The sequence below is a fragment of the Schistocerca nitens genome, chromosome 9 (assembly GCF_023898315.1).
Source record: "Schistocerca nitens isolate TAMUIC-IGC-003100 chromosome 9, iqSchNite1.1, whole genome shotgun sequence".
In the NCBI taxonomy this organism is placed as follows: domain Eukaryota; kingdom Metazoa; phylum Arthropoda; class Insecta; order Orthoptera; family Acrididae; genus Schistocerca; species Schistocerca nitens.
Window position 1 is genome coordinate 131,105,249 of NC_064622.1, and position 72,089 is coordinate 131,177,337.

Sequence of the window (72,089 nt, forward strand, 5' to 3'; positions counted from 1 at the left end):
CGTGCTCTTTGTCTGACCCCTGTCAGTAGATGCGTTTTGTAATCTATACTGCCTTGAACAGTGTGTAATGACGACGCCCCAACAATATCTCCAACTTTTTCCTAGTCAGCTTTTCCTACGAGTAAATGCTGCTGTTCATAGTCCATGTTATGTGTATTGACATATCTGTCTGTGGTTATGACGATTGCGTTCTGGTCGCTGTGTGTAGCTATATCCAGTACCCTCCTAGTGGAAGAGATTTTGCGTTCCCTAGAGAAAAGTTTATGTTACATACACCACCGGCATCTCTGAAGTAGGTAGGTGCACCCTCTCTATTCAGTATGAAGAGGTTGCATTCATTTACCACGTCAACCACTAGTTGTCCTCTGTCGTTAGTTCTATCTGAGTTCCATAAGAGGGATTTCGCTTTTATATCGGTTAGAATGAGAATCATTTTTCTTTCTGAGTGTCGTGAAATGTCTTATATTTTGTCAAAGAAAGGTTGTATATCATACGAGTACTGAGCGTAAATAGACGACATGAGCCATACATCCTGTCCATCTGTTATTTCTGCTGTGGCGATGTGTTAAGAGCAAAACTGGGTGATCTGTTATTTATTTCAAGTTTCCGCTACCAGTCACTTTTTATTTTATGCTTATTCTAACATAATGCAACGCGTTCCGAACATGTTCTGTTCATCTTCAGGTGTTTATACATACATACGTACATGGAGAATTGTTACTTAAAATAAACAATCTTAAACTAGATTAATCTAGAACACTTCGTCCATTGTTTTTTACTGTAGCTGCTGGTGTGGCATTTGGGGGGAAGGAAGGGGGCATCCATACACTGCCCCCCTCCTTCAAATGGCTCTGAGCACTATGGGACTTAACATCTGAGGTCATCAGTCCCCTAGAACTTAGAACTACTTAAACCTAACTAACCTAAGGACATCACACACATCGATGCCCGAGGCAGGATTCGAACCTGCGACTGTAGCAGTCGCGCGGTCCCGGACTGAAGCGCCTAGAACCTCTCGGTCACCGCGGCCGGCCCCCTTTCCTTCCCCCCAAATGCCACAATAGCAGCTACAGTAGAAAACAATGGACAAAGTGTTCTAGATTAACCTAGTTTAAGACTGTTTATTTTAAGTAACAGTTCTCTATGTATGTATGTATGTATGTATAAATGCCTGAAGATGAACAGAACATGTTCGAAACGCGTTGCATTATGTTAGATTAAGCATAAAATAAAAAGTGACTGGCAGCAGAAACTTGAAATAAATAATTATCCCACACTGTCACGGTTGACAGACATAGCCATTATGGCTGAAAATAATAATGGGTGATCTGTGTTAGTATGAAGTTTTTATTAACTACTATTATCGCGGCTTTCGCGTTTGGTGTACCTGTTATTGTGATATAATGTAAGGGGAGCCCTGAAATCTTCCCGCATCGCAGAAGAGGCGATGTCTGCTTTTGTTTCTTCTAAGAGCCTACCTAGCTGAGGGGGAGATGAGAATGAGGTGGCAGCAAGTAGGAGCTGAAGATGGGGATGGTCGTGACGGCGACGGCGACGGCGACAGGGACGAGAAACGGCAGCGGCATCGAGGGCAATGGCGGCGGCGAAGGACTGCGGCTATGGTTGCAGCAGCAGCGGTGGCGGCGACGAGGGAGCCCTCAGCGGGAGGGGTGGGGGGCAGCCCCTCCGGCAGGTGGTGAAGGCGGTCCGGCGAATAGATAACGGCAGCAGCAGGGGCAGGGGCAGGGCGCTGTTCCAGATGCGTTCATTCCACCCTGAGTGTAACCCAGGCAGTGTATTTTCCACACTGCGAATCGAGGGGATCCAACCCCCGAGAATGGATGGAATCAGAAGCTGTCGACGGGCTATATAAAGCCTACACGTCAGCAGTGAACACAGTCTGTTGCTCCTGACGATGACGATGAAGGCTGCCGTCGAAAGCTTGAGATTATATCCCGAATTGACGAGACAATAAAACCGAGAATGTTTCACATATCAGTGCCATCGCGAAAGACTTCGTTCTCGTGCTGTGACTCTGTCTTCATAATAAAAGCGATTGACGGCCAGAGTGGCCGAGCGGTTCTAGGCGCTACAGTCTGGAACCGCGCGACCGCTACGGTTGCAGGTTCGAATCCTGCCTCGGGCATGGATGTGTGAGATGTCCTTAGGTTAGTTAGGTTCAACTAGTTCTAAGTTCTAGGGGACTGATGACCTCAGAAGTCCCATAGCGCTCAGAGCCATTTGAGCCAAATACCAGGTGTACCGGTATGAAATGAGCGTTAAGATACAAATGTGTCGAAAGGGAACATTTGTTGCGAACGAGTCTTAATTTTTTTTTGTTTGGTTGGTATGACATCTGTCAAAGATATTTAGTGTACATCAAGAATGGAACAAACAACATTATATGTTTTCATCGTGTTAACAATGTCGAATTTTGTACCAGAAAGTGATGATGTGCGGAAAGCATTAATTTTTTGTTTTCATTTGAAAAAAAAAAGCGCTGCAAAGTCGCATCGAATGCTTGTCGAGCCATATGGTGATCATGTTCTATCAGAACCAACATGCAGAAGATGGTTTCAACGGTTCAGAAATAATAATTTTGATGTAAGAAATGAAGAATGTGGAAGACCATCAAAAAAGTTCGAAGACACAGAATTGCAAGCAATATTGGATGAAGATGATACTTTGAGTCAGAAGCAAATGGCAGCAATGCTAAATGTTGAACAACAAACAATTTCTGACCGTTTGAAAGCTATGGGAAAGATCCAAAACTGTGGAAAATGGGTGCCACACGAATTTAATGAAAGATAGATGGATAAACCGAAAAACCATTTGTCAAATTTTGCTTCAAAGACATGAAAGAAAATCAATTTTGCATCGAATTGTTACTAGCGATGAAAAATGGATTTATTTTAAGAATCCTAAACGGGAAAAATCATGGGTTAATCCGGGACAGCCATCAACATCGACTGCAAAACCAAATCGATTCGGCAAGAAGACAATACTCTGTGTTTGGTGGGATCAGAAAGGTGTGGTGTATCATGAGCTTCTAAAACCCGGTGAAACTGTGAATACTAATCGCTACAGACAACAAATGATCAATTTGAACTATGCATTGATCGAAAAAAGACCAGAATGGGCCAGGAGACATGGCAAAGTATTTTTTTACACGACAATGCAGCTGCACACAAAGCAAAACTGGTTCAGCATACAGTCAAAACACTTGGCTGGGAGCCGCTAACCCACCAGCCGTATTCACCAGACTTGGCCCTTCCGAATACCATTTGTTTTCAACAATGGGACACGCATTGGCTGAGGAACACTTCGATTCCTACGAAGAAGTCGAAAATTGTGTGTCGGATTGGTTTGCTTCAAAAGACAAACATTTCTGTTGGCGTGCTGTTCACAAATTGCCAGAAAGGTGGTCAAAATGTATAGAAAGCAATGGTCAGTACCTTGAATAAAATGTTTTTACTTTTCAATTCAAAATTAGTGTTTCATTTTCACAAAAAACGCTCATTTCATACCGGTACACCTGGTAAAAGCGATTATGAAAGCTGTGTAATAAAATAGGTCGCAGGAGATCTACAGTCTGGTCTTTTATTTAAACCTAGTTGGCAGACAAGCATGGCTACTGTAGCTCTATATGGCTTGGTTTCGTTAGTTTCTTTTAAACTGTCATGGCAACTGCTTAAGGATTCCGGTGTTTGTGCTGGAGATTTCAAATTTTGTTGTGGAAAGGGTGTTTACGACCTTTTCTACTTCTAATGTTTAGAGATGTTCAGTTGAAAGTTATAGATACTTATGGCAACAATACGTATTAGTCCTTTCTGTTATAATAGGTTGTACGAAGCTGTCGCTACCGCTGTTAACACATGTTAGCATGACAAGAACTGGAGTTTGGCCTAGTGGGAAAAGATATTTTTTCGACGCATTATATTTCCACATTCTGTTGGTAAAAATGACAGACGTAGGTTTGAGGCTTGTGCGCTATCTTAGCACTGCGTGAGGTCTCTGAGCTCGCTTCCTTAATAAAACCAGCTAAGAACATCGTAGTGATCATTGTGCTAGCAGTAGCGAAAAAGAGCCAACATGACTGCCACTCGTTCGTTGAGTAGTGGTTGCAACGGCTGGAATCACGGGAATGCATTCGACACATTCTCCTAGTTCCTGTGGTTTATGACGCGTTGAAAGCTGTTCGAGTGGCGGCCAATGGCAGTTACATCAGGTTCGTTCGAGATACGGTTGCAACCGTTGGAGCCACAAGAATGTGTTCGACGTAGGCATTCTCCCAGTTCCCGTGGTTTGTGACTGGGTGAAAGCCGTTCAACTGGCGGCCAATGGACAGTTGCAACTAGTTTCGACTGATCAGAGGAAATTCATCTGACTGGCTCCAAAGCATTTAATAAGCATGCTCCAAAAATATCAGCGAGAGCACGTGCTTAGCTTTTTGTGATCAGTCTCATAGCATTAGGTTCCTGCTAGCCCTTCAAAAGGAACGGTACATCTCAATCTTGTGAAAATTTCATACATACTAGTGTAATTAGCCGACCGTGGTGGCCGTGCGGTTATAGGCGCTTCAGTCTGGAAGCGCGTGACCGCTACGGTCGCAGGTTCGAATCCTGCCTCGGCCATGGGTGTGTGTGATGTCCTTAGGTTAGTTAGGTTTAAGTAGTTCTAAGTTCTAGGGGACTGATGACCTCAGAATTTAAGTCCCATAGTGCTCAGAGCCATTTGAACCATTTTGAACTAGTGTAATTTTATTCCGTTGAGGGATTTTTCTGCGGAAATGAGTTGCACATTTAAAGCTTGGGATATCAAAAGCAAAATTATTTCATTTCCTCTGTTAACTTTACTTTGAGATTGAATAAACGTTCTCTCTTCCACACAATGATCGCATCAAACGAGCCGATAATTGTGCATCGCACGCTATAGTCTTTGCTGTAAATGACATGCGTACATTAACTTGTCTAACATAAGATGCATAGGTAGAAATTCGCGTCCTATGTTGTTATAGAGACGAGCATATTAGTGAAATTAAGCTACGTACCATGTTGATAAGTACTAGATGCATTGCAGCCAATCCCTACCAGCTAAAGTAGTGATAATTTTCTTTCAAATCACATTATTACCACGTAGTAGTTCATTAACGTTACTACTAACTATCTACTGTGTATTATTGTCAATCAGCAATAAAATTTGCGTTGCAAGCTTATCAAACTTGTCATAATTTCCATATAATCAAAATATGTAAAAGAAAACGGAATGTTGATGAGGAAAGTGGCAAATTTCAGAAATATTTGAGAACTTCTTCCGTTAGCATTTTGTATTATCACTCCTCCAGAAAGTGCTAATAACAACTGGGGAGCAGAAACGTTTGACTCAATTTCATTCACCATAATCGATGTTTTTGGAAAGCCTGCAACTGCGTCATTCATTATTTAAATAAACACTGTATAACGTACGTACTTTTTTCATGCTTAGTGCAACGCATTTTGAGAATTTCTCATTGTCACGCTGAAATGTTTATATTAGTATTTTGTGCGTTTTGCTGCCTGTCTTGCACTGTAGTCGTGTTTTGCAGATTGTAAGGTACCGTGCCTCTTCCATCGTGCAAAAAACGACACAGGCAAACCATCACTTATTCTGTGAGTGTTTTCACACTTTTCTGCATAATGTAAGAGGCACAGTACAGTACCCCACAATGTCAAAATAATTCTTCGAAATACATAATGCTAAGCATGAAAAACGTACGTACAGGGTGCACTGTTTCATTATTTAAGTCACAATCATTTGAGTAACGCGAGGAGAACGAATGTGCCAGCTAGAGCTATTGGTGGCCAATCAACGAAAACATGCGAAACATTTGTTCGAGTAAACCCAAAGGGTTCTGATGGTCGAAACTATTGCGAAGCTGCGCACGCGCAGTAGAGACAGTTTGAAAACGGTTTTATTCCGTTCGGACACCTTTACTGGAACGAACCTATTTAGTTTCGAATGACCAAAGGAATTTCTTCTGGTAACTCCAAAGCCTATAATAACCTTGCTCCAAAGAGAGAAGCCTGCGGAAAGCTCCCTGCGTTCAGTCTGATAGTTTTCCTGTTGAAGAAATAAGTGTCAGTTTCCTGGTAGCCTTTAAAGGAACAGCGCGTCTCAAAACTGAAAATTTAAATACGTGTTAGTGCAGTTTTATTTTCTTTGGGGATTTTTTTGCAGAAAAGCAATAAAAGCTCACTATCCTCTGTTGACTTCACTTTCAAAATTGAATAAATTTTTCCTCTTCCATACAATGATCGCATCAAAAGAGCCGATAATTGTGGATCAATTAGCGTACTCGCTGTTATAAACGACAGGCTTACATTAACTTGTCTCACGTAGGTGGCATAGGTTGAAATATGCGTTCTATGCTGTTCACAGATGTGAGCTTAATAGCTAAATTAAGCTACATACCACGTTCATAAGCGCTAGACACACTACAGGTACTCCCTACCAACTAAAGCAGTGATAATTTTTCTCCGAATTAAGGAATTTCCGACTTTTTGTAATTGCTACATTTAGCTTATCAACATTGGTACTAACTATCTGCAATGTACTGTCAGTCAACAACAAAATCTGTGTTATCAAAGTCAATGAGACAAGTTTATTTGACACCATACGCATACAATCAAAATACGAGGGTTGGAACTTAAATAATGGCAACTATTTATTCACAACCGATACAAAAGATTACATGCTTGCACCTGTTACTCTCTTTCAAAGTAGTCGCCAGCCTTGTGTAGAACCCGTTGCCAACGATGTGGAAGGCGTAGTATACCGTTAGCAAGGCCTGTTCTGTTGATGGTGCGAATGGAGCGGTCTCACTGCCTGTCGAATCTCTGGAACAGTTCTGAAGCGAATGCCACGAAGTGGTTCCTTCATCTTCGGAATCAAATCAATGTCACAAGGACTAAGTTCAGCGAGTATGGTGGATGGTACAGTACTTCCCAGTCCCATCGATCGAACAGAGCAGCCACAGCTTGCGCTGTATGCGCCCGCGCATTGTCGTGCGTAATGATGGGTGGGTTGCGCAGAAAGTTTCGCCGCTTCTTTCGCAAAGCTGGTCGCAGGCGATAATCCAAAAACGAACAGTAATACTGTGCATTGACGGTCTGCCGTGGAGGAACGTAATGCGTTAGGATAACACCGTACGGTCGTACACGACGCACTTTCGGCTTTCGCGTCGACCCATAATGGCGCCATTTCTTGGATTGGCGTTTCAGTTTTGGCTTGTACAATGTGGCCCATGTCTCATCCAGTGTTATGATACGACGCAGAAAAGCCTCTCCTTCGCGCTCATAGCGCTCCAAGTGCGTCTGAGCAGCGTCGTAACGCATCCATTTCTGCATTTCCGTCAAGTCATGCGGAGCCCATCGTGATGTAATTTTTCGCGTGCCCAGGCGTTCCTTCAGGATGCGAAGCACAGTCGTATGCGCTAATCCGGTTTCGTGGGAGAGATCACAAATCGTACGGCGTCGATCACTGTCCACTAACGCGGCAACAGCATGCACTTCTTCTTCAGACACGCTACGAGGACCTGCATGTCTGCCACAATTTGCCGACCTTCGTTGAAGGCTTTTACCAACTTTTAGCCACTGTTCTGTACGGCAATGCCGATTCCCCGCACGCCTCTTGAAGACCTTGACGACACTGTCGTGTTCTACGACCTCTGGCACATTGAATCTTGATCCAACTCCGTTGTTCCTGTTTCGAAAACATAGTGACACCGTTACGTTAGGGCGTTCGCTCACAAGTGACTGCGTTTCCCTCGACTGTGTGGACGCCGGTGACCTGGGACGGGCGAGTCCATTTGCTTGGAGGTAAGGTAGGTATGTCAACAAAAAATGTTGAAATGTGTGTGAAATCGTATGGGACTTAAGTGCTAAGGTCATCAGTCCCTAAGCTCTCACACTACTTAACCTAAATTATCCAAAGGACAAACACACACACTCATGCCCGAGGGAGGACTCGAACCTCCGCCGGGACCAGTCACACAGTCCATGACTGCAGCGCCTGAGACCGCTCGGCTAATCCCGCGCGGCGGTATGTCAACAACGTTTGCTATCAGCGACATTAGTAGATTCCATTGCATAGAGTCTCCAAAGAAGTGTTGCAACTATTTAAGTTCCAGCCTAAGTATTTGAAATAGAACAGAATGTTGATGACGAAAGTGATGGCAGAAATAATTCACAACTTCTTCAGTTAACATTTTGTGACACTGCTCCTCCTAGAAGTGCCAGTCACAACTGGGAAGCAGAAACATTTGGCTCAGTTTCTTAATCATAATCGATTTTTTTCGAAAGCCTGCAACTGTGTCATTCTTTATTTAAATACTGAAACACTGTACCATTTACGTACTTTTTTCATGCTGAGCACGACGCATTGTCATGATCAAATACGAGGCTAAGGTCTCCTATTATTTTTTATAAGCACTTAGACCTGTTTATTTCTACAATGGTTTACATCAATTCATAGCTTGAACATTTAGCTATTTTTCGACATAATCACCATTTTTCTGTCGATGCATTTTTATAGATGCTGTGGCAGTTTTAGTATGCCCAAGTCATACCAGCTCGCATCCATGCTGTTCAGAAAGTTATGAACCTCTTCTTTCACCTCGTCGTCGGAGCTGAATCGCTTTCCGGCCAAATGTTCTTTTAACTTGGGAACAGGTAATAGTCACTAGGCGTCAGGTCAGGACTATAGGGTGGGTGGGTGATTATGTTCCACTGACACAGGAGAGCAACAGTTTGCCGAGCGATGTGTGGGCGAGCGTTGTCATGGAGAATGTGTACGCCCTTGCTCAACATTCCTCTTCTCCGGTTCTGAAATGCCCGTTCGAGTTTTCTCAGTCTCACAGCACCTGTCAGCTTTAATTGTGGTCCCAGTGAGCATAAAGTCGACCAACAACACCCCTTTCCGATCCCAAAACACGGTTGTCATGACTTTACCGGCAGACTGTGTTTGAATTTCCGCGGCTTTGGCGAAGAAGGATGCCGCCACTGGCGTGATTGTTGCTTGGTCTGAGGTGTAAAATGGTATGCCCAATTTTCGGCACCCGTGACAGTTGAGTCCAGAAAGAGCATGGCGGCGAGCTGGTATGACATGGACATACAAAAACTGCCACAGCGTCTACAAAAATGCTTCGACAGAAATTGTGATTATGTCGAAAAATAGCCAAATGTTCAAGCTGTAAACTGATGTAAACCGTTGTAGAAATAAACAGATCTATTTACTTATAAAAAAATAGGAGACCTTACTCTTGGGATTACCCTCGTATTTACATTAGTATTCTGTGTGTTCTTCGGCCACTCATGTCGTGTTTTTGAGCTTGTAAGTTATTGTGCATCCTACTTCATGCACAAAACTACACACACGCAACCCACCATTCATACTGTGCAGGATTTCACACCGAGTGTGTGGTTTTCTCCATAATGGATGGTGCACAGTACTCTGTAACCTCAAAAAGACCCTGCAGTACAGTGCAAAGACAGGCACAACACACGTACAAACATTACACAAAATACTTACCTAAATATTTGTACCTGACAATGCGAATAAATTCTCGAAATGCGCAGTGCTAAGCATGAAAGAAATACGTACCAGGTGTGATGTTGGAAACTCGGCTGCAATCTATGTGCCAAAATTTGGAGTGCATGAACAAAATCTGCCATGTCGAAGCCGAGTAAACAGCTGAGTCTGAAGCCAAAGATTAATGGATACGTTTTGTTTATTTTATTAATTGTGCATTTTAACTGCTGGGCTTACCTGCAAGTAAAGAGTTGTTTCATGTACTGTAAAAGCTGAAAATATTTTAATGAAGTGTAGTAAGAGGGAAAGTAACGAGCACAAAGCTGCCGGATACAGTACATGATAAAAATTAGTTTTCCCATTTTCTTACTGTAAACAATGAAACTCATCAAATCGGAAAAACTACTGTATGTAAATGAAGCAAAAGTAGCTGAATTCCTGGATTTAGTTTTTGTCAGAGGTTCTTCTTTTCAATTAAAAACGACTTCACGGCTGTATATTAATACCTATCATTCGGCCCGCAAAATTTATGTCTTTTGTACGTTAAAGTTTCATATCACAGCTCGATGTTGATGTGTCTATTTTTTCGATATTGGTCATAGCTACTCTCATACATGATTTCCAAGTGTTCTGCACCATAAAATTTAAGGGCTTGCAGTGAAAAATGGCTACTTCAGGTTTGGATCATTTACAAGCTGACTGTCAGCGTTACGTTTAAGTAGACGCACGTTTCTCAAATTAGTCATCAGGATTTATTGTTGTACTGTTGTACCTGCTGCTGGACGACGACGATGAAGAAGACATTCCACACCAACAGTTACATACTGGAAAAGCTGAAACGTATCTCATATTTAGCTTGACAACTGTTTGTTTGCAACACGTACACTTCAGTCTATCAGACGGTATTTATTAAATGAATATGATTCGTTTAACATAATATGTTGGAGTGGCCTTACAGGTCTGGACCCAGTTCAAAACATTTACATTAATTAAATTTTAATGCAGGTTAATGTAACCATTTAAAGTAATACTTACATTACTTTCAGGTTCGAAACGTGAAAGAAAGTACCGGCTCTGATACTGAAGCTGATTTTATCAGCACTAAGTGCCAGAAAAGAAAAATTAAAAAGTAAGAGGAAATTTCTGTAAGGAAAAATGCAATATTTACAGAACGAAGTAGGTTCAGTGTCATCTGAAGCCAGGCACAGATCTACGATGTTTCCGAACCGAGGCAAAAACTTGACAGTGGTGCTCCCCCCCCCCCTCCCCCTAAGCGTTTGAGATAGGACGTCAAAAGTTTTTTAAAAATTGATTTTTCAAAAACGTGCTCATTTTGTAGCGTACACCTTTGTGAAGTTTGATATATAAAACATATGTGTTCGAGGAAATGTAAGACATGTTATTTCATCTTAAGTTTGCCTAAGTGCAATGCCACACCTCCCTCCACAGAATTCTTCTATCGCACGTCACAGTACTTCACACTGTGGAATTCAACGTGTATGTTTTGTAATAGAAGCCATCAAACCTCTATTCAGGACAGCGGAGATTAAAATGTGTCGTGTAGTGTCGCTCCTGCTCCCAATCGGCCAGTTTGACATCCTACCTCCTTTTTTTAAAAAAAAAAAAAATTCGGAAAATTTCTACTCTTTATTGTCTATTAGGTAATACGTTCTCTTTTGTGTGACACAAAATTAAATATAGGAAACATAAAACCAGTAAAGACAAGAGACAAGTAAGGAAAAGTACGCATTTCTCCAATCTTGAGGTCCCAGCATTTTTTCCCTCCACTCTTGCTACAGCCTTTCTGTGAATGAATCTATTACCTAATCAAAGTTCGTCAAATGTTTTCCTACATGAAAATTCAAAATGTTGTTGTCTAATACTGAAAAAGCTGTTAATACGAACAGTACCCAAGAGTGGCGTGGTTTCTTGATTTGATGACGTCTATTTTGTCACTGTCTGTTAGATGAAACGAAACAGGCCTTTCTAACTTGTCGTCAATTCTGACGCACGCCAAATAAGCGAGTCTGTTTTCGCACAAATGCTCATTTTTATGTACCTTATTTACATAAATAACACGACAGAATACGATTCGCGAAGTACGATTATCAAATGCCTATCAGGCATACTACGAGCAAACAGTTTTATGTTAGGAAATAGTTTCACATTTCATTCATATGCTCCAGTTTCTCAGGCGTCAGCTCGAGAAACAGTATTACGAAAATTGTATATAAATTTGGAATCGCCATATTCTTCCATATGATTTATGTGATGTTCCCATTTCTTCTCCTTCCTCGTTTTAACAAACAATCTTGTCGTCACTAATTCTGTAACTATTCCTACCACTGTCAAAACTTATTCTCTAGTTGATTTCACTAAGCCCGCCAGAATCGCAGTTTCTGTTTATTCTTCGGTTAGGTGTCATTACGCATTCGTACAACGCGTTTACCTGACTGCTAACCGGAGACTGTACAATTCGTCCTTAGTAGTGTGACGTTCTGGCAAAAATTTTCATCTTCTTGGATACATCGAGAAGAAATTTCCACTCTGGTAGTCTAAATCTAAGGATTTCGCTAATACTTATAACAACGCTGATCACACGCACATCCAATCAACCATATAAACAAACGGTGATTGGCATTCATTCGTTCGGGTTTATTAGGCTCAGTTCCTATCGTCCTCATCCCATTTTGTCTGCGGGAAAGTTTTTTTATTTATAGACGCGACGGGAGTTAGCCTGGCAGAGACAGCACATACAATATGCACGCATTCAAAAGTCAACTGAACATCCGTTCAGAAATGTGTTCAAATATGATAAAAAGCCAACTGGGATTCGTTTCAAAATCATATGAATAATCGACGACCAACGTGCAGTCACTTGTGAAACAAGATTGTTTCCTTCGGTAATATGAACATTGCATCCACTGAAATTATTGTTGCTCGGGGCAGATAGTCTGGTATGGTTTGCTCCCTTGCCCCCCCCCCCCCCCCGCCCCTACCGTCTAGATACGGCCCTGTCTGAAGATAAAAGCAGTGGTATTTCACAGCTTGCACATGCAAACAGTAATAAGTTTAAATGCTTCTGCGATAAGCTTTTATCTATGGATTTATCACAACTAGTTTTACTAGCGTTTCCTTTCGTAAAAGTTTTCATTTTGTCGGTTAGATTGGTTCCGTTTTGTAAGAAAGTCTATTTCGAGCTGTAGTAGCAAGCAGCCATCGTTTCGCGTTTACGCGGTTTCAAAATGGCGTTGAGCGCAACTTTTGACTATAAACAGTTTAAAGGAGCCGGCATCTGCTGTTCTGTATACTGTCTGTTCTGTGGATAAGATGTGAACTAGCGTTACAAGTCGCCGAGCAACGAAACACGCGAAATACACGTTCTGACGGTTGCAACTACCGCTGAGATGCGCGTGTGCAGTACAGGCTATTTGTAAACTGTTGCAACAGTTTGTGATATCTTTATTCGAAGCTCATTGTTTTCCCACACAGCCGCACCGGCCCTCTGGACGGTTCACCCCTAGCGACAGAGCGAAGAGCCCTCGGGAACTCACTCGGGAGCGAGGGAGCAGCAGTGACTCCTAGCGGAGAGCGATTGAACTAGCTCTCGCCAGTCGCTCACAGCTCCCGCCAGCGCTGCCACGTTGCAGCTCGCTTGGAGCAGATAGCAGGGCGACACAGGAGATTGTCTACTTGCAGCTCGACCTGTTACTTACATGACCTAGCGCCAACCCAGTGCGTCTCTACTGGATATTGTTCTTTATAATAACAACAGTATGTATATTATGAAATTATCTTGCTCGTATATGATAGTGCATGTACTTTTTTTAACTCATTTAGGCCACCTGTAATTATGGTGCTTTTGTTTTTGCTGTGCTGTTGTCATCTGCCACTTCTGTTGTTCTTGGTTAAGTTTAGTAGCTCTTTTCTTGTTAGCACCTTACCACTTTACTGCTAGGCCAGTATTCCTTCATTTTCCTACTGAACTCTATTGTGCAATCCTTAGACCATTTCCAGGTCCCATTGTGGTTAACTTATGTAAGGGAGGCTAGGAAGGGTCTGGTTTCAACAGCAAAATTGTAGTCACCCCTGTTAGTTTATATATTGCGTACTATAAAGTTCTGCATGGTCTTTATCTATTTGCTAGAACCCACAAGAATCCAGTGGTGTTATTTTTGTTGGCTACTTTGAAGACCTTATAGCCAACCTGAGACAGTCAGTTCTGTAGAGATGACCATAGGATTGATAATGGTGGGATTTTCTTGGTGTTGATACAGTTCAAGATTTGGTTTTTATGGTACCATCTGGTAGGATCAAAAAAATGGTTCAAATGGCTCTGAGCACTATGGGACTCAACTGCTGAGGTCATTAGTCCCCTAGAACTTAGAACTACTTAAACCTAACTAACCTAAGGACATCACAAACATCCATGCCCGAGGCAGGATTCGAACCTGCGACCGTAGCGGCCTTGCGGTTCCAGACTGCAGCGCCTTTAACCGCACGGCCACTTCGGCCGGCCGACTGGTAGGATCCTTAGTACCCGCCAGGGTAGCTGAGATCAATCTGGCTTTAGCTGTCGCAGCGGTCGCACGCTCCTCAAGTTTGCTCCGTGAACGTTCGGTGTTTACGCCAGTGTTTTTGAGTTTCGTGCTCTTTTATTGACGTTTTGCACGTGAATTAAGCGTTATCAATTGAGCATTTTGTCTTCGTCGTGTCATCTTTCTACGTAGTGCTCTTGGGATTTCGGCGTTGTCCGAGATTTCTTCGCTGCAGAACACCATGGCAAACTCCGTGAGAAAAAACACCGTGATTTTCACCTTCGACAAGTACACCCGTCGAGTACAGCCCTCTGCACTTGAAATACACGACTGGATTACCGAGGTAATTGGCCTTCATTCTGAATCTGTTCATACCATGCAGCTAGACTCTGATGAATACTGCATTTATGTAAAGTTCAACGATTCCGTGAGTGTAGACCGCTTTCTGGCAAAATTTGGTTATGAAATGGAATTTATACACCGTGATGGTACTAAAAGTACTGTAAAACTCCGGAATTCCGAGTCTGTAATTAGGAATGTTAGGGTTTTGAATATTCCCATAGAAGTAGACAACTCGAAAATTAAAGATGTCCTTTCAAAATATGGGGTTGTCAGGCAAATAGTCAACGAAAGGTGGGCTTCGCATTTCAAGCTGCGGTGCTTTAACGGCATTCGCTCCGTGGAGATGGAAGTGAAGGCAAACATTCCCTCCCACATCTTTGTTGACGGGCACAAGGCGCATGTTATGTACTCAGGGCAAACCCCTACATGTCATGTATGTAACGAGTCTGGTCACCTCCGTCAGGACTGCCCTCGCCGTGTTTTTGTACTAACAAATAACCTTACGCAACGCCGGAAATTAACACTCAACGATTTGTTGCCAGCCAGTAATACAACAGAGCCTGCGGCTGTCGTGGATCCTGTTACTACCTCTGAAAATGTTGCACTTAATGTTAATGACTTTCCGTCTTTAAAACCTGCATTAACTGCTGAAATTCCGTCCCGTGACAGCGAGATTCCCACTAAAAAGCGTCCTCTAGAGGACACTGAAAAAAGTGTTGATGAGGACTCTTCCTGTGAAACACCCGTTGCCAGGAGGCCGAAGCCCAGTCCTGAAGATCTGTTGGAAGTGGAAAAAGGAGATGGAATGCAGGTCGATGTGGCTCCCACTTCCGCACAAGGACTTATACCGCCACGAACAAATAGTGACGCAGCTGGTAGTGACCTTTCACGGAAATGTGATCCTGAGCCTGAGGTCACGACTGAAATAACCGCATCAAGTGCACAGCCCATACAGTGCGAACAGTACGAGGAAGTACCAAGTAAACAACCTGCTGACTCCGAAGCGCAACGCCGCGCCGAAGGAGGAAATAAACAAGCATCACCGCCTCGCCAGCAAGACAGCACAACAGACACCACGCCGGAACCAAATATTGACGACTCGCAAGCCACGGCCGTTGCCCCAGACAGCCACCGCCGGCGGCAGCGACCGACACCGGGTCTTGCTGTCACGCGTCATCAAGCGAAAGCCACACCAGAGAAAAAAGACATCAAGAAAAAGAATATTAAATATGAAGTCATCAGGGCCAACACTGACGAGGAGAAAGAGAATGGCCACAGTGACTTATAGCAATGCATTGTCGGGATTTCAGGATACTTTTCTTCTCAAGCTCTTTGTTTAAAAGCAGTGCAAATTTTCTAGGAATTTAGTACATGTAATGGGCACACAGCTTGTAAAGATCGTGCCTTGTAGGGAAGCACGTTGCTGCTATAATCATACCGATCCTCATCCCAAATAGCTTCTTATGGTATGTCTGTGATGCAAGCTTATAGCATTACTACTATTAACATTAATAAAATACAGTCACCCTTGAAATTGGCAGCACTAAAAGAATTCTTGTACCAGTCCGGGACAGATATCGCGTTGCTACAAGAAGTTGCGATAACGGAATTTCGGATCCCAGGCTTTTTTGAAATTGTAAATGTTTCTACGGAAGCCAATATCGGTACAGCCATTCTTATAAGGGAAGGCATTCCGGTGACTGAAATCGAACGACTAGAATCAGGAAGAGCCATAGGCATAAAAATATTCGATGTGACAGTGCTTAACCTTTACGCCCCATCAGGAAATTCCCACAAATTGGATCGTGCGAAGTTTTTCCAAGATGAACTGATTTATTTATTGAGGAAAAATCCGTGTTCTCTTATACTAGGTGGAGATTTTAACTGTGTTTTAAACCAGAAAGATCAACAACCCAACTTCAACTACTCGCCACAGTTAAAAAAGTTAGTAAGTGATCTACACCTTAAGGATGTGTGGGAACTTCAGCACCCGACGTCAGTCGGGTTCACGTATATAACCAGCCACTCCCGCAGCAGACTAGATAGAATTTACGTGTCACCAAATTTGCAAAATTATTTATTAAACGTTGAAACTATTCCCGTGTATTTTAGTGATCACAGTACACTTTTAACTTGCTTTAATTTAAGTGTACAGCCAACCCGTCGATTCAGAGGCCAATGGAATTTAAATATCTCTGTTTTAACTGACGAAGAACTAGAACAGGGAATAAGAGTAGCGTGGACTGTGTGCCTCCGCACAGTAGACAAGCACCCAACAGTCATTGACTGGTGGACTAGGAGGGCTAAACCAAGGCTGCGGAAAGTTGTCATGCAGTATAGTGCAGCGAGGCACAGGGAGTTGAGGAATACAATGGAGTTTAACTGTAAAGTTTTAAGAGACTTATATCAACAGGCCCATGATGACGTAATTCGTCTGAATGATATCAAAAAAATAAAAGCCAAGTTACTAAGCATTAAACGGCAACAGATGGAGGGACTCAAAATTAAATCGAAAGCCACATCAGTCGTAGCAGATGAAACAGCTTCTCTGTATCACTTGGTGCGGCATGCTAAAAACAGACGTCTAACTTTAATTGATGAAGTCCAGACGCATACTGGTACGAGGCTCACATGCCAGAAACAAATACTGGACGAAGTCCACAGGTACTATGAAACCTTATATGCCCCTACCACAGTGGAAGATGCAGCTCTCGAGGATTTTCTCACTATTTTAGGTCCACAATTGTCGGGAACAGACAACGCTGACATCCTGTCACCTATTACTAAAGATGAAGTGCATGAGGCAGTGCGTAACTCACCTCTCAAAAAATCTCCGGGACTTGATGGCCTCCCTGTGGAGTTTTATGCCCGCTACTGGTCTATAATTGGGGACAAGATCACTTCCATGGCAAATGAGGTCCTGAACGGAAAACCGGTCCCTGCAGAGTTTAAGGAAAGTAAAATAGTACTGATTCCTAAGAGTAAAGGCAAAACCAACTTAAACAATTTTCGGCCTCTTTCGCTACTAAATTCTGATTACAAAATAATTTCGCGTATTATCAACAAAAGACTCTCTGCCTTTTCCAACAAAATATTGAGTCATCATCAATCTTGTTCTCCGACCAGAACGATATTCGAAAGTCTATCTGCATACAGAGACGTCGTTGCAATTACCTCAGTGACAAGTATAAAATGTGCGTTAATCTTTATAGATTTCAACAAAGCTTTTGACCGCGTTAGTCATAGATACCTCTTTGCGACGCTGTCAAGAATGGCTTTCCACCCCCAGATTGTGAACATGCTAAGGAATATTGCAACAGGTATAAATGCGAAAATAGCAATCAATGGCCAAACATCTAAACCCATACAGATAAGGCGAGGGGTTCCACAGGGCAGTCCCTTATCTATGTTTTTATTTTCCGTATCTTTAGAGCCCTTCCTCCGCACTGTCCACGCAAGATTAACAGGTATAACATTGAGTGGCGAGAAAACTGTCATACGAGCTTATACTGATGACGTGGGCGTTGTAATAAGGAATAAGGAGAAGACAGTTACACTGGAAAGAGAAATCCAAAGGTATTGTCTAGCGTCGGGAGCGACAGCAAATGAAAACAAAAGTCAAATATTGAATCTACGGGGCCTAGATCACCTTCGACTGGCATGGGCAAAACAAGACAACAAACATAAAACTTTGGGAATAACCTTAATGGCATGTCCGATGAGGATGGCTGCTTTTAACTGGACGGAAACTAGGAGGAAAGTTCATGGTGGTGTAATGGAGAACATCCATCGAACTATGGACCTGGTGCAAAAAGTCAGATTCATCAACTCCTGCGTTTTGTCTAAAGCGTATTTCACTGCGCAGGTATTTCCAATCCCTAAACTAGTAGCGAAAGGGATCATGTCCACTGTTACCAATTATTTATGGAGAGGAGACATATTCAGGGTTGGTGCGACTACCGTTATACTGGATGTCAGAAACGGGGGCCTCGGTTTGGTGGATATTCGCAATAAAGCGTCTGCTCTGTTCCTCAAACGGACTTTCCATATACTCAGAGAACTTCCACAATGTATAACCGCAAATCTCTTTGAGGCTGTGACACCCCATAGCCTGCAAGCACCGATTGATGTGCGAAGGATTAATGCCCGTCTGCAGTATGTGAGGAACTTTCTCCTCGAAGCAAGTTATCTTAGTGACGAAATCAGAAGCAACACACGTATCACAGCGCGCGACATCAGACTTGAAAGGAAGTTAAATGAGGGTAGAAACAAAATTGAAACGAAATTCCCAAATTGTGACTGGAAAGCTGTATGGTGGAACATCAACTATGCCGGGCTATCTACAGACGCTATTTCCGCATGGTACAAAACAGTTAATAATGTCATCAGCACCAACGAGAGACTATATGGGATCGGTTTAAACCAGACACACCTTTGTGGAAAATGCAATCTGGTGGATACACTCAGCCACAGATTCACCTGTGGTGGCAATGTGCATAACTGGAATTGGATCAGGCAACAAATCGCTTTTCTCACCAGATCCTCTACGGAATATATAACGCCATCGCTCCTCCTGAGACCAGACATGACATACTTTCCGAAATTAGAAACCAACGCAATTAGCTGGTTACTGGGAAAATATGTTAGTTATGTCATCCACACACTTGGGTCGGACAACGAGATAGAATTCCGCGTTTACACGAAGTGTGAATATGCAAAAATCAGCAGGTATCGCAACCACAAGAAGCACTACGGCAACATGCTGAAGATCATTTTTGAAAGAATGGGTGTTGGTTAAATATGTGGAACCACTACAACACCTTGAACGAGAACGAACAGAAGAAAATTAAAAGTCACTTGGTTTCTTATTATTATTTACTATTACCTTGCTTCCGGAACCTTTTTTTTTCCCCAAACATTTTGTTCAAAATTACTCGAGTTCGACTTCCAAAGTTTTTGTGTGATTCGAGAAGAATTGTTAAGTTTTTTTTTCAGTTTCTACTTAGAGAAGAGGTTTCTTTGTCTTTCTTACATCGGAGAATGGAAATAATGTGTTAAGATTTCTGCACACTTAGTGCTATGACCCAACGGGGAACATGAAAAAGGGATGGGAGGGGTTTGGGCCTCGACGCACTGACAGTGCCGTGAACAGACCCCACTGCTAGTGCGGCGTGTACCACGCCCTGACCATCCTAAAAATACAAAAAAATAAATAAATAAATAAAAAATAAAAGAAAAAAATAAAAAGAAAATAAAAGTGGTTAATAAAAATTGGATTGCTGGGAAAAAAGGATGGATAAAAAAGTGGATCGAGAAAAAAACAAAAAAGATGGAAAAAAGTGGTAAAAACAAAAAAAAGAGCGCTAACGCGCTGCTTCCTGGACTCGGGTAGGCGTGCCGGCCCCGGATCGAATCCGCCCGGCGGATTAACGACGACGGCCGATGTGCCGGCCAGCCTGGATGTGGTTTTTAGGCGGTTTTCCAAATCCCGTTGGGAGAATACTGTGCTGGTCCCCATGTTCCGCCTCAGTTACACTGCTCGCAGACATCTGTAAACTTTTGCACTATTCCACGGATTACACTCGACGCAGACAGTTGGCATACACTAATTCCATTCCAGGGTCTATGGGGTGGCGGCAGGAAGGGCATCCGGCCAGCCCCTGAACATTAACATGCCAAATCCGATTAATGATGGCTGACCCAGTGTAACTGCGGGACAAGGCTCGAGTGATACTACTACTAGTAGTAGTAGTAGTGGTAGGATCCTTAGCCCTCTACATTTACTTTCTTGTAATTCGGGGACTCTTCTAGGGTCTTCTTGGCTAAGACAGACGATCTGCTGCTTAGAGGACTGAAGCACTGACTCCTGTGTTATAGTGTCTTTCTTTGTATTAATCGATGCATGTTTCCAGGCACAAGATGCGAAGAAAGAAATTTCTGTTATAAGGACGTACAGTCCAGAATCGGTATTCCAGTCAGGCAGAACTGTTGTGAGCATTGAGGCGATCACCCCACGAACGCACCAGACTGAAGATACCCGTTTGGTGAAACACCGTGCATGCTCATTTGGAAATAGCATCACCATAGTTCAAGTTTGTGCATTTACTGTACGCACGTCTGAAAGACACGAATGTCAAACTAATCCCTTGCCTACGTTGCATGGACACTGCAGCAGCGTTCTGAAGCGGAAACATTTAGACTGCCGTTTGTACACGTTTTTCTGCAAGGAAGTATGCCCTACCTAGTTTGATTTTCTTTTGTTCGAGAGCTGCAGTGTTACAGAGATCCATTCTCCAAGGTACGTTACGGTTTTGGCTCTCTTGATATGATTGGTGGCGCTTTCATTGTTCTAAGGGGAGTCTAGTGTTCGTAATGAATTCGACCTTTTCGATGTATATCCGCAGACCTGTTTCCTCTTATATTAAAACCAGCATTGAACCCTTTTGCACGTCGCTTGCCAGTAGGTTATCAGATTATCAGTAAAAGCCAGGCGTCGAACCCATAGGCTGCCTGCTTCGATTCCAGCCTTGATCTAACGTTCGATGGTCCATTCGCCGAAGACTTTTTCCAGGACACAGTTGATAGTCCTGTAAACGGTGATTCTTAGTGGAACGCTGTGCAAAAGTTTTTTTGAGAAGCTTTCCATATGTGTTCGAGGGTACTGAAACCTAATTTTCAAAGTACCGCCAAAATTACGGCCCGAAAATGGGTCAAATGAAGAAAAGCTCAGCCGGCCGAAGTGGCCGTGCGGTTAAAGGCGCTGCAGTCTGGAACCGCAAGACCGCTACGGTCGCAGGTTCGAATCCTGCCTCGGGCATGTATGTTTGTGATGTCCTTAGGTTAGTTAGGTTTAACTAGTTCTAAGTTCTAGGGGACTAATGACCTCAGAAGTTGAGTCCCATAGTGCTCAGAGCCATTTTTTTTTTAAGAAAAGCTCGAAAACAGAGGACTTTTTGGGTTTTTCGCTTATAACTCGAAAATAACGCAATTTTCGGCAACGTTGACTATTTATGAAAATTAAGAGGATAAAATTTCCCCCTAATAAGTATTGGTGATTTTTTTCGTCAGACCAACAGTATGGCGTGTAGTGTGTGTTGAACTTAATGTAATTTCTTGTGCAATAAAATCCCAACTGCTCGTCCGTCAGTATGTTATGATGTTGGTTCAAACGTCAAAATAAAAGATTTCGTCAAGCCTGCTATTAAAAGATGTTCGAATAACTTATCTAAATGGCATAAAATTATGCTCCACTTATTGGCATTTGGTAATACTAATATTAATACTATTAGTAGGTCCGCATCTCGTGGTCTAGCGGTAGCGTTCTCGCTTCTTGCGCACGGGGTCCCGGGTTCGATTCCCGGCGGGGCCAGGGATTTTCTCTGCCTCGTGATGACTGGGTGTTGTGTGTCTTTCTTCATCATTTTGTCCCCATCGACACGCAAGTCGCCGAAGTGGCGTCAACTCGAAAGACTTGCACCAGGCGAACGGTCTACCCGACGGGAGGCCCTAGCCACACGGCATTTCCATACTATTAATATAATAATTTTTAAGTCACTTCAAAGAAGTTTTATCCTCTTTGCGTTTCGCGCTCTACTAACGTCTTGTTCACTTGATTCGAAAATGAGAATATAGGCTACAGGGTGTGCCAAAAAACAAAACCCGACAAAGTTTAAGGACAGTTTCCTTATACAGAAATAAGTGAAAATGTCTAGTAGTTAGGCTCTAAAATGCATCCTTAAGAGGTGTCAGGTTCTTATTCGATACTACGAAACACATCTCTTCTACTACAAGGTCTTTGCTTTCAGTATTTTGGAAGGAGGAAGTATTAGCTAAAATGGGGTCTAAAATACCTACTTCAAGAGACATGAGCACCTGTTCATCTCCACTAGTGTGAAACACATCTCTTCTACCAACAAGTGCTCATACCTCTTAAGATAATGAATTTAGAGCTCGTGTTTGTTAGACTGTTTTTCTTGATTTGGTCCATACTACTTCCTCCAAAAATATGAAAAGATAAGAGCTTGCAGTTTAAGAGATGTGTTTCGAAGTATCGAAGATGAACAAGTGCTGATGTCTCTTAAGTATGTGCTCTACAGCCCTTGTTTACTAGACATTTCTTGCTTGTTTTGATGTAAGGAAACAGTGGCTAAAGTTTGTCGGTGTTTTCTTGGGACACTATGTATACGGGTATGTTAAAAAGCTAATGCATCGTTAATTTCATTTGGTGCCGTATAATAGACAAATAATTAGAGTAGAAACCAATGTATAGTTTTTGTTACAGTAATAAGGTCATGGGATTTCACAACGGGAAATTACAATAACAATGTGAAATATGGCTTATCGCGATCTGTAGGACTCCTTGTTTCGGTCTCCTGCCCATCCCCTACCTCCAAAACGGCATTTACTAAGTCTTGCAAATCGACGGGGCTGACATTCTCGCCAACTATATGGCAGCTGACGCAGACCTTTGAGCAGTGGAGGTCTGTTTTTCGGCAGCTACAGGGACAGCAACGACAGCCAATTCTGTATTTGCGGACGATGTAGGTCAGAATAACATCGGGTGCTGGCGACTGAAGCATAGTGGTTGGAACCAGGCGATCCTTCGCTCTCGTCCAATCCCATTCCGCATAGTCACTGTTGTACCTTACGGTACACTCGGAGAAATGGTTCAAATGGTTCTGACAAGGGAACCTCCCCATCGCACCCCCCTCAGATTTAGTTATAAGTTGGCACAGTGGATAGGCCCTGATAAACTGAAGACAGATCAATTGAGAAAATAGGAAGAAGTTGTGTGGAACTGTGAAAAAATAAGCAAAATATACAAACTGAGTAGTCCATGCGCCACATAGGCAACATAATGGACGATCTCAGCACAGGAGCGGCGTGGTCCCGTGATAGCGCGAGCCGCTGCGGGACGAGAGGTCCTTGGTTCAAGTCTTCCCTCGAGTGAAAATTTTACTTTCTTTATTTTTGCATAGTTATTATCCGTCCGTTCGTTCATTGACGTCTCTGTTCACTGTAATAAGTTTAGTGTCTGTGTTTTGTGACCACATCGCAAAACCGTGCGATTAGTAGACGAAAGGACGTGCCTCTCCAATGGGAACCGAAAACATTTGATCGCAAGGTCATACGTCAACCGATTCCTCCACAGGAAAACACCTCTGATATATTCTATACGACACTGGTGACGGCATGGAACATGTTGTCGACCCACCTAACTTGTATACTTGGCGAATGGGTAAAAAGATTCTTCTACCTTTCCCGATTTAGGTTTTCTTGTGGATGTGATAATCACTCCCAAAAAAGTGATGAAAACATAAGAGTTTGTCACAGAAACTGAAAATAAAAAGTTAGACTTTTCACCTGATGGAAGATTTGAACCAAGGACCTTTCGTTCCGCAGCTGCTCACGTTACCACGAGACCACGCCGCTCCTGCGATCCGAATGTCCTTGATATTGCCTATCTTTCCATGAACTACTCAGTTTGTATATTTTGCTTATTTTTTCACAGTTCCACACAACTTCTTCCTGTTTTCTCAATTGATCTGTGTTCAGTTTTTCAAGGCCTATCCACTGTGCCAACTTATAACTAAATCTGAGGGGGGTGCGATGGGGAGGTTCCCTTGTGAGCACTATGGGACTTAGCAGCAGTGGTCATCAGTCCCCTAGAACTTAGAACTACTTAAACCTAACTAACCTAAGGACATCACAAACATCCATGCCCGAGGCAGGATTCGAACCTGCGACCGTAGCGGTCACGCGGTTCCAGACTGAAGCGCCTAGAACCGCACGGCCACACGGGCCGGCACACTCGGAGAATATGCTGGAAAGCAGCGTTCTCAGTTGGTGGCTGAGAAACGATGTTGGCAGTTGCTCTGAACGCCGATTACGAGGGCTATTCAGAAAGTAGGGAACGTTCCCATCTGACGCCGCCTTTTTTTTTTTTTTTTTGCGTTTGGTCTAGGCGGACGTCACAAGACATCCGTTCAAGTTGATCGTTGATTCTTTGACTGAGTTTTTTTATTACAGAGAGCACGCAGCCCTCTGACCGAACACGCTGAGCTACCGTGCCGGCTCGCTAGGCGAGCGTCGAACGCGTATTTTTTGGTATTTGTGTGCTTGGCAGCTTAGTCGGCATCAATCCGTGATAGTGGAAACGTCTCTGCGCTTCTGGTTCTTTCGATATTCGAATTTGACATGTGAGCTGCAATCGAAAACCCCGCCAGTTGTGAGGTGCGGTCTGTGATACTGTTTTTGGTGGCAATAAACCTAAAACCTCTGGAAATTTATCGTGATCTGTGCGAAGCGTACGGAAAGAACGTAATGAGTGAATGTTCCGTCCGGAAATGGTGCTTTCGGTTTCAAAATGGCCGAACTAACGTCCATGATGAAGAGAAGAGTGGACGCCCGAGCATTGTGACTGACTATCTTGTCGCTAGAGTTGATGAAACGATTCGTGAAAACCGTCGCTTCAAAATTACGGAGCTTTCGCTTTCTTTTCCACAAGTTGCACCAACTTTGTTGTTTGAAATTATCACTCAAAAGCTAGGCTACCACAAATTTTGTTCATGATGGGTGCCCAAAATGCTTACACACAGGTAAGGTTGACATTTCTAGAGGCTTACCACAAACATGGTGATTCATTATTGGATCGAATCGTAACCGGTGACGAGACTTGGGTGAAACACGTCAATTGCGAGAAAATTACAGTCCATGGGCTGGGGGCACACAAGGTCTCCGCAAAAACACAGAAGATGGTTGCAAACCTTGTCAGCAAGGAAGATAATGGCGATAGTGTTTTGGGATAGGCAAGGTGTGCTTCTTATTGATTTTCTCGAAAGTGGAGCAACCATAAATTCTGCCCATTACTGTCAAACTTTGCACAGCCGTAGAAGAGGAGTTCAAAACAAACGCTAAGGAAAGCTAACGTCCAAAATTTTGTTTTGGCACGACAATACCCGACCTCACACAGCAAGCTGCACTAAGAACTTAATTCATTGAAATGGGAAATTTTCCCTCTTCTGCCCTGCACCAAGCGACTTCCACTTGTTTCCCAAGATGAATACTGCCTTGCAACGCAGTACTTTGATGACGACACGGAGCTCCAGGTGGGCGTGACTCATTGGCTGAAGTCTCAGGTGGCAGAATTTTACGACGAAGGTACTTCAAATCTTGCCCATTGCTATAATAAGTGCCTCAATGTGTTTTGTGACTGCGTGGAAAAGTAGTATGTCAGTCAGTCTTTCAGATGTATATAATAAAATGTATTTCTTGTACTTAGTGTTTTTTTTAATGTCAAAACGTTCCCTACTTTGTGAATAGCCCTCGTAGATGCAGCTTCTGTATCTGAGGAGGTTCAGAGATTCTTCACTTCCACCAGCATGCAGTCTGATGAGGAATCTTTTAAAGCACTCCATTGCATCTATATATCTACATAGGTTCTCCAAAGCCACCGTATGGTGGATGATATCCTGTACCACTACTAGTCATTTCCTTTCCATTCCCACTCGCAAACAGAGCGAGGAAAAAGACGGCTATATGTATGCCTCTGTACGATCCCTAATTTCTCGTATCTTCGTGGTCCTTAGGTGCAGTGTGTGTTGGCCGCAGTAGTCAGTCGGCAGTCAGTATCAAATGTCCGTTCTCTAAATTTTCTCAATAGTGTTCCTCGAAAAGAACATCTCCTTCCCTCCAGTGATTTTGATTTGAGTTTCCGAAACATTTCTGTCATACTTCACTGTTGTTCGAACCTACCGGTAACAAAGCTAGTAGCCGGCCTTCGAACCTCGTCGATGACCTCCTTCAAACTGACCTGGTACGGATCCCAAACACTGGAGCAGTATTCAAGAATAGGTCGCACCTGCATCCTATATGTGGCCTCCTCTGTAGGTGAACCACTCTTTCCTAAAATTCTCGCATTTAACCGAAGTCGCCCATTCGCCTTCCCTACCACAATCCTCACATGATTGTTAACCTCATATCGTATAGAAACGTTTCGCCCAGATATTTAAACGACGTGACTGTGACAATCAGAATACTACTAATGCTGTATCCGAAATTTGCAGGTTTGTTTTCCCTACTCATCTGCATTAACTTACGTTTTCCCACATTTAGAGCTAGCTGCCATTCATCACACCCACTAAGAATTTTATCTAAGTCATCTTGTATCTTCCTACAGTCGCTCAACCTCGATACATTACCGTCAGCAAACAACCGCATATTGCTACCTACTCTGTCCGCGAAGTCATTTTTGTATGTAGGGAACAACAGCTGTCCTGTCACACTTCCCTGGGGCGCTCCTGATGATACCATCGGTTCTGATGAACACTCGCTGTCTAGGACAGCATACTGGGTTCTATTACTTTAGAGGTCTTCGGGCCACTAGCACATCTGTGAAATTATTCCATATGCTCGTACCTTCGTTAACAGCCTGCAGTGGGGCACCATGTTAAATGTTATCCGGAAATAAATGAAATGATCGTATGGCATTGTTGGCCGGGAGGCCCCATTCGGGGGAGTTCGAGACCGCCGTATTGTAAGTCCTTTATTTTAGTGACTTGCGAGTCAATGATGATGAAGGACACATAACACCCAGTCCCCTGCCGGGAATCGAACCCGGACCCCCTGCGTGATAGGCGGTAACGCTACCGCAACGCTACGGAGGCGGACTGTTTTCCGGAAATCTAGAAACATGGAATCAGCCTGTTGCCCTTCATACACAGTTAGCAGTATATCATGTGGGAAATGGGCAACCTGAGTTTAGCACTAGCGATGCTACGGCCTCCTTGTTCGGATCAGATCTTTAAATACACTCCTGGAAATGGAAAAAAGAACACATTGACACCGGTGTGTCAGACCCACCATACTTGCTCCGGACACTGCGAGAGGGCTGTACAAGCAATGATCACACGCACGGCACAGCGGACACACCAGGAACCGCGGTGTTGGCCGTCGAATGGCGCTAGCTGCGCAGCGTTTGTGCACCGCCGCCGTCAGTGTCAGCCAGTTTGCCGTGGCATACGGAGCTCCATCGCAGTCTTTAACACTGGTAGCATGCCGCGACAGCGTGGACGTGAACCGTATGTGCAGTTGACGGACTTTGAGCGAGGGCGTATAGTGGGCATGCGGGAGGCCGGGTGGACGTACCGCCGAATTGCTCAACACGTGGGGCGTGAGGTCTCCACAGTACATCGATGTTGTCGCCAGTGGTCGGCGGAAGGTGCACGTGCCCGTCGACCTGGGACCGGACCGCAGCGACGCACGGATGCACGCCAAGACCGTAGGATCCTACGCAGTGCCGTAGGGGACCGCACCGCCACTTCCCAGCAAATTAGGGACACTGTTGCTCCTGGGGTATCGGCGAGGACCATTCGCAACCGTCTCCATGAAGCTGGGCTACGGTGCCGCACACCGTTAGGCCGTCTTCCGCTCACGCCACAACATCGTGCAGCCCGCCTCCAGTGGTGTCGCGACAGGCGTGAATGGAGGGACGAATGGAGACGTGTCGTCTTCAGCGATGAGAGTCGCTTCTGCCTTGGTGCCAATGATGGTCGTATGCGTGTTTGGCGCCGTGCAGGTGAGCGCCACAGTCAGGACTGCATACGACCGAGGCACACAGGGCCAACACCCGGCATCATGGTGTGGGGAGCGATCTCCTACACTGGCCGTACACCACTGGTGATCGTCGAGGGGACACTGAATAGTGCACGGTACATCCAAACCGTCATCGAACCCATCGTTCTACCATTCCTAGACCGGCAAGGGAACTTGCTGCTCCAACAGGACAATGCACGTCCGCATGTATCCCGTGCCACCCAACGTGCTCTAGAAGGTGTAAGTCAACTATACTGGCCAGCAAGATCTCCGGATCTGTCCCCCATTGAGCATGTTTGGGACTGGATGAAGCGTCGTCTCACGCGGTCTGCACGTCCAGCACGAACGCTGGTCCTACTGAGGCGCCAGGTGGAAATGGCATGGCAAGCCGTTCCACAGGACTACATCCAGCATCTCTACGATCGTCTCCATGGGAGAATAGCAGCCTGCATTGCTGCGAAAGGTGGATATACACTGTACTAGTGCCGACATTGTGCATGCTCTGTTGCCTGTTTCTATGTGCCTGTGGTTCTGTCGGTGTGATCATGTGATGTATCTGACCCCAGGAATGTGTCAATAAAGTTTCCCCTTCCTGGGACAATGAATTCACGGGGTTCTTATTTCAATTTCCAGGAGTGTATTTGCATGTCGTTTTGCAATTAAGGGTTTTTCTTTAGCCTAATGAAGCATTTCACTTTTCCCTTATTGTAAAGAGCGTGAGGAGTGTCACATCCACTGACTGCATGAAAAAAAGAAACAAAAATTTTCTCGGGCAGTGTGGCCAATTGTGTGAGAAGATTAAAACGGCTGTGGGATTTTACCTCTCCCTCGTTTCATTAGTAATTAGTTTGCTGATAGAGGTCTGTTAGTATGACGACAAGACCACGTCCTCCCTAACAGCTATGACGGTTGAATGTGTGGGAGCCAAAGATAGTGCGATGCTGATAATCAAGGTATCAGCATCAGCCACAGCTTGCTTGCAAGCTATGTCTGCTTTACCCAATTTCTGCAGTAGCACTGATATTAAATGATTCCTGTTCTCTGAATTAAAGAGGATTTTTCCCTGGGCGACACGTGTCTGACGAAAAGGCCAATGAGGCGTAATTTTCGTGAATTTTTATATTCTTTATTTTCATAAATAGTCATCTTTGCCGAAAATTGTGTCGTTCCCGAGTTATGGGCGAAAAACCTAAAGAAGCACAATTTTTCGTGTTTTTTCGTTTTTGACCTACTTCGAGGCCGAAATTTTGCTGGCACTTTGAAAATTCTGGTACAGGACCCCCGAAAAAATACAGAAAACTTGTCAAAAATACTTCTACAATACTTTCCACCATTTGGCCTTTCTGAGCACCATTTGACTGGACTATAAATAATATACATGAAATAACGTCTCCTTGCCCCACTCTTGTACTGAACGGGGAAATCTGTGAGAGTTGTTCTCTCCTGTATGTGGATATTATTGATTGTATATATTATTTGTTTTTATTTTTTATTTATTTATTTAACGCGATTAGATTAGGGCCTTCAGGATCTCACATCGAACGAGAGTTTTACATGTGATTAAAAAACTTATTACTTCACAGTTATGGTACTTAAAATTCATAGTACATTTAATGTAATAAGCACTGATGATATAAAGTAGAGTTAGAAAGAGCAATTGAATTTAATCAATACTATTTGGATTACTAATACTAAGCCTGACTAAGAGCAATGATCCTAGCGAGACTACTACTACTACTACTACTACTACTGCTAATAATGATAGCAGTCACAACAGTGCATCACACAAAAAGGCATTTATGGGTGTATTTCTTCTACTTCCTTGGCATTTGTCCCACAAGCTGACAAGGTCCGTTGTCTTGGCTGTCTGTTGCCATTTTATCCAATCTTGCGCCTGATCATGGTGCAGGCTTGAGATCTTGAGATCTTCAAGCAGGCTTTCAAGCCATTGCTCCCTAGGTCATCCCACTGGCCGTTTATTATTTGCTTACAAACTACAACCAATCTTTGCCGTTGTTGTTGCACCTGCACTGAGGACATGCCTAAGCCATCGTAGTTGGCTTTCTTTCATTTTGTATACTTTTTATACTATTCCATATAACTTAAGAACTTCATCATTTGTGAAATGACTGTGCACTGTTAATCCAGATGTTCACCTGAGCACCGTTTTGTTTCCACGACACCAAGTCGTTGTTCTATTTCTCTTGTTGGAGGTCAGCATTCAGCACCACAGAGTGCAACTGAAAGGATTACAATTCAAAAGTGGGATTTTATAACAGAGCTAGACCTGAGGGAGAGAAAATAAAATACAAAGCTTGGGAAGTGAGAAATACCTGTTGGATACTTGTAAGGGGTTAGTGGTGTGTACAGAACAGAGGCTGACATTATTGTTGTGTTAGTAAATATGTCATTAGCTGTCTTTTGAAGCAGGATGTGTTTTCAGGTTCTCTGATATAATGAGGCAGATCGTTCCAGAGTCAGGTCTCTGGTATTGAAAACGACTTACAGAGGACGACCAAGTGACTGTGGTTGAAAGAAAGTGTTTTGTTCTGATGAGAACGTTCCTACTGTGTTGTCCAGGGAAGAGCCTTAAGGTACATGGTAGATACGATCAGTCATTATGAGCTGTATTGGGTCAGTAAGAAGCTTGATCATTTGCCATATTGTACAGACGATGTTGATCTGAAACGCATGACGGGTTTTTCGACGGTGTCGCAAGCAACATGCGTAAGACAGAATTTTTCGCTGCTTCTAACACTGACCTTCATGAAATAATCAAAAGTCTTATATTCTGTTTTCAGTTCAATGACGATAGTCGCTAAAGTGAAGTGCTAGTTTAGTTTCCTGATTGTGCCAAAGATGCAGCTTTTATTTTGCCTCTAATTTGACTACGCAGGTTTTCCAATAGAATGTCTGGTCTGTCTGTTGTCTGTTAATGTATTGACAAGCGTGAGTTATCGTTTTTCTCAGACGGACTGACTCTGTTCCCTTTCTGCTTGTAATCAAATCGATTTTCAAGGGTAGGATTTTGTTTGGAAGTCAGATGTGTAGCATCTCTGAGATTCAGAAGCTGCTTCAGCTGATCTGTGAGCCAAGGTTAGGGAAATGCAGGGTACAATATGTAACTCTCCAAGAAGTAAAATGGCAAGGAACGGAATCGCTGAAAATAGAAGATACAACAATAATGTACGGTGAGTGCAGTGAATGTTAGGAATTTCTACCCGGTTTCTACATTTAGAAATCAATAAATAACTGAGTAAAGGAAATCAGACATGTTAACAATCGAATATCACATTGTTCGCAGTCAGTGGTTAGACATTACATTTCTAAATGCACATGCATTCGCGGAAGATAAGTACGATGATATGAAAGAAGAATGCTGTAGTCAACTGGAACACACACTCAACTGAATAAGTAGGCAGAATGCAAAAGTAGAGTCAGGAGATTTTAATACCAAAGAAGGAAACAAAGTAATTTACAATCAATCATTGGAAATTTTAGCTTACATGAGAAAAGTTCAGCTATTGGTCTTCGACTTATAACCCTTGCAATGACAAACGATCTCATGCTAGGTAGCAAAAACTTTCAACCCAAACACATTCATTTAGGGACACGTTTTTCACCAGATGGAGAAACAGTGAATGTCATATCGATCCTATAGCTACCAAAAAAGATTCCTAAACAGATTAAAAAATGTTAGAACCTTAGGGGTTGCGGATTGTGACCAGACCATATGTTAATAATATTAAAAATAAAACTAAAAGAGAAACTAAACCGAAAATAGAATTGAAATTGCTGGATGCAACATAGGAAATAAGGTGAAAGAAAATATCAAACGAACCTTTATAAAATAAAATGGAAAAAACCTAACAAAAATAGAGTACACAATAGGGAACAAAAAATGTCGAAAGCAAATGGAGACACCTTAAGAACAGTATTTAAGAAGTAACTACCAAAGTTATATGAAGAAGGAAACGACGTAACAAAATGTGGTTGAACAAAAAGTACCAAGAAAAAGTGCTGGAGAGAAGAAACACGAGGAAACCATGGATTCAAGGCAGGAAGAATATCACAATGAAGGAAAGATACTGTAAAGTCTATCAGGAAACACAGCGTATCCTAACTCAAGAAAAACTGGAATACTACAATATGATAAGAGAAGCAGAGGGTGATTACGTTGAAACCATTGCCTCAGTTATTCGACACACGTTGAACAAACTTTGTGTGGGCCCCAAGGCTTATCTTGATCGCCTAACTTTATATCAAAACAGGCGAAATATACTTTTTCAACAAAATAGGAAATGTTTCTTTGTTGCCTTTTAACGGTACAGTTATCACAAATGTAGCAGAAGCAATCTGGCGAGTTTTACATCCTCTGGTAGCCATAGTCCATAAAACAGCTGCACAACACAAGAAAACAGTCACTACTTTATAGCACTAGTAACAAAAACACGTAAACAGCACAGAGTGAAAGGCAACAGCAGAACCTCACTGTTTGGTGATGGTGGGGGAAGGGGCACCACAATGGACAGGCACTAACATGAAAATCCTGCTGGTTTCTCCTAATTACGCTTTATTTTACATATATCTAGTGTAAAAACGGCTAAATAACAGTTTATGGAGATCCTAAAAACCAAAATTCAAACTCACTAGAGTGGTGAAATATCGAAAAAAGCTAAAACTAGACAAGCAGTTTGTGAAATAACTGTACGTGATGGAATTTTTTCACTATTTTTCCCGAAATCAGCGTTGAAAACACTATAAAAATCACTTAATAAATGTGAAACCATTTTTATGTCGTAGAGCTGTGTATTTGGGAGGAAAGTTTTTTGACCTGTGTATGATGAAAATAACATGGAATGGGGGATAAGAAGAAATGAAGAATTAAGAGAACTGTACAAGCACCATAACATCGCCAAAGTGCTAAAGAAGAGAAGATTGAATTGGGCAAGCCATATACGAAGAATAAATGAGAATGTACTACCTAGAGAAGCATTCGCCAGGACAATAGATGGAACAAGAAGAAGAAGATGATGATGAAGAAGAAGAGGACCCAGATGCATGGATGCTCTTAACAGCCGCCAGCACACCAGCCGGCAAAGAGGTTGCGAGAAGATCGATAGGAGGCGCAAGCGATGCGATTACCAGGAGAGAGGCCAAAGACAGACCCGCAAACAACTCGCCACCAACGCCCTCTCGACCGCCAGTATTTAGATTGGCGCCGCGGATCAGAGGGCCAGCCCAGTCAGTATTCCAGGGAGTCAACGAGTCGAGTCATCAGTCGCAGCCCAGTGGGAGTCGCAGCTGCAATTAGCTCAGCCTCTAGCCCGGAGTCAGTCAGTATCTAGCAACCAGAGTAGTGTACATAGCAGACTTATACTTCAAAAGCCGTGAGGCTAATGTGGACTATAAATAGAGCTTGTACCACAACACCTGGACTGCCTTAAGTAACTTCTTGTTCTTTTGAATAAAGAGCCCTGTTAATAAACGTGTGCAGTTGTGTTATAGAAAGAGGACACTGGCCACCAAACAACATCCACTCCTTGCTTCCCATGGTACAAGCCTACAGTGAAAACGATATGACACAAAACTCTGTGTGTACTCAGTTGCAGTTTCTTTCTTGTATATTTTACATCGCGAAAATGATGTAGTGAACCGATATTCCAGGTTCAGGTGTGTGAGTGGCACGAATTACTCTGTTTGCGTATTTCGTTGCAAGCTGAAGTAGTTTCACATTTGAAGAAGAATGCAAATGCTCGAATTTCACAGTGAAGGGACAAAAAAATTATTATATTGTAACAAATAAGCCCTCGGTCACAAATATTAAATCAAAAATTGACCTGGTTTCGACGCTACTATGAGTGTCGTCTCCAGAATTAGATTAACTGTACTAAAACATTAGGTATATAGTACATTAATAAAATTAAAGTTTGTACTGACTCGAAAAGATGCAGTACTTACAAGTCACATATTAAAAAAGATCTCAGCCGGAAAGGCGACGTCATGAACACTTGTCAGACGGCGAGCCGCTAAGGGCTGCTCGTACTGTGGACAAGGGTTGCAACAATTATTTGTTACTGGCATATATGTTCCTATTTGGATTCGAATCCTCGACACAGTCCCTCTCACACAACTTTGGAGGTCTGTAGAGGACACGGATTAGGCATATTTTGTTAAGGAATTTGGTATCCACAAAAATATATTTAACTTGTTTCTCTTCATTACTGTTGGAAGTGTGTAGCGTGGGAGGTAATAAATCAAATCCCGTGTGTGCTGCTACTTCATCCCATCGTATGTTACTTGTGTGGTGCCTTTGAAGGACATTGCGTTTTATATTTACAGAACTGGAAGGAATGCTTGGCTTGAGTCAAGTCTGCGACAGAAGTATTACATGGATGTCTATATTTTGAAATATATGGCAAAGTTCGTCGAGATGAGGTGGCAGTGATAGAATATTGACGTTTGATACATGGAGAATTGTGTGTTTAGATGTAGCAGTAAAAAAATGAAAAAAAGGAGAGAGAGAGAGAAGATAGGGAATGCACTGGAAAGATGCTGGAACGGAAGACGGAAGCAGAAAGGAGAGACAGAAACCTGATCTTCCGAAGAACAAAACTCATCTGCACATAACACTAGTATAAACAAAATTAAAAGAATGATGATAAAGAGTACTGTTAATGTTAGTGGTGCTAATGACAAGTAACGCTAATGATGTCATTAAGAACTGCTGAACAATAAACGAAACTAACATGAATTAGCACAGTAAGAAAAATGAGCACATTATGGCTAATTGTCTTCTACAGTAACAATACAGACACGCTGTTAGAACTTTTTGGCTGTATGAATTGCAGTGTGCGATTTGTGCTTTTACCAGTGGGGGGGATGTCTTAGGGGGTTAGTATAATTACATATGTTACTAGCTTGGACCGCGGCGTTACCCATGGTTAAACAGTTATTTATAAATAGATGTTAATGCCGAAACTCACTATGCACGCGTATGCACTATCAGAAAAGCCATCCCTTGTTATATCTTTAAAAGTTCACTATAGGTAAAGCTTATTTACAAAATCATCTACATACAGGTATACGACGGGAATTCAAAAAGTAAAAGCACATTTGTGAAAAGCTGTACTTATTCTGATGATAGAAAACTGAAACGTGCATTATTTTTCTACGTAACCTCCCTGGACTTCAATGCAGTTTTCCCGACGTTTTACGAGTTTTTTTTTATTTCATCAGAAAATACGTTTTTCGGTTGCATCTGTAACCAATTTTGCACCGTAGCAATGACGTCTTCATCACTTTCAAATCTTCCGTTAAGGGTCCAAACATGTGAAAATCACTTGGAGCCAGGTCTGTACTGTATGGTGGATGTTCCAGCACCTCGAATCTCATCTTCTTTTTGCGTCGGCTGTCCGTTTGGCAGAATGTGGGCGAGCGTTATCTTGCTGCAAGATGACACCTCTTCACAGTTTTCCACGACGTTTGGATCTGATTGCAGGTTTTTGTTTCGTACGCAACACATCACATCCACCATACAATACAGACCTGGCTCTAAAGCCTCGTTTACGCTGGGGCGACGTCTTGCAACATTGTGGCATGCTACGGAAATGTGGCGTGCGTCGCCTTGTAGCATGCTACAAAAGGCAACATCTTGCGGCGTATGTTGCATGCGGCAGGTTAATTTATACCAAAGCGACAGAATTTGTGCCACACGTGTGTCGGCCTTGCAGTATAAATGATGATAAAGTATCGCAGCGGCGGCCTACTTGGTACTTGCACATGCAGCTAACAACGGAAATGAAAACCAAAGGAAAAGAAAACGATGGTGGAAGAGAAGAGTATTTAAAGAAGGTCCACGAAATAGTATCCTAGGAACTAGAAGCACACGATGGTGCGTTATTTAGTAATATGTGCTTTCGTCCCAGGCGCGTTAGTCCGCGCCATACCGTTGCCAAAAGGTGGCCTAACGGTAAATGTTCGCACAGGCACCGGGCCGGTCACAACCCTGTGTCAGGGCCCGGGGTGGGAATTTCAGCCCCCAGCTCACCCGACTCTGCGGTACGACTGCTGCGGTATGACTGCCACACTACTTCCCACGCAAGCTCGCAAGTAAACGGATGACGCACCTTAGACGAAAGCAACAATGACAACATGAGAATGGTGGTTTAGTTCTAAATGTTTTGAAATGCTTAACTACTACATAACACTTTTTCAAAATTTATAAGCAAACATATTAATAGTATTAATATAGTAAGACTGTATTAAAAACTTTCAGTGTTCGGCTCCACAAATTTAAATTATATGAGTTTTACTCCAGTGCATGGGAAATAAACATCCCAGGTTGGGATGCATAAACTAAAGCCAGAGGAGGGGATGGTCTGATGCAGAGGGGGGGAAATCCCCCCCCCCATCCCTCTTGAAAATCGCACACTGATGAATTGGCAACTTCTTAGCTCCTATAGCACATGCTTTAAAGTTCATTTCCACAACTAACAACATTTTTACAGCTTCTACCCTCGCCATTATCCTGCCATCATTTGTCCACGCATTGGATAGCCCAAATTCAGATATCACTCAATTCAAAATTCTTAATCTTTCAGAAGTGAGATCCTTACATATTATTAGACCTGTCTTCTCGAATTTCTTCTTCACTATGAAGGTTTCAGATTTTCCCTATATGATACATGCTTCACAACTTTGAGCCTAGCTACCACAGATCACAATGTCCTATGATCACTCTATAATTTCTAATTGTAAAACCTGTGCATGTACGTTTATTCTAATTGTAAGTTTTTATTATTAAAAAACTTTATCCTAAAAGTAAATATTTTAATTTTCCCAATCTACTTTTCAGTGGAGCAGGATATGTCAGCCACATCGACTTCACGAAGAACCACAAGCCTTATATGGCAATATTTTATCAAACTTGGAAAAAAAGGAAAATGCCGTTATTGCCCACAGATAATTTCCTGTTCTACTGGCTCCTCATCAAACCTGAAAAGACATCTCAAATCGAAGCATCCAACAGCGTATTGGGAAATGCATGGGGCAGGAAATCGCTCAGGTTCGCCATCAACTGATGCAGAAATTCAAGAGATGATTTCTCACGAAACGTCTTCACTGATGTCTGCTTCTGTCTCAGATGAAGTAAGTCAAACTGAGTCTCACGCTGCATCCAGCCCGCCGTTGTCATGTGATTCTGGAACAATTTCTGATTTATTTTCTTTTGTGACGCCCTCACGCCAAATCGCTTTTCATTTGCAAGAACCCGTAAATGAATTTGTTAATATTGTAAAGCTCATCAAGTTAAATAACAGTACAGCAATAGATCCTCAACTTTTAAAACTGATTTGCAAAGAAACCATGTTTTTTCTGTATTTGAAGATGCAGAGTTTTAAAGAAAAGATCATATATATGATTTGCCTAAATTATAATTCACCATGTGGAAAACGTTATCAAGCTCTTTAATGCCCAGTTTGTATCACGATTAAGTGATAAAATTAAAAATGATTTACCCACTGCAAAGATAGTTTGCCTTACGTCTGACAGGTGGACAAGTATAAATAACATTAATTTCTATGCACTTAAAGTACATTTTATACCTGACAAGAAAAAACAAAAATCATACCGTTTAGACTGCTTACAATTCATAGAAATAAACACCACATAGAAATTGAGGAAAGACTGTTATCACCAACTGTAATATTAATTTTTAAATCGCCGCCACAATAACAGAGACTGATTTAAATATGAAATCAGCTGCCTCGATTTTGAAATTTTCACATATCCCATATTTACACAGTTATGAAACCTCGTTGCGCTCCGCACAGTATGGAAGTCCATACAGAAAAACGTTGACAAGGTCAAAAGACCAGTTATATTTTTCAAGAAGTGTGTCTTGGCCTTAGCGAATCTTCTGAAAGGATATCCCAGAGGATGGAACACTGGTAAAACATCACATCGTTTCTTGTCTTGTTATTGTCGATAAAAATCGATCACTTTAAAGTTAAAGGACACGCGCTGGGGGATAATGCAATAGGCCATATAGATTTTGAAAGTTTTCGATTAGGTAAACTAAAGAGGTCTCTTGAAAGATAACTGTCTCATTGTCAAAAATGACAATCTTGCCAAGATTAATGGTATGGCAACAAAAATTTTTCAAAGACAAAAATGTCTTCGAGGAATAGGTTCATCAGTTAATAGTTTGATTAAAGGGTTGCGAGTGTAGTTTGAGGTCATTGAATACTCATGTCAAAACATCTGTATGAGTACTAAAAGGAATCCGCTAAATTTTGGTTACACGACAAATTATACAAATCTTAGGACTGTGAATTCAACTAACAAGAGGACCATACGCACTTCCCCTCACTGGTTTGATTCTTATTGACCGGATGTGTAGGACAGCTCGTTTTGTATTATCACGTAATAGGAGAGAGAGTGTGGCAGATATGATACGCGAGTTGGGATGGAAGTCATTAAAGCAAAGACGTTTTTCGTCGCGGCGAGATCTATTTACGAAATATAAGTCACCAACTTTCTCTTCCGAATGCGAAAATATTTTGTTGAGCCCAACCTACATAGGTAGGAATGATCATCAAAATAAAATAAGAGAAATCAGAGCTCGAACAGAAAGGTTTAGGTGTTCGTTTTTCCCGCGCGCTGTTCGGGAGTGGAATGGTAGAGAGATAGTATGATTGTGGTTCGATGAACCCTCTGCCAAGCACTTAAAAGTGAATTACAGAGTAATCATGTAGATGGAGATGTAGATGTAGACACGACAGGGAGTTCAACATATGTAAACAGCAGGATGCAACTCTCAGTCGTATTCGACGAAATCGTTAGAGTTCGAAAGAGTTGGCAGCCGAGCCAGTAAATGCACAGTCCGAGAAGTGCTAGATCCAGGGATCGAATCCTTCTCCCGACACTCACTTTTCTTTTTCATTCCCATATAATTGTAACAACAGAATTATTACGACTGTGCATGTTACCATTACAGAATGAGTCATTTATTATTTTGATTATCTTCATCCTGAAAAACGAGAAAGAAATTTTCGTAAGGAGACTGAAAATGAGAAAGGGATACACAAGAACTTTCAATCAAATCAGTGTAGTCATTTTATTTATAATGTTATTTCTACGTTTGTGACAAGTACAATGTTTAGCCTATGGAGCTTGTGACAACTATAATGTGTAGCCTATGGAGCACTGCACGACACAGGATGATACTGACCATAGAAGCATAAGAAACAATAATTGTTGCTATGTGCAGCACTTGTAAGAAATTATTTTTGCATATGCATGGCTTTTTTCGGTGTGTCTGTGGCAAAACAAACTTTGTTTACATTCATAAACGTTTCTCGGTCATCATACAATTTCATCACGTATCACGCATATCTGTTGTTAGAATTACGTGGGGAAAAAAGTAACAACAGCGACACTCGAACCAGTTGAGAGTTGCCTCTTCCTGTTTACATGTGTTGATATCCTGGTCTTGTCCTACACACCCTAATATGAATCAAACTGGAGAGGGAAATTTCGTACGATTTCCTTCTAAGTACTTGGGGGTTACAATTACGAATAACTTAAATTGTAACGATCACATAGATACTGTCGGGGGGGAAAGCGAACCATAGACAGCGATTTATTGACAGAACACTTAGAAAATGCAACAGGTGTACAGAGGACACTGCCTACACTACGCTTGTCCGTCCTCTTCTGGAGTATTAGTGTGCGGTGTGGTATCCGCATCAGATAGGATTGACGGAGGATGTTCAAAGAAGGGCAGCTCGTTTTGTGGTATCGCGAAACAGAGGGGACAGTGCCACGGATGTGATAAGCGAATTGGGGAGAGAACCGTTAAAACAAAGGCGTTTTTCGTTGCGGCATGAAATTTCAGACACCCTCTTTCACCTCTAAACGTGAAAATACTTTCTTGGCGCCGAACTGCATAGGGGAATTTGTCATCATAATAAGATAGGAGATCAAAGCTCGCACGGAAAGATTTATTCATTCGTTCATCCCGCACTCAGCTCGGAGGTGGAATAGTAGAGAAATAGCTTGAAGATGGTTTGATGAACACTATGCCAGGCACTTAATTGGGATTTGCGGAGTAATTGTGGAAATGCATGGAAAAAGCTATCCCTTAAGTTGATGAGAAACGAGAAAATTGCTGTACCAACTAGTTCTGGAAGTACTATGTATCCCAGCTACGTCAGTGCCCTGAGAGGGTATTTTTCAAAAGCTGAAAAAATATCCACTGAGAGAAGAAACCAACTTACTTCGACTAAAAAAGTTAAATTTTATATACAAATCACAATGCCGATCAACTTCACAGTTTTGGGGAAATATATTGCCATAATAATTATAAATAACGACTTTAAATATTTAAATGAATTACAATTACGATATAATTCTTATACTGTATTTTATTTCCAATAAAAGTATGAAAACACAACAGAAATTAGTCCTATTTTTGAAATTCCCCTATTTCATAAAAAATTTAGAATTTTGTCGTAGTATCTTTAATATTTACAGCAGATGCAATGCAGAACCTTTAAATCTAAAAACTAATAGCGTCATAGGAAACTTATTACTTCTCCCATGTTATTTTAAAACAGGGCCAAATCTGATACAAGTGTTGGTATAGTGACTGGAAGTTGAAAGGGCAAGGTACCTACTTATTTTTATTTTTGTGAGTGAATGGCGAGTGTTGAGTCGTGAAAAAGAGCGATTCCATTCCTTATCTGATCACTGAAACGAATGGTTTTGCCCTCCTCCACAGCGCAAATTGCCCAAAGCTTTCTTATTGGCTGCCTTACCCCAAAAAAAAAAAGAAAATAGAAAAATGCGACTCGCTGAGATATGTTTTACGGTTTTCAGCCAAAGATTGTACTACCCTAGCAGACGAATAAATTCTTGAAACACATAAGTGCTTGTCGACATGCGCATGAATGCACAACATGAACAGTGTCTGGCAGCAGACGCCTTTCAGTGTGAGATACTGAAACATCCCCTTAGAAAAATTTATAAATGACAGTGCTGGAAAACCTCTACGTTATTTTATTTTCAAACAGATGAGCAAAACTGAACGTACTCAGGCATTTCTCTCTTTATTCTGATCAACACTAAACTGACACACAATATTATTTTTAGCACAACGTAATCTGACTTTCAATAATCCCTACATAAGAATGGCCCTGACTAACAATAACCTATACCTTTCATGAATCACTTACCTCACAATAATCTTCGTTACTCAAACTACTGCAATACAGCCAGCGCCAATACTGCCAGCTAAATAAAAGATTCTAACTACTGAAGGCACTAATTACTTATAGGTATAGTTAGCAAATGAAAGATTTTGATGGAGAACAAACAATGTATTTACCTTAATAGTGTCAAAAGTCATTTTATATATATATATATATATATATATATATATATATATATATATATATATATCAGTACATGACATCCAGTCTTACAAATCTCCTTTTTCTGACGGACACACGTCCAGATCGTCCGCTCTCAAAACTTCGCCATCTCTCTCCCCACATCCACCACTGCTGGCGGCTCACCTCCAACTGCGCAACGCTACGCGCTGTTCCCACCCTACTGCCCAACACTACAATAGCGAATATTCCAACAATGCCAACCAGCCACAGATTGCACACAGCACAATGTGATTTTCGTACAGAGCGTTACCAACATAAAAACCTAAACAGCCTACTTACAATCCTTTTCTGTAGTCTCCAATAGTTTTATTTGCTGCAAAATACCGATCAGCGTTTTTCACAAGGGACATGTCAAGTAGCTGCCTTTAAATAATCCTACATTTCCTATTTCTAGCACAACAACATACGTCAGTATACAGAAATCTATAATGTGAATCAACTGAGGCTAGTAAACTGTGTTGTTCATTCCCTTGTAGTTGTAACAAACCGATCCATCCCTCTATAGACCACTGCATGTGATATGCGTTTCATGCAAGGCCCAAAAACGCAGGGGGAACTGCCTCCGTGCATTAGAATACGCTTCTGTAATATTTGTCCAGACATCCTTACTGAAACCATTACACTGTTTCACAAGCTGCGACATCGTCGCGAGAAGACACAGTGACCCGTATATGTAATAAGTTTCCTTTAATTTACGTCTATGGTCACAATCTTTTCTGTTTAATAGATTACCGGTTTCGGTCTTTAATGACCATCATCCGATCTGTCTCATAAAAACAAAGTCCTAATGCACTAATGCCACTATGGCTACAGTGCATTAGGACTTTATTGTTATGAGACAGATCTGATGATGGTCATTAAAGACCGAAACCGGTAATCTGTTAAACAGAAAAGATTGTGACCATAGACGTAAATTAAAGGAAACCCATTACACTGTATTAGGATAACAACAAGCGTATCAGTTATGTCTCAACAATATGATCTTTTGTTACCAGGTGCAGCCTCGAAAAAAGAAGAAGTGCAGCAAAGAACCTTTGCTCGATGACGCACGAGGAGCATCACAATACGCTAATATCATCACAGACAGTGCCACTATGAGTGCTGAAGATATATTTTGCAAATTTGTTGCATCCGAACTGCGGCAAATGTGCTGTGAAGTACGCCAGGAAACAAAGGCCAATATTATGTTGGCATTAACGGAGGGAATGCGGAAGCAGTCAGCTCTGAGCCACAAGACCGTCTCAAAAACCAGCTGCCAAAATTCATCGACTACTCTCTCCCCGCCTGGTCCAAGTACAGCCCACAGATTGGTCTCTACAGTTCGAGCTTCACCTGCAACAATAACACCTAAAGAAGACGTAACCTACTTCCAGTCATCACAGGATATTGTATATACGACATATTCTGATCCACTGGAATAAAGTCTGTAATTATGTGGGGTAGTGGTCTCATAATAATAATTATTATCACTTCAGTGATCTTTTTTATGGTTTTCTTTCACTCATTTTCAAATAATCGTTCTTAAGGGCTTCTACAGTGTGTTAAAAGTGTCAAAACCTTTAGGTATCACATGGCATAATGTTGCATTTGATACCAGAAGCCAGTATTCCAGATTTTGGTAGTGGTAAGGAATCTTAGAGTAATGGATTACTTCTCGAAAGGTATAACTGCTTTTCTCGTCACTTAATACTAATTCCCTAATTTCCATTGCAGAAGTTCCAGTAGGAACCGGTAATTATTCTTGCTCGTCCTCAAATTAGTTCGAAACGAATATTAGTCCTGTAACAGTTCTTTCCGAAGAAACGTAAAGCTTTCACCTTCCTTTCATCTGATCATCCTTTCTTTCACCCATAATCACCATTTTTCTTCTTTGTTTTGATCACTGTGACGGCATATGATGCAACAGCTGCAGAAAAAGCAAGAACTTTTGATTTTTTCTTAGAACTCGACGCCATGTGCGAGCTAGAGACGACTGAACTAGTTCGTCTTTGAGAACTAGTTCACTGGTGATCGGATCTTTTACAGACCCATTTATTTTTACTTGTTTACTGTTCTTTTTCTTTTACTTGAGTTCGTAATGCTATATGGGTCTTAAAAAAGTGAAAATGAAAACTGGGAGTATCATAACCTACCAAAAGAGAGCCAAGACTCTGAACTGTGGAGGGGGACGTGGCGGGCATATTACTTTCGTGGTGAATCCTGAATGTCGGATAACAATTAAGGCAGAATTTAAAAAAAAATTAAATTCATAAAACATTGAAAACTCTTTCTCTCGAGACAAGTACACCCATTGAATTAGAGACCCATATCACTGACCTCAATTTGCAGTAGGATTTTGGTGCATATACTGTACTCGAACATTATGAATCTCCTTGAAGAAAATGAGTTATTGCTACATAACCGACACGGATTCAGAAAATATAGTTCTTGTGCAACACAGCTAGCTCTTTATTCCCATGAAGTAATGAGTGCTGTCGACAAGGGATCTCAGATCGATTCCATATTCCTAGATTTCTAGGAGGCTTTTGATACCGTTCCTCACAAGCGACTATTAATCAAATTGCGTGCATACGGAGCATCGTCTCCGTTGTGCGACTGGATTCGTGATTTCCTCTCAGAGAGGTCACAGTTCGTAGTGATAGACGGCAAATCATCGAGTAGCACAGAAGTGATATAGGCCCTCTGCTGTTCCTGATTTATATAAATGTTCTAGGTGATAATCTGAGCAGCCCCCTTAGATTGTTTGTAGATGACGCTTTAATTTACCGTCTAGTAAAATCATCAGACGATCAATTCCAATTGCAAAATGATCTAGAGAGAATTCCTGTATGGTGCGAAAAGTGTCAATTGGCACTAAACAAAGAAAAGTGCGTAGTCATCCACATGGGTACTAAAAGAAATTCGATATATTTTTGGTATAGGCCTACTATAAATCGCAGAAATCTAAGGGCTGTCAATTCGACTTAATACCTCGGAATTACAATTACGAGCAACTTAAATTGGAAAGACTACATAGATAATATTGTGGGGAAGGCGAAACAAAGACTGCGCTTTGTTGGCAGAACACTTAGAAGATGCGACAAGCCCACTAAAGAGAGAGCCTACATTACAGTTGTCCGTCCTCTGCTAGAATACTGATGCGCGGTATGGGATCCTAACCAGGTAGGATTCACGGAGCACATCGAAAAAGTGCAAAGAAGGGCAGCTCGTTTCGTGTTATCGCGCAATAGGGGTTAGAGTGTCACTGATATGATACGCGAGTTGGGGTGGCAGTCACTGAAGCAAAGGTGGTTTTCTTAGCGGCGAGTTCTATTTACGAAATTTCAATCACCAACTTTCTCTTCCGAATGCGTAAATATTTTGTTGACACCCACCTAAGTAGGGAGAAACGATCATCATAATAAAATAAGAGAACTCAGAGCTCGAACGGAAAGGTTTAGGTGTTCCTTTTTCCCATCCGCCATTCGAGAGTGGAATGGTAGAGAAGTAGTATAAAAATGGTTCGATGAACCCTCTGCCAGGCACTTAAGTGTGAATTGCAGAGTAACCATGTAGATGTAGATGTTAAAAAAAACCATATGTCGGTAACAAAAAAAGTAGTCTTTCTAAATATTGAGATATTTAGATAAATACTGTACATACGGAAAATTCAACTGGAATCAGAAATTTTCAAAATTCGAACAGAAAAAGTTTGTGACTTCAACGAACGAAACAGAATAAACTCTAGATAATCAGACCGCCCTCTGATCCCTTCACAGAATTACAAACTTTACCTCAGTAGCTGGAAAGTGAAAATGGTTTTGGGAACAGTTTTGATAAATTAATTTTATTCCATTTTAAAATTTTACTTTTTAAACAACTCGATGAACAGTTTTGCACTAATTTAAACGTTATCATTGATAAATATTCCAGAATGCACCTTCCACAGTCCTGCGAAGTGGGTGGTTTGATAAATATTATTTGTGAAAGCTGAAGCGGAAATTATGGGCACATTGTTTTCAGAAACATGAACTAGCATGTCGATAAGCGAGTTAGAGTAAATCGAAACTTTCCGTTACACGAGGGCGTGCTGACAAGTAATGGCCCTGAATTTTTTATATGAAAACTCTTAAAGCTTTTTAAGTAATACGACCGTTGTTAACTTTCTTCATTATTATTTTTCATGTCTAAGTATTTGCAGTGCTCTGCCGCTGGAGGGCTTCGAACTGTATCGTGTAACATGGCGGCGTGTAACGTAACTATGTTGCTGTGTGAGAAACAGAGTACTGTAATCCAGTTTCTAATTCAAAGAGTTAGTTCGTCCAAATGTGGTACATCCTCTCCTTCAGCATGATAATGCCAGACAGCACGAGCGTTGCGTCATCTGCAACAATCAGACGCCTTGTCAACAAAGCCAAATATTCTACAGTGATGACATCAACAAAAGGGGCCTCTTGTTGGGAGCTCTCACTGGGAAACATGCGTTCGATGACAAGGTGACTATTTTGAAAAATAAATTTGTGGAAATGAACAATAAAGGAGTAGAATGTTAATACTAATGTAGGTTAATTCTTACAAAGAAGAAAACAGCAACCAGCCACTATTAATACTGCTATTTATTTAGGCAAATAACGCCGTTAACGGTTTCGAACTGTCAAGTTCATCATCAGACGGCTGTTCACATGATTTCCAAGATACACTTAACATAATCGTCCGTTTTCAATTTTTTTTATTCCATTGTGGCGAAGTATTTTTGGTGTGTTGTTGCCCTACGGTAGAAAAACAGTGCTAGAAGCTCCCTATGTGAAAATAACTAACCTCCAAACGATGAAATATAGCGTAAAAAATTGTGTGAGGTTAAGTGGTTATGGTACTTACGTCGAAAATTCCACGCGATTTTGTTGCGAAGTTGTAGGATTGTATTTTTCGCATATTCCAAAATACACTCCTGGAAATGGAAAAAAGTACACATTGACACCGGTGTGTCAGACCAACCATACTTGCTCCGGACACTGCGAGAGGGCTGTACAAGCAATGATCACACGCACGGCACAGCGGACACACCAGGAACCGCGGTGTTGGCCGTCGAATGGCGCTAGCTGCGCAGCATTTGTGCACCGCCGCCGTCAGTGTCAGCCAGTTTGCCGTGGCATACGGAGCTCCATCGCAGTCTTTAACACTGGTAGCATGCCGCAGTTGACGGACTTTGAGCGAGGGCGTATAGTGGGCATGCGGGAGGCCGGGTGGACGTACCGCCGAATTGCTCAACACGTGGGGCGTGAGGTCTCCACAGTACATCGATGTTGTCGCCAGTGGTCGGCGGAAGGTGCACGTGCCCGTCGACCTGGGACCGGACCGCAGCGACGCACGGATGCACGCCAAGACCGTAGGATCCTACGCAGTGCCGTAGGGGACCGCACCGCCACTTCCCAGCAAATTAGGGACACTGTTGCTCCTGGGGTATCGGCGAGGACCATTCGCAACCGTCTCCATGAAGCTGGGCTACGGTCCCGCACACCGTTAGGCCGTCTTCCGCTCACGCCCCAACATCGTGCAGCCCGCCTCCAGTGGTGTCGCGACAGGCGTGAATGGAGGGACGAATGGAGACGTGTCGTCTTCAGCGATGAGAGTCGCTTCTGCCTTGGTGCCAATGATGGTCGTATGCGTGTTTGGCGCCGTGCAGGTGAGCGCCACAATCAGGACTGCATACGACCGAGGCACACAGGGCCAACACCCGGCATCATGGTGTGGGGAGCGATCTCCTACACTGGCCGTACACCACTGGTCATCGTCGAGGGGACACTGAATAGTGCACGGTACATCCAAACCGTCATCGAACCCATCGTTCTACCATTCCTAGACCGGCAAGGGAACTTGCTGCTCCAACAGGACAATGCACGTCCGCATGTATCTCGTGCCACCCAACGTGCTCTAGAAGGTGTAAGTCAACTACCCTGGCCAGCAAGATCTCCGGATCTGTCCCCCATTGAGCATGTTTGGGACTGGATGAAGCGTCGTCTCACGCGGTCTGCACGTCCAGCACGAACGCTGGTCCAACTGAGGCGCCAGGTGGAAATGGCATGGCAAGCCGTTCCACAGGACTACATCCAGCATCTCTACGATCGTCTCCATGGGAGAATAGCAGCCTGCATTGCTGCGAAAGGTGGATATACACTGTACTAGTGCCGACATTGTGCATGCTCTGATGCCTGTGTCTATGTGCCTGTGGTTCTGTCAGTGTGATCATGTGATGTATCTGACCCCAGGAATGTGTCAATAAAGTTTCCCCTTCCTGGGACAATGAATTTACGGTGTTCTTATTTCAATTTCCAGGAGTGTATATCCAGCACTTACGTAACTTTTACGTCACCGTATTGTGCAAAGCACCACACACACACACACCAAAAAGAATTTGCCACATGTGAAGTTATCACAGAGATTGCAGATTTACAAACACAACAGTGTCAGAGACGTTCTGTCTCAGAGACATCACAATATACAGGTTGCTTTGATTTCACAGAATGACTGTTTTTAAATAATAACATAACTTAATGAAATTAATACACAAAGATAAACCTTACATTATGAGCGTATAATATTACAAATGAAGTTGACAGATGTATTAGCCATCTTGTGTGAATGCTACTTATATAGTATTATGTAAATACTGTGCTATATAAGGACTACATAGAGGTGAGATAAAATGAATAATATGACAGTAACAATTGTATTAACATCTATCTATGGTGCACCGAAATTTTGACTCACGTATAGCAGCAGTTTTTCTTCTAAGAATCAAGGTAGCATTACAAATATTTATATTACAAAGAATACCATATTTAATGAGCATTAATTACAAATAAATGGGGATAATGTGATGGCCAGCTGTATGAATGTTACTATTGTGTAAATACAGTGCAATAAACAGGTGACAACATATACGCGAGATACATGAATAATGTGACAGTAATAACAATATAAATGTAGTACGGCACAGCACTTTTATTTTTAAATCAATTTTACAGTTGCAGTAATGTGTGATTGAGCAGGCAGCTATATTATGATGTAATACTTTATTTGGATTATTGTTTGCATATTGTTGTTAAAAAGGACTAGTGTTTATTTATGTTTTTGACCTATTATCCAGTGTGTGTGGTGCTTTGCACAATATGGTGATTTACAAGTTACATAAGTGCTGGATATATTTAGGAATATGGGAAAAATACAATCCTGCAACTTCGCAACAAAATCGCGCGGAATTTTCGACGTAAGTACCATAACCACTTAACCTCACACATTTTTTGACGCTCTATTTCATCGTTTGGAGGTTAGTTATTTTCACATAGGGCGCTTCTAACACTGTTTTTCTACCGTAGGGCAACAACACACCAAAAATACTTCGCCACAGTGGAATAAAAAAATTGAAAACGGACGATAATGTAAAGTGTATCTTGAAAATCATGTGAACAGCTGTCTGATGATGAACTTGACAGTTCGAAACCGGTAACGGCGTTATTTACCTAAATAAATAGGAGTATTAATAGCGGCTGGTTGCTGTTTTCTTCTTTGTAAGAATTAACCTACATTAATTATACACACCCACGGTCTCACCATGTCAGTTTTAGACAAAATAATGTTAATACTGTTTGTTGTATATAAGAAGCTGTAAGAGTTTGCACATAAAAAATTCGGAGGCATCAATTATCAGCTCGCCCTCGCAATTTTAATAAAGAATTACAGTATAACAAAGTTATACCGCTCGTGGACGCTAACGGGTGTACACAAAGAACTAGAAATCGGTATTTGGTGAATGGTTTGCAGCTGAACAGGAAGTGGGTAACACAGTGAACGACGGAGGTTATATCTCGAGACGGAAACGAGAAACGTTGGGACTGCAATGAGGAATGTGTGACCACAAGAGAAAGAACGAGACCGACCGAAAGACACCGATGTTACAACGAAATCGACTTGAAGGGAACGCTGACGATCAGTCTTTAGAAGGCATTTATCAGTCCTCCAGTGCAGTTGACTGAAACGTTTCTTTTGACCCGTTCCTTCGCAAACGACTCTCCTCTAGTGTGTACAGTACAGGTGTGTGCTATGTTATGCAGCTAACCATACGCGACTTTTCCGTTACAGCTTAGTACGCGCTTTAAGGGGGGACGTTGATGAAAAACACACACTATTTCAAAAATGCACCAAATCCACAGTTTTGGAGATACGGCAATGAAATTTTGTACCACGTTTTACATGAAAGTAACACATTTACAAATAAAACCCTTTGATTATATATATTCAACTTTTTTAAAGAAATTTGAAGTTTCATTTTCAAAAAATACTGTATGTTCCTTTTTCTCAGAAAGTATTCAAGAGATTTCTACAAAAGTTTTTCTGTTTCACCTCTTTATATGTTGAGGTTTTTGGAATAGGTCAAATAGGAGAATTTTCATAATTTTTTTATTTTAATTCCACAAGTACAATTTTAATTTCATGCCCCACATCCCAGCTTGCAATCAGAATTTCAAAATTTGCTCTGGAGACAACGTTTATTGGATTTACAGGAATACGTGTACAAAATTTCATAAGTCTAGCATTCATATAATCTGAGGAAAAGGTACATAAACTATAAAAAACAAACTTTTCAGGAACGCAATTTAAAGTTCAACATAATTTTTTTCCTTATGTCACTTCTTCAGAAGGCACCACATTTGTACTCTGGGTCGTCTTCCCCTGTAAGGCTTCTCTTTTGCTTTCTTTGTTTTCTTTCCTTTATTAGGTCTGCAACTGACTTTTCAGCTGCAGAGACGCGCTGTAAATCTATTTTCTCAGGATGTCTTGAGTAGAATTTACTATCTTGAAGCCCATTCTTTCTAATACCTTCATCCTCCCGATGTTCCCATCATTAAATACAATAACTGCATCATAAGTTGCAATTATGACAACTGTAGCAGATGCAAATGTGTTTTTAGGGCATCTTTTCCATTGTTGTTGTGGTCTTCAGTCCTGAGACTGGTTTGATGCAGCTCTCCATGCTACTCTATCCTGTGCAAGCTTCTTCATCTCCCAGTACCTACTGCAACCTACATCATTCTGAATCTGTTTAGTGTATTCATCTCTTGGTCTCCCTCTACGATTTTTACCCTCCACGCTGCCCTCCAATGCTAAATTTGTGATCCCTTGATGCCTAAAAACATGTCCTACCAACCGATCCCTTCTTATAGTCAAGTTGTGCCACAAACTCCTCTTCTCCCCAATCCTATTCAGTACCTCCTCATTAGTTACGTGATCTACCCACCTAATCTTCAGCATTCTTCTGTAGCACCACATTTCGAAAGCTTCTATTCTCTTCTTGTCCAAACTAGTTATCGTCCATGTTTCACTTCCATACATGGCTACACTCCATACAAATACTTTCAGAAACGACTTCCTGACACTTAAATCTATACTCGATGTTAACAAATTTCTCTTCTTGAGAAACGATTTCCTTGCCATTGCCAGTCTACATTTTATATCCTCTCTACTTCGACCATCATCGGTTATTTTACTCCCTAAATAGCAAAATTCCTTTACTACTTTAAGTGTCTCATTTCCTAACCTAATTCCCTCAGCATCACCCGACTTAATTTGACTACATTCCATTATCCTCGTTTTGCTTTTGTTGATGTTCATCTTATATCCTCCTTTCAAGACACTGTCCATTCCGTTCAACTGCTCTTCCAAGTCCTTTGCTGTCTCTGACAGAATTACAATGTCATCGGCAAACCTCAAAGTTTTTACTTCTTCTCCATGAATTTTAATACCTACTCCGAATTTTTCTTTTGTTTCCTTTACTGCTTGCTCAATATACAGATTGAATAACATCGGGGAGAGGCTACAACCCTGTCTCACACCTTTCCCAACCACTGCTTCCCTTTCATGTCCCTCGACTCTTATAACTGCCATCTGGTTTCTGTACAAATTGTAAATAGCCTTTCGCTCCCTATATTTTACCCCTGCCACCTTCAGAATTTGAAAGAGAGTATTCCAGTTAACATTGTCAAAAGCTTTCTCTAAGTCTACAAATGCTAGAAACGTAGGTTTGCCTTTTCTTAATCTTTCTTCTAAGATAAGTCGTAAGGTCAGTATTGCCTCACGTGTTCCAGTTTTTCTACGGAATCCAAACTGATCTTCCCCGAGGTCGGCTTCTACCAGTTTTTCCATTCGTCTGTAAAGAATTCGCGTTAGTATTTTGCAGCTGTGACTTATTAAACTGATAGTCCGGTAATTTTCACATCTGTCAACACCTGCTTTCTTTGGGATTGCAATTATTATATTCTTCTTGAAGTCTGAGGGTATTTCGCCTGTCTCATACATCGAGCTCACCAGATGGTAGAGTTTTGTCATGACTGGCTCTCCCGAGGCCATCAGTAGTTCTAATGGAATGTTGTCTATTCCCGGGGCCTTGTTTCGACTCAGGTCTTTCAGTGCTCTGTCAAACTCTTCACGCAGTATCTTATCTCCCATTTCGTCTTCATCTACATCCTCTTCCATTTCCATAATATTGTCCTCAAGTACATCGCCCTTGTATAAACCCTCTATATACTCCTTCCACCTTTCTGCCTTCCCTTCTTTGCTTAGAACTGGGTTGCCATCTGAGCTCTTTATATTCGTACAAGTAGTTCTCTTCTCTCCAAAGGTCTCTTTAATTTTCCTGTAGGCAGTATCTATCTTACCCCTAGTGAGACAAGCCTCTACATCCTTACATTTGTCCTCTAGCCATCCCTGCTTAGCCATTTTGCACTTCCTGTCGATCTCATTTTTGAGACGCTTGTATTCCTTTTTGCCTGCTTCATTTACTGCATTTTTATATTTTCTCCTTTCATCAATTAAATTCAACATTTCTTCTGTTACCCAAGGAATTCTATTAGCCCTCGTCTTTTTACCTACTTGATCGTCTGCTGCCTTCACTACTTCATTCCCTCAGACCTACCCATTCTTCTTCTACTGTATTTCTTTCCCCCATTCCTGTCAATTGTTCCCTTATGCTCTCCCTGAAACTCTCTACAACCTCTGGTTCTCTCAGTTTATCCAGGTTCCATCTCCTTAAATTCCCACCTTTTTGCAGTTTCTTCAGTTTCAATCTGCAGTTCATAACCAATAGATTGTGGTCAGAATCCACATCTGCCCCAGGAAATGTCTTACAATTTAAAACCTGGTTCCTAAATCTCTGTCTTACCATTATATAATCTATCTGATACCTTTTAGTATCTCCAGGATTCTTCCAGGTATACAATCTTCTTTTATGATTCTTGAAACAAGTGTTAGCTATGATTAAGTTATGTTCTGTGCAAAATTCTACAAGGCGGCTTCCTCTTTCATTCCTTCCCCCCAATCCATATTCACCTACTATGTTTCCTTCTCTCCCTTTTCCTACTGACGAATTCCAGTCACCCATGACTATTAAATTTTCGTCTCCCTTCACTACCTGAATAATTTCTTTTATCTCGTCATACATTTCATCAATTTCTTCATCATCTGCAGAGCTAGTTGGCATATAAACTTGTACTACTGTAGTAGGCATGGGCTTTGTGTCTATCTTGGCCACAATAATGCGTTCACTATGCTGTTTGTAGTAGCTAACCCGCACTCCTATTTTTTTATTCATTATTAAACCTACTCCTGCATTATCCCTATTTGATTTTGTATTTATAACCCTGTAATCACCTGACCAAAAGTCTTGTTGCTCCTGCCACCGAACTTCACTAATTCCCACTATATCTAACTTTAACCTATCCATTTCCCTTTTTAAATTTTCTAACCTACCTGCCCGATTAAGGGATCTGACATTCCACGCTCCGATCCGTAGAACGCCAGTTTTCTTTCTCCTGATAACGACGTCCTCCTGAGTAGTCCCCGCCCGGAGATCCGAATGGGGGATTATTTTACCTCCGGAGTATTTTACCCAAGAGGACGCCATCATCATTTAATCATACAGTAGAGCTGCATCTTTTCCATATGAGTTAATTAACAGACTCATTTGGATTTTGTGTTTTGCCATGAACACACTTTTTGAGAAGTGCAGGATCGGTCAGAAACCTGTAAGAGGGCTTGACAAGATCCAGGATACAAGTTGGAAGCCTCTCCTTGTGAATGTAGGGGTTGTTATCCTACCGAGCTTGGCCTGACAGGGAGGCCGCATCACACTTTTAATTAATTTTCAGGCACTTCGGATGCGATTTCAATATTGAAACTTTGGGAAGTCATTGTCCATGAGTTGTACTAACAAATAAAAAATAAATCGAAGATTGACATTTTTGGTCAATTTAATCAAAATCCCCCTTTAATGAATGTGTAGAATGTCGCTAAAATAATTTTATGTGGATTCTTACACGACTACTACAATAATTCTTTCTTTAAAAAATTTGTTGTGAACCTTACATGAATACCGCTAGGCGTACGTCATTGCGGAGCCTGTGTCATTTTGATTACGATGCAAAGTTACTTTGGATACGCATGCCTGGCCGTGAGTTTTGCACAGGTAGCCAAATGGTAAGGCGACGGCTTGCGATAAGAAGAAAATCTGGGTTTGAGTACCGCATGCATGCATGCATGTGCAAAGGAACAGGCAATGCGGCAACCACAACCGTTACGAAACACATCAAATGAATTCGCAATTGCGTATAAGGACTACCATGAGGCTTAGAATGGAATGACGTCAGCGAAAATTTGTGTCGGACCGGATCTCGAACCCGGTTTTCCTGCTTACCGAGACATGGTTGACGACATATGGATGTGGCCGTAAATCGTGCACGGAACGCCAAATGGTAAGGCGACCGCTCGCGAGTCCTGGTCCGACACAAATTTTCACTGTCGTCATTCCATTCTACACCTCATGGTATTCCTTATTCGCAATTATGAATTCATTTGACTGCTAGGTTTCGCGCACCAGGACATACACTATGTGATCAAAAGTATCCAGACACCTGGCTGAAAATGACTTACAAGTTCTTGGCGCCCTCCATCGGTGATGCTGGAATTCAGTATGGCCGACCCTTAGCCTTGATGACAGCTTCCACTCTCGCGGGCACACGTTCATCAGGTGCTGGAAGGTTTCTTGGGGAATGGCAGCACATTCTTCACGGAGCGCTGCACTGAGTAGAGGTATCGATTCGGTTGGTGAAGTGTGGCACGAAGTCGACGTTCCAGAACATCCCAAAGGTGTCCTATAGGATTCAGGTCAGGCTCTGTGCAAGCCAGTCCGTTACAGGGATGTTATTGTCCTGTAACCACTCCGCCACGGGCAGTGCACTATGAACAGGTGCTCGATCGTGTTGAATGATGCAGTCGCCATCCCCGAATTGCTCTTCAACAGTGAGAAGCAATAAGGTGCTTAAAACATCAATATAGGCTTGTGTTGTGATAGTGCCACGCAAAACAAGCTGTGCAAGCCCTCTCCATGAAAAACACGACCACACTATAACACCACCGCCTTCGAATTTTACACGCTGGCAGATAACGTTCACCGGGCATTCGCCATACTCACACCTTGCCATAGGATCGCCACCTTGTGTACCGTGATTCGTCACTCCACACAACGTTTTTCCACTGTTCAATCGTCCAATGTTTACGCTCTTTACACCAAGCCAGGCGTCGTTTGGCATTTACTGGCGTGATGTGTGGCTTGTGAGCAGCCGCTCGACCATGAAATCCAAGTTTTCTCACATCCCACTTAACTGTCTTAGCACTTGCTGTTTGGAATTCGTGTGTGATGGTCTGGATAGATGTCTGCTTATTACACATTATGACCCGTTTCAACTGTCGGCGGTGTCTGTCGGTCAACAGACGAGGTCGGCCTGTACGCTTCGTACTGTGCGTGTCCCTTCACGTTTCCACTTCACTACCACATCGGAAACAGTGGAGCCAGGGATGTTTAGGAGTGTGGAAATCTCGCGCACAGACGTATGGCACAAGCGACACCCAATCACCTGACCACGTTCGAGGTCCATAAGTTCCGTGGAGCGCCCCATTCTGCTCTCTCACGATGTCTAATGACTTCTGAGGTCGCTGATATGGAGTACCTGGCAGTAGGTGGCAGCACAATGCACCTAATATGAAAAATGTATGTATTGGTGGTGTCCGGATACTTTTGATCGCATAGTGTATTTACTAATGAGAGAATAAATTCCGTGTTATGGCCGAGAATTAATGTGTTTCCTTTTGACATATCAATAGTGAATATACAGGGTGGTCACGCACAGTCTGAAAAGCTTGTGTTGCAGAGTATGTAGCGTCATTTACGAGGTAATCACATTGAGGTTAGCCAATCAGGCCGGTGCGCGCGCAAATTAAAGTGGCCCGCCACATACATCTAGTGTCCGTTGTTCTCAAAGCGTAAATGATAGTGCTAGAGACTACCCGCCTCTTGTCTCGGGTTCGATCCTTGCTACCATCCCTTGTCCAATTTTTGTATCACTCCCTCGTTGTGTATTAGGAAACCTAATGAAGAACACGTTTGGCGACCCTATCTCTAGTGGGTCACATGAATTCGCACGTGCAACTGCCTGACTGGCTAACTTCAATGCTAATTAACTCGGGAAACAGCGCAATGTATCGAATATTCTTCTTAACAATTATTTCTCAGCACACCCTTTTCTGCAACACACAATCGTTTCAGGCTGTTTCTGGTCACTCTATATATTCACAAATGGAGTGTGAAAAGGAGGCCCATTAGTTTCACGGCCAGAAAACATAATTTATACTCTCAGTTGTGTATCTGTCCTCCTACGCCAGACCTGGAGAGATTGAGAAAAGATTCACAGCCCATCACCTGTCTCTTTTCTATACGCACTTCCCGTGTAAGACAGCTACATAGTACATAACAACACAGAAAAGCAGGAAGTAATTATATTTTCAATTTACTCGTGAGCTTTTTCACATTAAGTGTTGCAATATATTTCTGCCCCATTAAATTCCAGTGTATTTTGGAGTTAACAAACAAATTTACAACCTCTCTGTGAATCTGGAGGTTCATCTGTACACGATACGTATTTCTGAATGGCACGTACCTCCCGTATCCTCACTTTCTTGTACGTGGATAACTTTGGGTGATAGGTCTCCCTTATTTTTGTTTCCTGCGTTACGCTTTGTTTTGTTAACACCTGGTGTATCAGCAATTTTTGTCACAGTCTTTCGTTGTTTTTGAGATGACGCTGCGCGTTACCTACTTCTTTATCTTTCACTGGTAGCGTCAGGTGAAGCCATCGTTTTCGGTTGTTCCACGATGTCGATCCCTGAGTCAGCAACTACAGACAGCTCTTACGGTTCACAGTCTTCAATTACGTCGTTCAAATGCTTCAAATGACTCTAAGTACTATGGGATTTTAAATCTGAGGTCATCATTCCCCTAGAAGTTTGAGCTACTTAAACCTAACTAACCTAAGGACGTCATACACATCCATGCCCGAGGCAGGATTCGAACCTTTGACCGTAGCGGTGGCACGGATCCAGACTGAAGCGCCTAGAACCGCTCGGCCACAGCGGCCGGCAATAGCATCGCCATTTCTGTATGTTCCAAATGTTCAAATGTGTGTGAATTCCTAATGGATCAAACTGCTGAGGTCATCGGTCCATAGACATACAAACTACTTACACTAACTTAAACTAACTTATGCTAAGAACAACACACACACACCCATGCCCATGCTCGAACCTCCGGCGGGAGGGGCCGCGCAATCCGTGACATGCCGGCTCAAACCGCACGTCCACTCCGCGCGGCTGTATGTTCCAGTTTCGTTATAGCTTATTCACTCCTCTGTTAATTTGAATTTCCTTGATGCTGTTGCTCCAAATTACTTTTGCCAGTTTTCGGCATCGCTGGCTGAGATGTGCTCGCTATTTATATTTCATTTGTTTTTCACTGCGTTATTCGTTTCTTCTACTCTATCCACTTGATTCTCTTAACACGATAATGATGCACTGATTTTATTTCACCTCTACAAAATGGTTGTGTTCGTGCTCTTCTACTGATTGTCCGTGTCACTAGGAACTAGGACGGAGCTTCTGCGGCGTCAAGAATCCCTCAAATACTCCACTAAACTGGAAACTGAAAAAGGGCGGGACTTATTTTCGTATGTATACGCTATGTAGCCACAAAGAAACGGATGGTAACGGGTTTTGCTTTTGCAAATTCACTCTGGGTACCCGTACTCCACGTAGTTTACCACACATACTTTCATTCAGTAATCTTTTTCTGGGGGACTCGCTGGGGAGGGGGCGCAATAAAATCATACAGAAGCTGAGTGGTACCTCATGGGGCGCTGTCTTAGGGCTGGTCTATTCTTTTGCCGAATACTGTGCCCCAGTGTGGCTCAATACCACACATGTGTGAAAAATTGACGTGGAGCTAAATGCAGCAATGAGGACAATAACAGGCTGCATCAAATCTATTCCTCTACACTAGTTACCACCTACAGGCAACATTGCGCCACCAGACCTCCGAAGGAATACCAAAAATTACTTAAAACCCCCGGGCTTCCAATGAACTCTGACGTTCCTGCACTCCGAATGAACCGATTAAAATCTAGGTAGCCATCTGTCCGACTGGCAGAATCGCTACAGGCAGCTACATTCAGTATCAACAAAAAGTGGACAGAAATGTGAAACACTATTGCCCATGAGGAACATCAGACCGTCCGTAAACCTGACACAATACCAGCCGGTATGGAGCTAACGCGACGTGCCTGGAAAACAATCGGATCCGCACAGGCCACGGCCTCTGTGCTGAAAGCCTCTACCGATGGGGAAGGGCTTTATCTTCTCAGTGTTATTGTGAAAATGAACACCATACGATCCATCACATTCAACAAGCTGTAGCAGACGAGCCTACCATGGGAACTTGGAAGATTTCTTTGAAGTGAAAGAGGCAGCCCTTGAATGGATCGACAAATTAGATATTAATTTATAGACTTATTTTTTAAATTATAAATTATGAAATTAATATATTTTTGTAAAACTATGTAATGCACAATTCCTAGTCGCTGTTCATATGTAATGCCATATGCTAAATAAAATAAAATCGTTAAGCTGAGAACCTTAACTGGATTCCCCATTACTCTGAACCTGGAATTAAAATAAAGGTACTATTAGTAGGCATGTACAATAAATACTAATTCAGTTTTATCTGTGTGTCAATACTTACCAATACTGTAAGAAGCAACTGATAACTTGTAATAGGTATTACTTGAGTGGATAATTCGAGAGAATAGTGAAGCGTCCCCTTAGAAAAATTAGTGGACTACTGTGCTGGTAAACCTCTTACGTTATTTGATTTTCAAACAGCTGAGCAGAACTGAACGTACTCAGACATTTCGCTCTTTGCCTATCCTGATCAACACTCAGAATAGCCCTGACTAACAATAACCTATACCTTTCATGAATCACTTACCTCACAAAAATCTTCATTACTTGAACTACTGCATTACAGCGAGCGCCAATACTGGCAGCTAAATAAAAGATTCTAACTACTGAAGGCACTAACTACTGATGGGCATAGTTAGCAAATGAAAAATTTTGATAGAGAACAAACAGTGTATTTACCTTAATAGTGTTCAAAAGTCTTAATATATATATATATATATATATATATATATATATATATATATATATATATATATATATATATCAGTTCATGACATTCAGTCTTACAAATTTACTGTCTCTGATGGACACACGTCCAGATCATTCGCTGTCAAAACTCCGCCATTTCTCTCCCCATATCCACCACTGCTGGCGGCTCACCTCCAACTGCGCAACGCTACGCGCTGTTAACAGCCAACTGCCCAACACTACAATAACGACTATTCCAACAATGCCAACCAGTCACAGACTGCACACAGCACAGTCAGTGATTTTCACGTAGAGCGCTACGTGGCGTTACCAATATAAAAACCTAAACAGCCTACTTACAATAGTAACTGTCTACTGTAATGTCAGAGGAACTATCAACGAACGGTTTTCTTAAACGTCCTTTACAAATTACGATCGGGTTGTGACCTGTTTCCTGTTTACGGATGTAACCTCCGACCTCAGCTGTGTGTGTGTGTGTGTGTGTCTGTGCGTGTGCCTAGTTGCGCATGCGCAGTTGCTACAGCGCCAGTAGGAGTGTATATTTCTACCGCCGCCTGGCGAACTAGGAATTTGGTAATTTTCAGCTTTTTTTTTTTTTTTAAATACTTGCAGTGCTTCTTAGCAGCTAAAATTTGACAGTGCATTTCTTTCGTTGTCTTCTTCCTGTGTAAACAGTTTCAGGGTAGGTTTCGACAGGTCTTAATGGACCATTCCCTTGTCAGTTCCCTCCGGCTCTCCCCGCGCTGCAGTCAAAATCCCCCTTTTCGAGCACACGCGCGCCCTCTCGCTGAACTGTCCCGCGCACCAGAATCTTTGTCTCAAAGACGTGCTACGATTTGTCGATAGGCCGTGGCAGGGGGTCATCAGCAGTGTGAAAAAAATTCAAATATTTGGTTGCTCGCTTCACACCTGCAAAATATGATAAAAGCACGGAATCAATTGACAGAGATAAGTACGAAGGTTTATTGACCATTTATGAAATGCAGAAAATTGGAAATCTGTGGTAAGTTCTATGGGACCAAACCGCTAAGGTCATCGGTCCCTAAGCTTACACACTACTTAACCTAACTTAAACTAACTTACGCTAAGGACAACACACACACACACACATGCCCAAGGGAGGAATCAAACCTCCGACAGGGGGAGCCGTGCGAACCATGGCAAGGCGCCTAATACCGCACAGCTATCCTGCGCAGCTGAAATGCAGAGATATTGCTACTGATACCAAGAGTAAAGTAAGAAGGGGTGAAGACTACAGCAGCCACCAACTGATGTCAATTTGGAAACTACACTCCTGGAAATTGAAATAAGAACATCGTGAATTCATTGTCCCAGGAAGGGGAAACTTTATTGACACATTCCTGGGGTCAGATACATCACATGATCACACTGACAGAACCACAGGCACATAGACACAGGCAACAGAGCATGCACAATGTCGGCACTAGTACAGTGTATATCCACCTTTCGCAGCAATGCAGGCTGCTATTCTCCCATGGAGACGATCGTAGAGATGCTGGATGTAGTCCTGTGGAACGGCTTGCCATGCCATTTCCACCTGGCGCCTCAGTTGGACCAGCGTTCGTGCCGGACGTGCAGACCGCGTGAGACGATGCTTCATCCAGTCCCAAACATGCTCAATGCGGGACAGATCCGGAGATCTTGCTGGCCAGGGTAGTTGACTTACACCTTCTAGGGCACGTTGGGTGGCACGGGATACATGCGGACGTGCATTGTCCTGTTGGAACAGCAAGTTCCCTTGCCGGTCTAGGAATGGTAGAACGATGGGTTCGATGACGGTTTGGATGTACCGTGCACTATTCAGTGTCCCCTCGACGATCACCAGTGGTGTACGGCCAGTGTAGGAGATCGCTCCCCACACCATGATGCCGGGTGTTGGCCCTGTGTGCCTCGGTCGTATGCAGTCCTGATTGTGGCGCTCACCTGCACGGCGCCAAACACGCATACGACCATCATTGGCACCAAGGCCGAAGCGACTCTCATCGCTGAAGACGACACGTCTCCATTCGTCCCTCCATTCACGCCTGTCGCGACACCACTGGAGGCGGGCTGCACGATGTTGGGGCGTGAGCGGAAGACGGCCTAACGGTGTGCGGGACCGTAGCCCAGCTTCATGGAGACGGTTGCGAATGGTCCTCGCCGATACCCCAGGAGCAACAGTGTCCCTAATTTGCTGGGAAGTGGCGGTGCGGTCCCCTACGGCACTGCGTAGGATCCTACGGTCTTGGCGTGCATCCGTGCGTCGCTGCGGTCCGGTCCCAGGTCGACGGGCACGTGCACCTTCCGCCGACCACTGGCGACAACATCGATGTACTGTGGAGACCACACGCCCCACGTGTTGAGCAATTCGGCGGTACGTCCACCCGGCCTCCCGCATGCCCACTATACGCCCTCGCTCAAAGTCCGTCAACTGCACATACGGTTCACGTCCACGCTGTCGCGGCATGCTACCAGTGTTAAAAGACTGCGATGGATCTCCGTATGCCACGGCAAACTGGCTGACACTGACGGCGGCGGTGCACAAATGCTGCGCAGCTAGCGCCATTCGACGGCCAACACCGCGGTTCCTGGTGTGTCCGCTGTGCCGTGCGTGTGATCATTGCTTGTACAGCCATCTCGCAGTGTCCGGAGCAAGTATGGTGGGTCTGACACACCGGTGTCAATGTGTTCTTTTTTCCATTTCCAGGAGTGTATTATAATGCTAGGTAATGTTAATTACAATCTAGTTTTATCGTTAAATAAATAATCAGCTGTACTGAAAACTGATGATTGTCCCTGCATTACATCTAGTGTGAGAGTATCTCCAATTATCATGTTGTTTTATTTTATTTATTTACTTATTTTTTGTAAAAAAGAGCACATAATTTACCTGACGACTTATTTCCCATAACATCGTGGACAGTGCCATAAATCTCCAGACTATCTCCAGCACCGGCTCTACGATATTTCGGAACTGGGACAGAAACTTGATAGTGTCGCCCACACCCCCTACGTCCCACTCTAGCGTTTGATATTGGACGTCCAAAATATTTTTAAAAAACTTTTCTTCAAAAATATGTTCATTTTGTAGCGCACTTCTTTCTGAAGAGTTTGATATACAAAACGTGTATGTTCGAAGAAATGTAAGACTTTTATTTGGTGTTAAGTGTGCAAAAGTTCAGGACCACGGCTCTTCACACAGCATTACTCTATTGCGCATCACTGTATTTCGCTCTATGTAATTCAAATGAGTGTATTTTGTAATGGAAGCTATCAAACCTATAATCAGGACAGTGGAAATTAAAATGTGCTGCGGTGCCTCTCCTACTCCCAGTCTGACGGTTTGACTACCCACCCCCCTTTAAAAAAAATTTACAGTTAATACTTGGTGGGTTTATTTGTGGCCTGGAGAATAAGAACTCTGTACAAAATTTGGGCTCTTTATTGCCTATTAGGTAATAACTTTCTCTTTTGTGTTACATAAAATTAAAGATAGGAAATGTGAAACCAGTGAAGACAAGACACAAGCAAGACAGTGCACATTAGGCTCTGAGCACTGTGCGACTTAACTTCTGAGGTCATCACTCGCCTAAAACTTAGAACTAATTAAACTTAACTAACCTAAGGACATCACACACATCCATGCCCGAGGCAGGATTCGAACCTGCGACCGTAGCAGTCGCTCGGTTCCAGACTGTAGCGCCTAGAACCGCACGGCCACTCCGGCCGGCGACAGTGCACATTACTCCAGTCCATAGGTCCCAGCATTGTTTTTTCCTCTAATCTTGCTACAGCTTTAAACGGAATGCTTTCCTTTCTGCGAAATAATCTATTACCTCATAAAAGTTCTTCAAACTGTTTTCTACATGAAAAATCAAAATATCGTTGCCCAACACGGAAAAAGCTGTTAATACGAAAAGTACCAAAGAGTGGTTTTTCGAATTGATTACTTCTGTTTTGTCACTGTCTGCTTGATAAAACGAAATAAGTCTTTCTAATATTGCATCAATTGTAACACACGACAAATACGCGAGACAGTTTTGGCACAAATTGTCATTTTTATCTACCTCGCTTACATAAATAACACGACAGAATATAATACTCGAAGTACCAATATCAAATGCCTATTAGGCCTATTATAAGCAGAAAGTTTAATGTTAGGAAATAGTTTCACATTTCATTCGTATGCTACAGTTTTTCGAGCATAAGATCGAAAAGTAATAGTAGAACGAAATTCTTATGTAAATTTGTGGTTGTCTTATTCTTCCACATAATGTGTGTGGTGTCCCCATTTCGTCCCTTTCCGCGTTCTAACGCACAATCTCGTCATCACTAATTCTGTAACTATTTTTGCCATTGTCAAAACTTATTCTCCAGTTAACTTCGATAACCCTGCCAGACTCACCGGTTCAGTTACCCCGCGTTTATTCTCCGGTTAAGCGTTATTACGTGTTTGTACAACGCGTTTTCCGCGCTATTGCGAGAATAGAAGTTAAGCGGCTGCTAACCGGGGACTGTACAACAAGGCCTTAGTAATGTAGCGATCTGGCAAAAATCTTCTGTCAAAATTTCATTTTCTTGGATACGCCGGAAAATAACATGTACTCTTTCTTACCTGTTATTCCTGTCAGTCGTTTATTTCCACTGTGGTAGTCCGAATCTATGGATTTCGCTAACAATTATAACAAAGTAAGTTCAAATGGTTCAAATGGCTCTGAGGACTGTGGGACTTAACGTGAGGTCATCAGTCCCCTAGAACTTAGAACTACTTAAACCTAACTAGTTTAAGGACATCATACATATCCATGCCCGAGTCAGGATTCGAACCTGCGACTGTAGCGGTAGGGCGGTTCCCGACTGAAGCGCCTAGAACCGCTCGGTCACAGCGGCCGGCACAAACTAAGTCTGCCGGCTTTCGTGGACGTTGTCACTGAAGTTAAAATCTTGTGGGTTATTATGCCGCGTCATATTTCTTCTAAAATGATCGACGTTTCCACTGTTCAAGCAGAAATGGACACTGGAAGATCCTGAGGAAGATCCCAGCACAGGAGTCGAAACGTTGATCATTTTAGAAGAAATATGACGAAGCCTGATAACCGAGAAGATTTTTAACTTCAATTATAACAATGCTTATTATTTGGACATCCAATCAATAACATAAAAAAGTAGCGATTAGTATTCACTCGTTCGAGTTTATTCGGCTTAGTTCGTATATCCCCGCCCCTTTTGTTCGCGGGAAAGTTTTTTTATTTCTTCATGCGGTAAGGATTCCCATGACAGGGACATCACGTACACTATGCACGCATTCAAAAATCAACTTATGACACATTCAGAAATCAACTCAGAATATGTTCAAGGATGTTCAAAAAAGAACTGGAACACGTTTCAGAATCATATGAATAATCGATAGGCCAAAATGCACGGGATGCTAGACATTTGTGAAGCAGGTTTTTTTCTTCAAGAATATGTGTTTGGGGCCTCCTGAAATTGGTGCCCGGGGCAGATACCGCTGTTTGCCCTCCCCCTAAATCCAGGCCTGACTATCTCGTCACTTATCAGACGGAACTCGTACAAAGGGATAATTATCAATTCTGACAGTCTGTAAACCTAAATCAACATAATTAACTACAACCACACTTACCGAAACATCATCGTGCTTAAATTTACTGTACCGTTAGTATCTCGTGCTGTCCTTTGACAAACTTCACCACTAACACATTTCACAAATCCCGTTTTTGTAATGTTGTCCTTTTGAACCACTAAAAATTCAATTTTTCTTCATTCAGCAGCCAATTTCAAAAGGAGAACGGAGACGGACGTACACTGTTCTTCTCAAGGCATTTTCTGTGAAAAGAATATTTACATTGTACTTGCAACTACGAAGCTACACCGAAAAGGAAGTGGCGATTGCGCTCTTTATAAATAGGATCATTGCTTCAGGAAGAGCTCAGCGCATGACTTCACAGCTGAAACACGTATGTGTTCAGTGTATTCAGTACAGCGATGGCGAGGCATGACAGAATCTCTGACCAGAGAGTTGTTTATCGTTGCTAGTCTGCGCTTGACCGCGCGAGAGTTCAGTTGCGAGTAGGAAGTTGCGTGTAGCGAGTCGGCAGGAACAGTTCAGTTGCGAATTGGACTCGGTCGGAGTTGTGTGTGAGGAGTCGGCGGGCGTCGACATGGGCCTCTGGTCAAGGTTCGGGACGAGGTCTATTGTTAAATAAGGTAATGAAGCAGCATTGCGCACATCTGATAATGTAACATGTTAATTGTAATTAATTTGTTCAAGAATTGCCCCAATAATAATTTTGTTTTCAAAGCAATCGTTTTTTAAGAAAAGAATCATTCGAATTGAAGCAATATTTCCTATGCTTTTCCTCCCAGAATCAATTTATCAGATTAATTATTGCACGGGGCCTAAGGTCAGCGATGCAGCCCTATTATTGTGGGCGGCCGTGTCATCTTCGCCCTTAGGTGTCACGCGATACAGGTATGGAGGGGCACCGGGTCAGCACACCGCTCTCGTGACCAGTCCAAGTACTTTTCAATCAAGTAGATCCTCAATTGGCCTCACAAGGGCTGAGTGCACCCCGCTTGCCAACAGCACTTGATAGACCGGATGGTGACCCATCCAAATGCTAACCAAGCCCGACTGCACTTAATCTCGGTAATTTGACAGGAACCGGTGTTACACTGCGGCAAGGCCGTGGGCCGTCATGTCCTCAATAGATAACGGATGTGCTGAGGCACGGCCATTGTGGAGCAGCGGCAGCCGAATATCTGCCGGCTCCACAGTTCAAACGCACTAGCTCCACTCTAGCGGCAGCAGGACCAAGAGGTCAGCGAGTAGACCATCAGAGGGCGGCGACGCCGGCGGCGGTCCCAAAAATCAACCGTCGCGCGCCGATCAAGACTATGTTCTGAAACTTCATGGCAGATTAAAACTGTGTGCCGGACCGAGACTCGAACTCGGGACCTTTGCCTTTCGCGGGCAAGTGCTCTACCAACTGAGCTACCCAAGCACGACTCATGCCCGGTCCTCACAGCTTTACTTCTGCCAGTACTTCGTCTCCTACCTTCCAAACTTGACAGAAGCTCTGCTGCGAACCTTGCAGAACTAGCACTCCTGAAAGAAAGGATATGCGGAGACGTGGCTTAGCCACAGCCTAGGGGATGTTTCCAGAATGAGATTTTCACTCTGCAGCGGAGTGTGCGCTGATATGAAACTTCCTGGCAGATTAAAACTGTGTGCCGGACCGAGACTCGAACTCGGTACCTTTGCCTTTCGCGGGCAAGTGCTCTACCAACTGAGCTACCCAAGCACGACTCACGCCCCGTCCTCACAGCTTTACTTCTGCCAGTACCTCGTCTCCTACCTTCCAGAATTTAAAAATAGCTCTTCTTGCCGCTGTAAATTTTTTGAAGTATTTAATTTCTGCGGTGTTAACTGATTAGTTTTGGAAGACTCTTCATGAAGAATTTTTTTTGTGCTGTCGTTGATATTTAGCTTAACGTTCAGAACTGTGCTCATTCAACTGAATGGTGTCAATAAACATTTTTCTCGTTTAGATTCCGTGTATTAATTACGTCGGACTTAATAGGATGGAAAGAAAACAAATGAGGACTTTTGTACGCAGAAGTTCTGAAGTACATATACTTCCGCAGAAGCAAACTAAACATGCTTGATGGGCCATGTAATATCTATGCGAAACGTGTCCCTTTAGTTTTAAATAGTTACAGGAACGTTTTGCAGCTTACCCAGGAAGTTAATAATTTCGCTGATTTCGACATGAGAACATCTGAGATCACAGCCCAACATATGGACTGTACGATACGACTGCTACATCACAAGTGCAGCAATATTATTTGTACTAGGCAATACGTTTTCTGTAGATAATGCAGCTGTACGCCTTTGTCTGTGTCAGAGTGGCTCAATGGAACCAGTTGAAACGAAGGACTCCCGGGAATCAGTGGAACAACCCGTGGAAGTATATTTAAATCGTGATCTCACAGTCGCACATATGATGTACGTGTCGTTTGAAAGTAGCAAACAATTTCCTACCCATGGGTAAAAGTTATTAAAAATAAAATTAGAGCGGGCCCGACATTCCGGCATTGCCAGCCAATTGACTCTACCACAAACATGTGGGTACAGGGACCGAACCGAAATACAGGGTCCGAGTAGCAAAGAAACTGTTCTTAATAACTAGACCCAAAAAGTCACCATTCGCCTTGAAATACTTATTACGATCCCACTGCTCATGATCCCCAATCCATCAAGAGCAACAGCTTCATGTAGATTCTGGGCAATTACATACAATACACATAGCACATTACATATCCATCGTGAGCAGACTCTGTGTAAAAGTTCCGAAATTTCGATCTGCAGCTTTCTCCCACGAATGTGAAAATATTTTGCAGACGCCCACTTACATAGGGAGAAATGATCATCGTAGTAAAATAAGAGAAAGCAGAGCACTAACGGAAAGATTTAAGTGTTCATTTTTCCCGTGGGCTATTCGAGTGTGGAACGTTAGAAAGATGATGGTGGTTCGATGAACCCTTTGCCAGAGTCAATTAACAGGCTTCGCAAATAGAAGAAACATATGCAGAAATTTCTGATGCCGTGCAAATGAAACTCCCCTTCAGCTAAATAACACAGGTTTCACTGGGAAAGGAGATTTTGTTTTCTGTTGGGATGTTTTGATATTTTAAAATAGCGCGAATTTTCTGAGACAAAGAACGGCTCAACTTTTATTTTCCAAGAAGTATTTGTTCTCTTATTTCTTTTCTTTTCATCGCCACGAAGTTGTTTCATGAACGAAGAATTCATTTTGTTACTTTCTACGTTTTAACAAACGGAGGAAATTTTTTTGTTTTAAATGAAGCACTTCAATAACATATCGCCTCCACATAAAGAGATATTAATGGCGGAGAAGCCAGATCGGAGACAGCATGAATGGTGAGAGAAAGGCAAGGCTGTAAGGCAACGAAGGAGGTCTTAAACATATGAAACGAAACATGGGTTCAAATGGAAAGTACTGGGGTTCAGTTCTCGATGGGACTGCCTGTACGCCCTCATATCTTTTATCTTTTCTTCTGTTCTCTGCACGTGATATGTAATGATGACAACAGAACTGTCACACAATCGTCCGTAGTCACCAGTTCTTTCAATTTATCCAACTACGTTTCACAAGAACAGCGTTGCATTTCGTCCAAATATTCCCATTTGATATACCTTACCACTTACCACTTACCACTTTCATAAAGGGCTATTTCGATACATTCTAGGAGTGCTTTTCTGAATTTTTATTACTTCTGTTATCATGCCTAGTTGATACTAGCTCCAAACACTGGATCAATGTAGTTGGCGGCCCCTGGGCGTGTCACTTCCTTTATAGATGCACTGCACTGTTCTGGAACTTGAACGCTTTGCGCTACTCTATACTTCCATCTGTGAGTTCCCGACAGACTCCGACCACACTTTATAATGCCCTGAAAGATAACTCCTTTTATATTGAATCTGGCCCAAGTAGGAGTAAATTGTAATCTGAGTAAGTTTCAACTGTCGTTGTCGTAAGAATTCTCTCATAGCTCAACAGAGTAATTAAAGGGGCTTTCAAAAAGAGTTAGACCAAAAAAAAAGCTGAAAACATAACCCTCACACCAGATCTCATATAAAATGTTCAAATGTATGCGAAATCTTATGGGACTTAACTGCTATGATCATCAGAACCTAAAAGCTTAGGGACACACTACTTAACCTCAATTATCCTAAGGACAAACACACACACTCATGCCCGAGGGAGGACTCGAACCTCCGCTGGGACCAGCCGCGATCTCAGATAGCTACAGACTATACGAGCGGGTGTTTGAATTATATATGAACCCATTTCACAACATTGCGTACTATGTACAGTTGAGTAACATTGAGACAATACTTTGTCGACCACAACATTCAAGATATTGACTGCCTTGCCCAGAGTCCATATCTGGAACCAATGGCACACCTTAGAACGTCGACTTTGATCCCGACCCAAGTGTCCAATATCACTAACTTGTTTCGTTTCGGCTCTTGAGGAAAATGGGCTACCATTCCTCCATAGAGGTTGCAGACATCTGTTTGAGAGTGTCCACAGCGGAGTTCAAGCTGTCATGAAGCCGAAACTTTAACACAGCCGTATTAATGTCCACTAATAGGCGTCCGCATACTTTTGACCAGTGCAGGATTTGTTCTTGGTTACTGCAACAGACGGACATTAATATACTGGTTTGCAGTCCTGTGATCTGAGAAATTTTTAGTGTAATGCATTTGGTTGCCGATAGATTGAGCTGGGGAATAGACTAAGTCTGTGGAGTATTCAGAGTAAAAGGTAACAGAAATTCCGAGAAGTTAGTAATGTTAGAAACAGATTGACCGGCTGCTTGCTCCGCCAGGGAGCCTTCATCAGGAAATGGCCACGATTCGGCTACAGAGTCACACGCTCAAGCCGGATTCACATAAGCAACCATTGTGGCGCTACAGCTTGCGGCTTTCTGTGGTGGCATCGTGCGCTACCGTTCACACAGGACGCCACAAATTCTACGTATTTGCACAGCTTTCAATACGGCATCAATTGAAATCATACGGGTGGGTATGAATGTTGTAGCGCAGGTTATGGCGTTAGAGCTTGTAAGGTGGTCACATCATTTTGATTTTTGTGTGTCATCGATGTGCACGTCAGAGAGAGACCAAGTTACCGTTAAACAATCATTAGTCTTGTCGTGGCACAGTCTTTGCCTCTGCACAGTCTGACACATTCTTAGTCGAAGTGTGGTAGGTGATGGACATATTTAGAAGTTCCGTGTGGACTTTTGGTTTTATGTGTTAGATGAAGAAAGATGATTCTAAAGGACAGCAAGGATGAAGAAGATATATATATATATATATATATATATATATATATATATATATATATATATCAGAGAGCGAAGAGGATATAAATTTTGAATAGTGTTACAGGGTGTCTCATGGATTTCACAGCTCCAGGAAAAAAAGCACAGTAGATACGACAATGACAAATGCACCACATTGTAGAGCAACTCAAAGAATTTACACTCCTGGAAATTGAAATAAGAACACCGTGAATTCATTGTCCCAGGAAGGGGAAACTTTATTGACACATTCCTGGGGTCAGATACATCACATGATCACACTGACAGAACCACAGGCACATGGACACAAGCAACAGAGCATGCACAATGTCGGCACTAGTACAGTGTATATCCACCTTTCGCAGCAATGCAGGCTGCTATTCTCCCATGCAGACGATCGTAGAGATGCTGGATGTAGTCCTGTGGAACGGCTTGCCATGCCATTTCCACCTGGCGCCTCAGTTGGACCAGCGTTCGTGCTGGACGTGCAGACCGCGTGAGACGACGCTTCATCCAGTCCCAAACATGCTCAATGGGGGACAGATCCGGAGATCTTGCTGGCCAGGGTAGTTGACTTACACCTTCTAGAGCACGTTGGGTGGCACGGGATACATGCGGACGTGCATTGTCCTGTTGGAACAGCAAGTTCCCTTGCCGGTCTAGGAATGGTAGAACGATGGGTTCGATGACGGTTTGGATGTACCGTGCACTATTCAGTGTCCCCTCGACGATCACCAGTGGTGTACGGCCAGTGTAGGAGATCGCTCCCCACACCATGATGCCGGGTGTTGGCCCTGTGTGCCTCGGTCGTATGCAGTCCTGATTGTGGCGCTCACCTGCACGGCGCCAAACACGCATACGACCATCATTGGCACCAAGGCAGAAGCGACTCTCATCGCTGAAGACGACACGTCTCCATTCGTCCCTCCATTCACGCCTGTCGCGACACCACTGGAGGCGGGCTGCACGATGTTGGGGCGTGAGCGGAAGACGGCCTAACGGTGTGCGGGACCGTAGCCCAGCTTCATGGAGACGGTTGCGAATGGTCCTCGCCGATAGCCCAGGAGCAACAGTGTCCCTAATTTTCTGGGAAGTGGCGGTGCGGTCCCCTACGGCACTGCGTAGGATCCTACGGTCTTGGCGTGCATCCGTGCGTCGCTGCGGTCCGGTCCCAGGTCGACGGGCACGTGCACCTTCCGCCGACCACTGGTGACAACATCGATGTACTGTGGAGACCTCACGCCCCACGTGTTGAGCAATTCTGCGGTACGTCCACCCGGCCTCCCGCATGCCCACTATACGCCCTCGCTCAAAGTCCGTCAACTGCACATACGGTTCACGTCCACGCTGTCGCGGCATGCTACCAGTGTTAAAGACTGCGATGGAGCTCCGTATGCCACGGCAAACTGGCTGACACTGACGGCGGCGGTGCACAAATGCTGCGCAGCTAGCGCCATTCGACGGCCAACACCGCGGTTCCTGGTGTGTCCGCTGTGCCGTGCGTGTGGTCATTGCTTGTACAGCCCTCTCGCAGTGTCCGGAGCAAGTATGGTGGGTCTGACACACCGGTGTCAATGTGTTCTTTTTTCCATTTCCAGGAGTGTATTTATTTATCATCAATACACTTCTACATGTGAACCTTTTGTAGCACGAAGAATATCGAGTCTATATTAATTTTCTTGCCAAGTTGTTTGTTACATTTCCTCTGTTATTGTTGCAATCGCGTTAGTGATACGAAATCGCAACGTAGGAATATCGTCCAATTGGGCCGCATACACGCGGTCCTTCACGAATCCCCACATGAAGAAATCAAGCGGCATAAAGTCAAGTGAATGTTGTGACCAGGCGATGGTTCCTCCGCGTCCGATCCAATTTTCTATCCAGGAACTTGCACTTTGTAAGCACACATACGAAGCCGCTGGTGAACTACATGATGCAATGTTGATCGAGGTACATCGAGTTGCCTAGATGCTTGACGAATTGACTTACGTGGGCTTCTGTGAAACTCTTGTCTGATGTCCTCTACTCTCTCTTCTGAAACTCCGTAACGTGCACCGCCAGAATGTTTTAGAACACTTCCTGTCGCCAGGAACTT

The 72,089-nt window shown here is 42.8% G+C and overlaps 1 protein-coding gene across 2 annotated transcripts; it reads left to right on the top strand.

The window, feature by feature from the left end:
* Nucleotides 1–13,194: 13,194 nt before the first annotated feature.
* On the top strand, nt 13,195–42,931 carry LOC126203700 (uncharacterized). 2 transcript variants are annotated; one of them, XM_049938069.1, is made up of 3 exons: nt 13,195–13,341; nt 36,898–37,190; nt 42,493–42,931. In XM_049938069.1, coding segments are annotated over exons 1-3 (720 nt in total). In that variant the 5' UTR covers nt 13,195–13,340; the 3' UTR covers nt 42,919–42,931. The 2 variants fall into 2 exon arrangements, with proteins under 2 accessions (XP_049794026.1, XP_049794027.1); XM_049938070.1 differs by lacking the exons at nt 13,195–13,341; nt 36,898–37,190 and adding an exon at nt 14,271–14,448.
* The last annotated feature ends 29,158 nt before the right edge of the window (nt 42,932–72,089 follow it).

Coding starts and splice junctions, on each gene's coding strand:
- LOC126203700 (XM_049938069.1), top strand. Junction 37,191..42,492: donor CTGCTTCTGTCTCAGATGAA/GTAAGTCAAACT, acceptor TTTTGTTACCAG/GTGCAGCCTCGAAAAAAGAA.